The 72,089-nt window shown below is 45.2% G+C and overlaps 1 long non-coding RNA gene across 1 annotated transcript; it reads left to right on the forward strand.

Annotated features, from left to right (window-relative positions):
* The first annotated feature begins 11,618 nt into the window (after positions 1-11,618).
* LOC137525858 (uncharacterized) lies at positions 11,619-57,783 on the forward strand. The gene is made up of 5 exons (XR_011023039.1): positions 11,619-12,443; positions 34,119-34,275; positions 44,573-44,609; positions 52,292-52,391; positions 57,535-57,783. It is a non-coding gene; the product is annotated as an uncharacterized lncRNA (long non-coding RNA).
* The last annotated feature ends 14,306 nt before the right edge of the window (positions 57,784-72,089 follow it).

Consider the following 72,089-nt stretch of genomic DNA (forward strand, 5'->3'; position numbering starts at 1 on the left):
ATAATAATAATCCTCTATAATAAAACCCCTGTGTCCCTGCGTAGTGCTGTCTCTGTGTAGCTGGGTCCGTGCTTTTTGCTACTGTGCATGTGCGCAGTACGGACCCGGACAGCAGTTGGGACGGAGACAGTGAGCCAGGCGGGCGTGTGCAGACGGGTGCGCGCGCGAGCAGCGGGTGCGCACGCATGTGAAGTTAAATAAAACAGACCTAGAGTCCTTTTTTAACCGGGCTTGGGTCTACTAGTAATAATAATAATAATAATAATACACATGGTTTCTACTGTAAAGCTGGCAATGAGCTGGGTAAATTAGTCAGGCATCTGTTGTTTCCTGTCTTGGTCACACCTGTTTGAATCAGCAACTGTTTCAAACTATTGTAGTTTAATTTTGTAGACAGCAGGGAGAGGTGACAGCGTTTCCCAAAGCAGCCTGCATCTGAATAACTACCAGCATAAGTGTAATTATAGGCTATATACACATCTTGCATTCATAACAGATGCACCAAATTAACATTATTGGAGGATATTAGCTTCCAAATCAGTTTGCATGCAAAGTATTCCATACTAGACCCTTCCACCGCAATGAGGCCATCCTTTTGAAAGGGACCCTAACTTTCAATTAAATACCAAACAAGCAAATGTTCTCCCCTGATGTAGTTTCATGCACATTTAGCCCATGGAACAGGTATTATGTCTTTGCTACTTTACCAGCTTATATTTAGTTATCATCCTGACTTTTGGGTTTCGTTGGGTTTTTAACTACACAAGAAAAATGTCTGTGCCTAGAAATGGGATGTAAAGCAGTGGGACGTTGTTCCGTTTCTTACAGATGGAACCATAACTGATGCTGACACCCATTAAATCCATATCGACATCATAGACAAACATTTTCTGAGAACAAAATAGGAGTCTAATGGTCTAGCCCGTGTATGGCTTGTATGTGTACTATACACTAACACAATCTGGCATCATTAAGTGCATTAAAGGTTCACAGATCTATAGTCTCTTATGTCCAGTATTTACATACCGCGCGCTCGAAGCTTGAAAAGGAGATGTGATCTGTTGCCAAGAGGCATCAGGAATCAAATTCAATTGTTAGTGTTTCGGAGATTTCCCTGTTTATTTCTGTACATGTTGGAAATACACAATGTCAGTTCAAAGTAAACTCCGGAGTCTCCGTCCGTTTTTGTGCTGCAAAGTTCTTTAGTGTTGCTGAAAACATCAACTATTCGGGCCAAACCTTTGCGGGGAACGGGAGGCATGTGTAAAAAATCAAACAACGGCCCCACCAGCTCAGATCCGCAGAAATGTCACATTTACATTAGGATGCCGAAAATTATTTCTGAAGACCAGGTTAGCCGAAAAAAGAAAACATGCCGGCGCAATTGGAAACATCGGGCCCGAAACTGGTTTCCACGAACGTTGTTTGATATAAACCGGGTGGGAGTAAACAATCGTCAGCACTGTGCAGGGCAGAGTGAAGGAAGGTTAATGGGCAGCTAAACTTTCCAAATTATAGTGCTTCCTAAAAAATCAGTCTATTTTTGTAAGGACAAGAAAAAAAACAAAAAAAGACTAAAAGTAAGATTTTACAGCAAGACACCTCTTTACAGCACGCAATTACATCCTCTGTTTCAGAATAAAACAAGGTGGGGAGGGACCACGGGATGTTCTACATGTAAATGAAGATTCACAGACTAAATTAGGGGCCGGTCTATAATCTTTGTTACATGCTGGTGACATAACTTAGCAGAGAGAGGTCTTCTCAGCAGTGTGTATTCAGTGCAATAGGCAATGTTTCACACCATGTTAATCTCCCCGTTGTTACATTTACACAGGATTTTTGTACCAAACGAGGTACATTTTTAAAGCGTTTCTTTATATTGTAAGCACTTTTGAGGACCACTTGCAAGTTGCAGTCTTGCCAGCTGTTCACAAGCATGCGTATAATATAAAAAGCAGGTTTTTTAAAATCGTATTAGTTATTCCCCCGGTTAAAGGGAACCTTAACTGAGAGGGATATGGATGTTTCCTTATAAACAATACCAGGTGCTGCTGATCTCATTGACCAAAGTAGTAGCTAAATCACAACCCTGAAACAAGCATGCAGCTAATCCAGTCTGACCTCAGTCAGAGCACCTCATCTGCATGCTTGTTCTGGGGCTGTGGCTAAAAGTATTAGAGACACAGGATTAGCAGGAGAGTCAGGCAACTGGTATTATTTTAAGAGGAAAAATCCATATCCTTCTCAGTTTAGGTTCCCTTTAATGAACGAGTCCCCGGTTAACGAACGAGATAGGGGCTGTAGGTTCGTTTTTAACATGAATCCGTTCTTAACTTGGAACATTGTGCCATCCCTGTCCCCTGTACCTTCTCTGTGCCCCCCCTTTGCCTCCAGTGTCCCACTCTGTGTCACATCTGCCCTTTGTACCTGTTTATATGAGTTTAAAAGCCATTTTTTCTTTGATTTTTTTTAAATCGATTTTCTCAAAAACTACAAGTCCAATTTGGAAAAAAAATGTTTTGACTTGTTCTCATGGAAACAGAGAATCCATGCTGTTCGTATCGATGGGTCGTTCGTAAGTCGGGCGTTCGTAAGTCGGGGACTACCTGTATGTTAATATATATATATATTTGATTTTTTTTTTTACGTTAATGTTTGCTGCTATGGGCAGTAGTGCTGCCCATGGCTTTTTTTATTTTTCACTTAGAATTCTTTATATTGGATATATATTTTATAGTGGATCCAACACAGATGTTTTCAGGGCCAGATTTTCCATAAGGCACAATAGGCACGTGCCTACAGGCGCCTTATGTGGGAGAGACGACCCCCTCCTCAGATCATTGACCTCAGGAGCTTACAGTCTAATCCCTATCTCATATCACTGACCTCAAACACTTACACAATTGTCTCAGGTCACAAGGCTGACATGAGACAGTGATTAGAGTGTCAGATTCTAAGGACAGCTAGTGACATGAGACAGGGATTAGAGTTCAGAATATTTTTATTCGGGGTGTGGCCTGTGTTCAGGGGTGGAGTTCAGGGTGCCAGAACCCCTGTGCCTACAGGCCTCTAAATTATAAATCCGGTCCTGGATGTTTGCATTACATCCAATACAAAACGGGGCACCTCTGGCCATTTTGTTACTCCAGGCGAGGAAACCTGTGGCACCCCACCACCCTCTCCATGAAAATATTCGCAATGCGGCAGCATTTCACCAGAAAATAATCGTAGTACAGTAGTGGTTCAGTGCAATACTACGAGCCGCCGATCTACCGCCTCTATACCACTGTGTCCAATTGAAAAATGTACTGCTTGATCATAATTGTGATACATTTTTGCCACGGATTGATTAAAATTCTGATCGATGTGGGTGGTTGATAATCGCCAAATTCGATCATAGTGAAACAATCTGTCTGTAAAAATGAATGCGTGTACTGACAGATATAGGCTAGGGTTACTAATAACACGCTTGGGTGATTCAATTGTAAGGGTAAGATTGAGGGGGGAAGGGGGCAAAGTAGAGAATGACAATGGAACATTTATAATGTACTTTTCTTAACTCAAAGTGCTGACTCGCTCAGTAGGCAGTAGCAGTGTTAGGGAGTCTTGCCCAAGGTCTCCTACTGAATAGGTGCTGGCTTACTGAGTAGGAAGAAGCAGAGATTTGCTGAGCTTTGAACCCAGGTGGCCTGTGCCAGAGGCAGAACCCTGAACCATTACACTATACAGAGAGAGGAGGAAAAACACTTTTATTTAGCTTTCCTTTAACCTCCTGGAAGATAATCCCGAGCTGAACTCGGGGTAAGCCACCGCGGAGGATTTCTCAGCCCCTGGTGGACCGATTTCCACACTTTCTGCTTTGTTACATGCAACTAGCACTTGGCTAGCTGTGTGTACAAGCCACGCCACGCCGATTTGCCACTACCCGCCGCGTTAGAGGCCCCCCCGAGACCCCATGTGCAGTCTGGCCAATCACCGCCAGGCTGCGCTAAGGGGTGGATCCGGACTCCCCCAGATGCCATGACATGGATGATGTCGATGACGTCATCCCGATCGTCGACATGGCGACGGGGGAAGCCAAACAGGAAATCCCGTTCTGAGGCGATTGGAAGGGGTGGGGGGCCAGGCTAGCTACATGATTAAAAAAAAAAAAAATTGCTGTGCCGCCTCCTTGGCGATTTTATTGTATCACCCAGGAGGTTAAGACAAGAAGACAGCCAGCACTAGGGGAAGGGGGGACACAAAGGTGAGGTGAGAACAGTCTGAGAGGGAGCAGAGAGCTTATCTGTATTGCAGTCCCAAATCACACAGAGGTGACTTGTCTGTAATGTGACTCCTGTCCCTGCTAGTCTCTCACACAAGGCTGCAGCAGCCACATGGAGTCTAGGGACTGTCGAAAACTTTTCAACCTGTGTAATACCTTATCTAGCTGACCACATGCAGTCTTTACAATGTTGAGAGAGCAGACAGAGTTTTTTTCTAAGGACACTGTAGGAGGCAAGCCTCTCTTCTGCATCATGCTGTATACATTTACCAGCTTGCCCTCAAATTGTACTTTTATTTCCCTCAGCCAGCCTAGTGCTTCACATTGCCTTATACACTGTACCAGCAGCATGGGGAGAAACCTCCCCCCTTCCCCCCCTGGCCAGTCCAGTCTGGAATGCACACAAAGACACCATCCTACTCTTCTGATGTGTTTTCTTTTCACATTATGAGGAGTGGGCGGGACAGGAGTCGCACAGACACACTCTACATCCGAGATAACACTAATATTAGGGAATGTCATACAAAGTGTTGTAGACAAAAGGTTTGTAGATTCCTTATTTGAGGCTGAGCAGCAGAGGCTTTCATTAGAACTTTTTCTCTCCGTTCCCTTAATTTTCAGTCTCTAAGGACAGGAAACATAAACTTATTTCCCCTCATAGCCGCCTCTATAAATCTGCCGCTCCAGGCAATTATCTTATCAGCTGGTCCCTAGAGGCGCCTCTGAATACAAAAGTAATACCGCACAGGCACAGAAAGCTCCCGGTGATGGGAGCGAGACAGTGGAGGTGGGCCTCACATGTGCAGTTGGCCCCGGGTCGGAGGACTGTCGGGGACCAATTGCAGACAAAAAAGGAGGTGGAGGAGGATGGTGTTGGAGTAAAATGTCTGGATGGGGCTGGAGGAAGCCTCAGGTATGTATATCTCAGCATCACTTTAAATGGGAGGGGCGGGGGTTGTACCATTCTCAAGCACTCTATACATAACAGGAAATTTGGAGCACCAAAACCTGTCAAGGACAGCCACAGAGTGTGGGCTGGAACCCACTAGAGCGATTTTTTGAGAGTTTAGGGAGCGATTCAAAACGCTAGCAATTTTCTTAAACGCTCAGATAATGTTAATGGATATGCCAAATTCCACTGGAGCGATTGCGATTAGCAAAATTGCAATTGCAGAGCAATATTTTGGTTGCATTTATGTTTTAATGTAAAGTATATAAACGCAGGCGTAATCGCTCATGAATCGCTACACAAAGTGATTTGTGTACGATTTTAAATTACTGCCCACTGTAAAAACATTTAAATTAATTGAAAGGACCAATCAGAATTAAAATCGCTAATTGCAAATCGCTATTACAATCACTAGCAAAAAGCTTACACTTTTAAAAATCGCTAACAAAATTGCTGGAAAACGCTCATGAAATCATTACAAAACCCTAATTAAAAACGCTAGCGATTGCGCTAGCCATTTGCGATTTGTAGTGGGTTCAAGGCCTCAGAGAGGTTTAAATGGAAGGAGGACAGTTTGTTAATAATTACCACTATTAAAAGCACATATAGAGGCAATAATTGCCAATACTGTACCAATGAAGTGCTGATGAGTGCCTCTGCTCCAGTGTCCCTAGTGCAGTCACATCCTTTGCATTCTCTTTTGCTACCCTACTGTACCCATCGTGCTGTACCCACCGTGCTGTACCCACCGTGCTGTACCCACCGTGCTGTACCCACCGTGCTGTACCCACCCCCACCTTTAGTACCTAAATCAAACTTCTACCAACCCATAGGGCTCGTTTCCACTATTGCGGTGCGGAATCGCCTGGATTCCACCGCTGATGAAATTGCATGCGGATGCGATTCCGCATGCATTTTTGCAGCGAATTCACATGCGAATTCGCATAGGTGAGGGTATATGCGATTTTAACCATGTCACTGCCTGTTTGAATTTACATTGGTACCTATGCGAATTCACATGCGAATTCGCGGCAAAAAACGCATGGGGAAAACGCATGCGATTTCCCTATTAAATACATTGTGTGCGATTCGCCTGCATTCCACACGCAGGCGAATTCTGCAGGGTGTTCCGTGCAGATTTTCTACGCACAATAAAACGCTTCCGCAGACGCATAAGTGGAAACAGGCCCATTCACTTATATTGTCTATGTGAATCCGCATACGCAAGACGCATGTGGATTCGCGATAGTGGAAACGGGCCCTAAAAATTAAAAAAAATCTCAAACACTCCAGCACAGGTATCTTTGGCATGGCTGTTTTTGTCCAGTGGCAGATCAAACCAGTGGTAGACAAACCAGGAGGATGCCTGGGGTGACAGCTGCTTCAAAGGACATCAAGTAGCAATTTTTAGCAGACTGCTAGTTCCATTAGGACATGGATAAATGGATTTTAACTCCTAAATTGTCACTACTTATTATTTACATAACAAAGGTTTTTTAAAATAGCATAACAATAAATGGCAGGTATTTTTCATGAGCAGTTAAAGCATACCTAAAGTGAAAATAAATTGATGGGATAGTGAATTGTATGTGTAGTACAGCTAAGAATTAAAACATTAGTAGCAAAGGAAAGAGTCTCATATTGTCTACCAGTACAGAAAGAGTTAAAAAACTTCAGTTGCAAAAGAGGTTCTCTGAGCTCTTCGAACCATCGGGTCAAATACAGTTCTGCTTTCTGAAGCACTTAAAGTCAATGGAAATCAATTAAATAAAAATCAGCCAGATACTTACCCAAGGAGAGGGAAGGCTCTGAGTCCTATAGAGCATTCATGCTCCTCTCCCGGTCCCTCCCCTAAGCGATGGCTCCCCCGTTTGAATCCCCCGCTGCGGGGGGACTTTGGAAGTCTTCAGGAGTTAATTCCTCCTGAAGACAGGCAACTACATACATGGCACACACGAGTGTGGGAGAGAGGGTGCTCGCGCATGCACAGTATGGAGTGGCCCATCTTCGGGAGCACTCGGGCTCCTGAAGACTTCTGAAGCCTCCCTTCGGCAGCGGAGACAGCAGTATTTGACCAAATTGGTGGAATACTGCTACCGGGAAGCCAGCGCTGGGACAGGGTCCAGGAGAGGAGAGCCTTTCACCTCCTTAGTAAAGTATCTGGCTGATTTTTTTTTTAATCGATTCCCATTGGCCTCAATTCTGGTAGCTATGTGAGGTAAATATTTTTTTGTAGGTAAAATACCTCTTGTGGTATTTTCCTCTTTTTATAGCAATTCTGAAAGATGTTTCTCCATTTCCGAACATGAGGTAAATGCATAAAGTGAGGTAAAACATGTGGTATTTCATAAGGCCCGGTTCACACTTGCGGTGGCCCTCCGGAATCGCCGTGCCGGAGCCGCACCGCTTGCAGAACGGACGGAACGGACGCACGGCATAGCAATGAAAGCCTATGCGTCCGTTCACATGCGTCCGTTCTGCCGAACCGGAGCCGGACCGGATCCGGGCCGGATCCGGACTCCGGCCTCCGTTCCAACATGCGCTATTTTTTCATCCGGCTCCTCCGGCAGCCGTATCCGGGGCGGAGCCGGACTGCACCATCCGGCCAATACAAACCAATGGGAACCGGAGAGCGCACAACACACTGGCTGAGAAATCCGGATGTTCTACCCCACTTCCTATGGGGATTGTTGCGGCGATATTGGATGGGGACACATGGGCAAGCATTTTGGAGTGGAGCAGCACAGCTGGATCCGGATCCGGAGATGTTGGCAGCATGTCGGAGGTGGAGGTGAGTGCTAAACAGCAGAGGGCCTGATTCCACAGGTCCCCCTTCTGCTGACCTCCCAGACCCCAACATTTTTTTTTGTTTTTAACGAACTTTTGCCAAACGGATCCGGATCGCATCCTGATGGACACCTGATGCAACCTGACCGGATCCGGATCGGATCCGGATCAGAACCGTACGGTTCCGATCCGGATCCGGTCCGGATCCGGTCAGGTCATCCGGTCCGTTTGGCAAACAACCGCTAATGTGAACCGGGCCTAAGCATGCAGTAAATAAATAATAATAGTCTTTAATTGTCTTCCAAAAGTTAGTATAGTCTTTGGAAGGTGTTTTATTTTGAGGGGGGTGTATTTGATTATGTAGCATCCCATGAAAAGCATATTTATGGGCATCCCTTATATGAAAAAAAAATCCAGTAAATATTTGTAGGTTTATTTCTACTGTTCTTTTCTATTACACAGCCTGAATAGGAATGACCCTAAAACAGCAATAGGAACTCCACTAAAAACTGCAAAATGCATACAAATTGACTTTACTGCCAGGTACAGGCAGGTCTTAAACTGATTGGTAAATTATGTGCTAACATGCCCCCTAATTTCCATGAGAATAGCTATTTTTGGTAAATTACTTCATGAATTTCCGCATAAATTACCTCACATGAGTTAATTTGTTTGATAACCCTACCAGAATTGAGGCCATTGACTTTAAACTACCAAGAAACAGCGAGAGACAGATAGATATAAGGTTTTACTGAAAAAAGTTCAAACGGTCATTATTTCTGCTTTGTTTTATAGCTTGAAAGAGTGTGGTTTCTAAACGTGACAGTATGATGCAATGGTATAAACAATAGCTATATAACTGAATATTTTTTGAGACTCTTTTCTTTGCTACTAACGTTCTACTCATATCCGTACTACACAGACTCAGGCTTCACACAAACAGTGGCTACACACCATTTATAGAAAGGATTTGTTATGTGGGTCGAGTGAGTTTGAGCCAGTGAGGTGTATCTGGCCTGGTAATAATACCTGTGTCCTTTATAGACTTATTTTGAGATACAATATTTTTGTATCTAATCTAACCTATCAATTTGTCATTGATGCCTGTAAAGCCAACTACGCTGATGTAGGCTACAGACTTCTATTAATAAGTTTAAGGGGTCCCCCACCCCCTAAATTTATGAGGCAACAGCTGCCTTGCCCTGGGCGCCAAAATGGTCCTGACTGGAGCCATCTAATTTGTAATGCCGATAATGGCACAATTATTTGAAGTTTGCCTTAAGTAAAGGCTCAGCTTAAAACTGAAAAGAAACCGGGGTAAAAAATTGCAATACGGAGAAAATTCAGTAAATAAGATAAGGATGAGTCCGCATTGTTGTTCTGTCAAACGTTATTTTATATATTTATATCTTTTTTTCTTCTCCCCTCACAAGCTTGATGCTATCACGGAGACACATCAGAATAAAACAACCTGACCTCGCAAACCGGAGGTTTCGCAGATGTCTCACCAAGACAGAGAAATGGTGATTCAAGCAAGGTGGCTTTGTTGAGCGTTCCCCCAGGCCGATTTATTGACAAGAATGACAGTGGTCTCAAGATGAACCATTATCTCTGTCCGGCTTACAGACTTCAAATAGCAGCGCTAAGGCCCTGTCAGAATAAGAAAATGTTTAGCCAAACATACAAGGCTCGTTACATTTTGTTCAACCAGGGTGTTTTAAAAAGCCAGGGTCAGCCTGTGTATTCTGAGCCCTGAGGGGAAATGTTACAAAGAAAGATGCGCATCGAGCTTAAATATCTTTAGAAAAAAAAAGAAAAAGAAAAGAAAGAGGAGAGCAAAAGAGAGATTGTAAGTCCATATTAATGGTCAAAAATAACTAAAAAAAATAATATATATACAGCCAACAAAAGAAAAAACATGATCCAAAGTGTGATTTATTAAATGTCTGGTTGCATTCATTTTTTCTCCTGTTTTGGAAACACCCTTTAAATTGGTTTACCTATTTAGTGTATTTTTGTTGTTTTATTCCGAGATGGATTATAGGCTACCAGGGCACGCGAGAAGCAACATTTGTGCTTGTTAGTGCAGTAAATATTTAGATGATGGAAGATGTGAAATATTGTTTTTAGAGGGGAAACAAAAACATTGTTTTACAGGGAGAAAAGATCTGCAATTTGGAAGTTAGTGTCTCATCAATCAAAGGTCTTAGTGAGGCGGGAGGAATTTGCCTAGATGTACAATAACGCTATGGTTGCCCAAGTTGAGAAAGTAAATTTTTTCTTTGCGGTATTTTTTTTTCTTATTACTATTATTTGCATTTGAATTTGAGGCCAGATATGATTTCTGAAACAGACCACAGGCAAGAATTGCACTTCTTTCTTAAGGCCCATACCCACTATGCGATTTTCCAGATGATTTTTCCGATGACCGGCAATTTTTGGAGCCACGAGCGATCGATTCCACGATCTTGTGACATGGGTACAGGTACACAATCATGCAAACGATGTTTAGCGGCATGCGTCGATATCGACCGTCAGGGCAGATTTGATCTTTAAGATCCCTGACGACTCAGCACAAAGTGTTGCGTTCGCTTGACTTTCCATTCGCACCCGTTGTCAATAACCGTGTGAAATGGGTGATATTGCTATTGGTGGTATTTGACCATAACTAATCGGCCTACCATTACTTTTGTATCATTTCTAATTAGCATACGCATTTGTTGCATTTTATATATATGTTTTTATATGATTTTACTGAATTTTATATGTGTTATTTAAAGAGGTGATTTATTTGAGGCACCATATCAGCATCAGAGATTTTTTATTATTGAACGTTTCAGCCAATAATTGTTATGCGTGTACAGCGGTCGCCAATTGATATTGCTCGGGCATCAGGGGTCATTAAGGATCCATCCTGTCGGAACTTTATCGACCTCCGATGCCCGAGTATGACCGTTTGCAATGCTATTTTCAGCCCCAGTGACCGATTAAAGCCAATCCATCTTCCACCTATCGTTGTCCCGCGGTGACGTAGTGGATAGCACTCTCGCTTTGCAATGCTGGGTCCCTGGTTCAAATCCCAGCCCGGAGTTTATATGTTCTCCCTGTGTCTGCACGGGTTTCCTCCAGATGTTCTGGTTTCCTCCCACACCCCAAAACCATAAATATACATTAATTGGTTTAAAAAACACAAAATCTTGGCTCCTCACCTTGTGCTAGGACATTTAAACACTTGCAGATTTAATTAATTGGTTTCCCTCTAAAATTTTCCCTACACTATGACGATCATATGACTATGGTAGGGATTAGATTGTGAGCTCTGCTGAGGGACAGCTAGTGACAAGACTACTGTATAGACTCTGTAAAGCGCAGTAGAAGTTGTATCCTATACAATAAAATGCAAGTGTCCCTGCGTCATCAACTGAATGGTTGTGTGTCCCTGGGTTTTTTGTACTGAGCATGTGCGCAGCCAGGGCTGTTAGGACACAGGGCCGGATCTGACAGTTTGCTGTGTGTGGTTCACAGAGGTTTTCATTGCATTGTGGGAAATAACAGCTTTTTCCAACTGCCAAGCAAGCAGCTCCCTGTGTGCATATACTTCAGACAGTGGCGGGGAACGAGCAAGCAAGACGTGTATGAGCGCGCATTGCGGGGGGTAGCGCCTGTGACCTAGCGCCCGTTTTTTAGTTTTTTAACGGGCCTTTTTACTAGTTTAATAATAATTGGGCTCTACAGGGAGCTGCAGCTTACAAACAGGAGGATCCCAGCCTTGTACTCAGAGCATGGAAAGTGTTGCCACCAATGTCACAACTTCCAGGGAGGTTGTCATCCTATCTCATCCCATTACGGAAAGGGGAACCGGGGCCTCTAATCTAATTCACAAAACATATATTTAATTACATTTTGTTTTATTAACCATAACTGCAGAGAAATTAATTGCAGCGACGGTGTACATCCGTTTTAAAGATCGCACACAATTACACAGACGTATGAATGGCTCTTATGTCATTTTGCTCAATAATAATTTGAAAATTTATGGTGGACAGTGGTACAACTAATCAATGCGAAACACTAATTAATGTATTAATGTAATTACTTACTGTAGGACTTACTTGCACAAGAAAACATGCCTCACTCGCGTTCATTAACATGAGGAATGTCATAAATGTGCCACGTTTGTGGTTTGGGATGAACATAAATTGGCGCTCCTACCCTTCTAAGAGATATTTGAGATACGGTTTCCATAAGGCCCCTTTTACACTTGCCTTGCAAACCTGCATTGCATTACCCTGTTTTACTGCAGGGTAATGCAAGGCAATGGGGCCTAGAACACTTACATCATCGTGTCGCGCTGGAAGTGCCCGATCGTCCGCCGAGCCGCCACAAAGTCAACAGCGTGTTACCATCAGGCTTCCAAAGCGATGCAACGGCAGAAGTAATGTAAGTCAATGGGTGACGCAGGAAATTTAAACGTGTTGGCGGTGGTGTGCTGCATGCATGCGGCATGCATGTGTGAAACATTGGTAATACAGCAGGGAAACCCAGGAATCCCAGTGGTGTACTTCCTGTCAAGCATTGGAGAAGGGGCATGCAGAGGGGAGGTGCTATGCCTATGACCCTGTCGCGCACATGACATTTTGTTCACTGTGGTGCGATGCGAAGGGGTGGGGCATTGCACCACAAACTCACAGGCCATGTGTAAAACCGGCCTCATGAAACAGCAAGTTTCTGGTGTTTGGCTGTGGATGATGGCCTGGAGACAATAGGACACTAGAGTGGCATTCACAGGCAAGGAACAATATGGATGATAGGGAATTAGGACACTGTGGAGGTTTGGGCACCCCCATAGGCACCCGTGTTATTATTGGTTACTGAAGGACATTTGGGCACCCGCATCGCCTGATAAAATAAAACAAGCTGTGGTGCAATCGCTATTTGTAGCTGCAGTTTGCGTAGTGGGTGACTTTAGCGCCTGCTATTTTATCACGCCCAAATTTCCCTCAATTACTGATGATAATAAGGGCACCTATGGGGCCCCCAAACTTCCGATGTACCTGATAAGTACAGCGGGCAAAGGTGGCGTGGTTACACAGTGGCACCTGATATGTACAGCAGGGAAGGTGGTGTGGTTATACAGTGGCACCCAGGCGCGGAGCTAGGGGGGGTCGGGGTAGGACAAGTGCCCCGGGGCGCCGGGTCCCCAAGGGCGCCCAGCTGAGCTTCGGGGTTTTTTTTTTGTTTTTTTTTTGTTGCGGAGACCTGAGGAGAGCAGCGCAGAGAAGAGAGAGCTGTGCGGACGGTGGGGAAGGGGGGCCATATCCCCCCTCCTTCCCTCACCTTAGGTGCTCTCTCTCCCTCGCTGTCCCCTCCAATGTCTGTCCGGGACGGTGCTGGCAGCGGCGGGCGGAACTCACCTCCGTCTCGCTCCAGCGCCGGGCGGAAGTTCGGGTGCGCAGCCGCTGCTCTGGTCTGGACCAGACCAGAGTAGCGGCAGATCCATCCTGCGCTGCGAGAGACGGAGGTAAGTTCCGCCCGCGGCTGCCAGCACCGTCCCGGACAGACATTGGAGGGGACAGCGAGGGAGAGAGAGCAGCTCTTCCTCTTCTCTGCGCTGCTCCCCTCCTGCTGGGGAGGGGGACACCTGACCTGGCTACCTACTCTGGGCACATATATACCCCTGGCTACCTACTCTGGGCACATATATACCCCTGGCTACCTACTCTGGGCACATATATACCCCTGGCTACCTACTCTGGGCACATATATACCCCTGGCTACCTACTCTGGGCACATATATACCCCTGGCTACCTACTCTGGGCACATATATACCCCTGGCTACCTACTCTGGGCACCTATACCCCTGGCTACCTACTCTGGGCACATATATACCCCTGGCTACCTACTCTGGGCACATATATACCCCTGGCTACCTACTCTGGGCACATATATACCCCTGGCTACCTACTCTGGGCACATATATACCCCTGGCTACCTACTCTGGGCACATATATACCCCTGGCTACCTACTCTGGGCACATATATACCCCTGGCTACCTACTCTGGGCACATATATACCCCTGGCTACCTACTCTGGGCACATATATACCCCTGGCTACCTACTCTGGGCACCTATACCCCTGGCTACCTACTCTGGGCACCTATACCCCTGGCTACCTACTCTGGGCACCTATACCCCTGGCTACCTACTCTGGGCACATATATACCCCTGGCTACCTACTCTGGGCACCTATACCCCTGGCTACCTACTCTGGGCACCTATACCCCTGGCTACCTACTCTGGGCACCTATACCCCTGGCTACCTACTCTGGGCACATATATACCCCTGGCTACCTACTCTGGGCACCTATACCCCTGGCTACCTACTCTGGGCACATATATACCCCTGGCTACCTACTCTGGGCACATATATACCCCTGGCTACCTACTCTGGGCACATATATACCCCTGGCTACCTACTCTGGGCACATATATACCCCTGGCTACCTACTCTGGGCACATATATACCCCTGGCTACCTACTATGGGCACATATATACCCCTGGCTACCTACTCTGGGCACATATATACCCCTGGTTACCTACTCTGGGCACCTATACCCCTGGCTACCTACTCTGGGCACCTATACCCCTGGCTACCTACTCTGGGCACATATACCCCTGGCTACCTACTCTGGGCACATATATACCCCTGGCTACCTACTCTGGGCACCTATACCCCTGGCTACCTACTCTGGGCACATATATACCCCTGGCTACCTACTCTGGGCACCTATACCCCTGGCTACCTACTCTGGGCACCTATACCCCTGGCTACCTACTCTGGGCACCTATACCCCTGGCTACCTACTCTGGGCACCTATACCCCTGGCTACCTACTCTGGGCACCTATACCCCTGGCTACCTACTCTGGGCACCTATACCCCTGGCTACCTACTCTGGGCACATATATACCCCTGGCTACCTACTCTGGGCACCTATACCCCTGGCTACCTACTCTGGGCACATATACCCCTGGCTACCTACTCTGGGCACATATATACCCCTGGCTACCTACTCTGGGCACATATACCCCTGGCTACCTACTCTGGGCACATATATACCCCTGGCTACCTACTCTGGGCACATATACCCCTGCCTACATATATTGGGCACATATACCCCTAACTACATATACTGGGCATATACCCCTGGCTACATATACTGGGCACATATACCCCTGACTATATATACTGGGCACATATACCCCTGACTATATATACTGGGCACATATACCCCTGGCTACATATACTGGGCACATATACCTCTGGCTACATATACTGGGGACACATACCCCTGCCTACATATACTGGGCACATATACCCCTGGCTACCTGTTCTGTGGACATCTCTACTCCTGGCTACCTGTTCTGGGGACATCTATACTGCTGGCCACCTATACTGGGGCTACCTATTTTTGGGGAACCACTGCTGTCAGATTGAGTGTATTTTGGGGAACTGCTGCCAGGTGAGAGGTGTCTACCATATTAAGGGGGCATTCTGCCTATTTATGTGAAATGCTGTCTATTTATGTGCCTCATGACTGCTGAATTTGTCTTGTTGGGGGCCTCATGGTTACTGAATTTGTCTTGTTGGGGGTCTCATGATTTGTTGGGGGCCTCAAGATCGCTGAATTTGTCTTGTTAGGGGCCTCATGATTGCTGAATTTGTCTTGTTGGAGGCCTCATGATTGCTAAATTTGTCTTGTTAGGGGCCTCATGATTGCTGAGTTGGTCATGTTTGCTCATGATTGCGGAATTTGTCTTGATGGGGGGGGAGCTCATGATTGCTGAATTTGTCTTGGAACATGCTGGAAGGTACCTACTGAGGGAGGGTGGGTGAGCGTGAGCCTGCTAACCTCCATGTACGTTTGGCTCCACCCATAACCACGCCCATATTTGGCCACGCCCCTTCACCTTAGGGGGCGCATTAATAGTCTTTGTCCCCGGGCGCTGAAAACCCTAGCTACGCCTCTGGCACCTGATAAGTACAGTGGTGAAGGTGGCATGGTTACACAGTGGCACCTGTTATGTACAGCAGGGAAGGTGGCGTGGTTACACAGTGGCATCTGAAATGTACAGCAGGGAAGGTGGCGTGGTTACACAGTGGCACCTGAAATGTACAGCAGGGAAGGTGGCATGGTTATACAGTGGCACCAGATATGTACGGCAGGAATGGTGGCGTGGTTACACAGTGGCACCTGATAAGTACAGCAGGGATGGTGGTGTGGTTATACAGCGGCACCTGATATGTACAGCAGGGAAGGTGGCATGGTTATACAGTGGCACCAGATATGCACGGCAGGGATGGTGACGTGGTTACACAGTGGCACCAGATAAGTACAGCAGGTATGGTGGTGTGGTTATACAGCGGCACCTGATATGTACAGCAGGGAAGGTGGCGTGGTTATACAGTGGCACCTGGTATATACAGCAAGGAAGTTGGCATGGTTACACAGTGGCACCTGATATGTACAGCAGGGAAGGTGGTGTGGTTACACAGTGGCACCTGATATGTACAGCAGGGAAGGTGGCATGGTTATACAGTGGCACCAGATATGTACGGCAGGGATGGTGGCGTGGTTACACAGTGGCACCTGATATGTACAGTGGTAAAGGTGGCGTGGTTATACAGTGGCACCAGATATGTACGGCAGGGATGGTGGCATGGTTACACAGTGGCACCTGATAAGTACAGCAGGGATGGTGGTGTGGTTACACAGTGGCACCTGATATGTACAGCAGGGAAGGTGGCATGGTTATACAGTGGCACCAGATATGTACGGCAGGGATGGTGGCATGGTTATACAGTGGCACCTGATATGTACAGCAGGGAAGGAGGCATGGTTATACAGCGGCACCTGATATGTACAGCAGGGAAGGTGGCATGGTTATACAGTGGCACCTGATATGTACAGCAGGGAAGGTGGCATGGTTATACAGTGGCACCAGATATGTACGGCAGGGATGGTGGTGTGGTTACACAGTGGCACCTGATAAGTACAGCAGGGATGGTGGTGTGGTTATACAGTGGCACCAGATATGTACGGCAGGGGCGGTGGCGTGGTTACACAGTGGCACCTGATAAGTACAGCAGGGATGGTGGTGTGGTTATACAGCGGCACCTGATATGTACAGCAGGGAAGGTGGCGTGGTTACACAGTGGCACCTGGTATGTACAGCTGGGAAGGTGGCATGGTTACACAGTGGCAAAAGTGGTGCGGTAATCAGTGGGGTTGTGATGGGGGATGGTTAAGGCAGTGCTGGGCCGAAATTACGCATGAGCGTAATTACGCATCGTAATTCAATATAAATTTACGCGTAAGCGCTATGCGTAAATTACGGTCTTACGCGTAATTATTTACGCGTAAGCAGTAAAGTGGTATCGTAATTACACTGTCTACCGTAATTGCTAGGTATGCGTAATTTTACGAACACTTACGCGTAATTTTACGCGTAATTACTAACGTACTAACATCCTAAGCAACCAATAGTATCTTCTCCTGCCCTTCAGTATAAGCGTACATTTTGACAAATACGAATGATATGTACGCAATAACTGTCACATTGACTGCTATTGCGTACATATCGTCCGTATGCGTAAAAAAAATACGCATTAATGGGTATTACGGCACTACGCGTAACATCATAGTGTAAGCGCCTACATTACGGTATCCTTACGCGTAACTGCGTAAGTTTACGCGTAATTACAGTGATGTACCGTAGATAATTTCCTACGCCGTAACCGTAATTGCGTAATGCGTAATAGCGTAAAATTACGCGTAATGATCCGTAAGCGTAGATTTTTCCATTACGACCAGCACTGTGTTAAGGTTCAGCATTGTAGGTAGGGGGATAGATAAGCCATCTCCATCTTTCCAATTGTATTGTTTTCAACTACATTTTTTCTACATTGGGAGTCTCTCCCCCTTTTGAATAGTTTGGTGTGGACACTACCAGCTAGGCTAGGACCAATTCGGAAGCCTCCTCAAGGAGTATTCTCATTGATCCAACAAGTGGACCAATGGGAAGCCCCGTGGGTGATTTACAGATGCTTCGCACGGGGCTCTTTATATGCAAATGTAACACAAATTTGATGGAGCTGCATTTCCTGTCCATTGTAATTGGTCCAGCATCAACTGCATACCATTTTCGTTCAATTTGCCCACACACCAGAATCATCCGCATCTCATTGACCATCTCTACGGAGTAGCCTTTTATTTGTTAGACTTCAGCCCTCTTTCAATGCAAAAGTCTGAAGCCAGTTCTGCGAAAGTTCCAAGTCGCAACCAGGCTCCACCAGCATCCTCCCAGCTTTGTTTTCTTGCATATCTCCGCAATGATTAGAAGAAAACACTCCTGACAGCCTCTCCTTCTTTAATTGCTGGAGGGTTAATTAGAAAGTAAGCTCCTAGTTCTAGTGATTATTAGGTTCCGTGAACCGGCTCACTCTGCCGGTATTTGGCAATGACATTTCTAATTGGTCGGCTGATTCCTGAATTAATTGGCCTCCTCTTTCATCTAGCTGTGATACAATTTAATTAGTTGCTTACCCTTGTCATTAACGCTGAAAGGGTTAGTCGCTCGGGGGGCCCGGCTCTCCCTAACGATGAAATAGCGCTTAAAGGGTTAATTAATGCTCTGCTGTTTTACCGGGCGGCTGGAGAATTGGCATGTAAAGTGAAACAGAATTTTTTTTTTTTTTTTTTTTTTTTTTGCAGGTCTCTCCATGTTGCTGTTATAAATTAGAAAACAACAATTCAGATTCTTAAGTAGTTTTGGAGTCTGGCAACTAACGAAAGCAAAAGCGGAGATTGAATGACAGCAAGCGCTAAATAGGACTGCCAGTCTGCTGTAAATACTTTCTTTAAAAGAGACAAGGGGAAAGCATCCTTTCATCCTTTTAGGTGTGCATAGAGTTACAGTGAAGATGAACTTTTGCACAGGGCAGAAGGAAAACATAGAAAAATGCATCCTCTATGAATGCAGAGAGTTTAGCCTGTCTAATTCCCTCTCATCTGTGACTAATCACAAATGTAATGTAACCGCTTAGCATTCCAAAGTTGTTTCCCCTTTAAGATTCCTGACAATTTTGTCATTTAACCTGTCACTAATGGTACATCAATAACTTTTTTAATACTAGTACCATCAAAGTGATGCATATGTATTTTTTTTTTAGGACAATTGAGGCTTGTGCCACAGTTATAAAGCATCTCAAAATAGGTTACTTGTCTTTTCCCGGTTACATTGACACCCTACATGACATATTTCATCACCAGTTGAAAATGTTGCGTACCATTATTGCCAGCTTGTGCGTTTGTAGCGATTGCATCCGATTGCTATGGCGCACAGTTTGGGAACCCCAGTGCTGTACAGATACATTGCTAGGCAACAGCACAGCAATGCATATGTACAATGTTGGGTCCCGGAGCTGTCGCCCTATCGATAGCGTGCGATCGCTACGGGTGGCAGCCATTACTCGTGTTCACTAATCTTACAGCTAAGTATAGGTGACACAAGGGGTAATTAGTTAGGTAGGAATTAATATTTTACTTGGGGAGGGTAGGGAAACAGTTAAATTATGTATTGGGGACACTGTCACTTTAATACTTTTAAAAAACTTTTTTTTTCATGTTTTCATGAATGAATGCTGCTATTAACAGCACTGTTCAGGGTCCCTTTAAGATGAGGGAATGGGAGGGTGATAAGTGGGAACATCATATCATGGTAAGCCTGCCACTTCCTGTCCAAAAATTTGACTTTAGCCAAAAGTCAAAATTTTAAAGGCATTATTATGGAGACTAAAGGAAACCTGGAGAGAAATAGACAACACACAGAGGCTTGTGGATCTAACATGAAAAAACTCCTGTGCTTACTTATTTAGGTAGATCTGCTTGGGTCAGGTGTCCTTTAAGGGCTCGTTTCCACTTGTGCGGCGTGCGTCTCGCAGACGCACGCCGCACTGAGCGGGTGGGCGGGATCGCAGGCGAATCCCATGAGCCGTGCCATGCACGGCTATGGGATTCGCAGCCTCCGCTGCGAATTCTGCGGGGTATTCCGGGCGAATCGCTCCCGCGAGCAATTCCGCAGCGGCCCTGTCATCCCCTATGGCAGAGTTTCCCCGTGCGAATCATGTGCGGGGAAACTCTGCAGAATCGGCGGCGAAATCGCCGCAGTGGAAACGGGCCCTCACACTGGGGCTTGATTTACAAAATGGTGCTAACTTTAGCACTGGCCCTTAGCACGTCTAAACTCAACTAAGTTGAAATGTGAGAAGTAGTGATCGTGCGCAAAGTACAGCGCGCAAAGTTTTGCGTGCGCACTGCACAGAGCGCAGGGCGCTCCGCGCGAAGTGCCCACTAAAGCCTATGGGACTTCGCGCACGCATAGGACTTTGCGCGTGCAAAACTTTGCGCGCGGTACTTAGCGCACGATCTGATTGAGAAAACTGGTTACTTAGCACCCTGGTTAGCGCGCCTTAAGACTTTAGACGTGCTAAGTAGGTTAGCACCTGTTAGTAAATCAAGCCCTTGGTGTTTCCAGGGATGCCAACTTTTAGAAAAAAAAAACCCAAACAAACCAAAGACAAGAGGTTCATCAAATGTGACCCTCTCTTTTCTATGGGTTGCTAGGCTTGAAAAGTTGAGAAGATACCAATTGTCTATAACCTGTATAGACACTGAATTTGTTCTGATGTTGAGGAAACCTGAACTGTTAATTGCTATTTTGCATGTTAGAAGCTCTCCAAGAGACAGAATAACCAAAAGAAAGAAAGGAAAACAGATACCCTACCCAATTATATTCAGAGAATGCTAACAGTTCCCTTATCACAGCCCATGTAAAGGCTTCATGTGAACCGGAGAGAAGTATAATGATGCCACTTTTATTGGGCGCTGTGAAGTTGTGTCGTCTTTATAGGTCTGCCTAGGAACGGCTCTGCAAGGGACTGTGAACTCCACATAATTTTCCTTATGAATAAACAATGTGACACGATACAAGCACACTGGAGAAGAGGAGTCCACATGAGCATGAATTACAAGACATTTGTAATCTACATCTCTACAAGTGGTGAATTATACATAGTGCGTTCCATTTGTCTGAAAAATGCATGATTCCCCCTTTGTGCGCCCGTCGCCGCGTTCCGGAGAGTTTGTCTCTCCCAGGTCACCTCCTGCTTTGTTGTCCCACTTTGAACGGAGCAGAGTAACCTGACTGGGGAGGGGGGAAGGGGGGGATGTAAAGGTACAAGAAATACATTTACACCATAAACATGAATGATTTCATGAGGCTGGGGACTAGATTGTTCTCTGCTCTTTCAAATTGCCAAAGAATTTACTCGACTGTGGCTTTTTTTTACTTTTAGAAAGGGTTTGAAAGGGTATTATTATATATTATTATTATATATGTTATTATCAGAGTATTATTATTATTATTATTATTATCATCACCATCAAAGTAATACTGTATTACTTTTTTTTTATTATTTTAGGTAAGTTATTATTTTCTTTCTATTATACAGTGTATACAGCAGAACAATATGGATAATAACACATAGCACAGTGTATACAGCTGAACACTATGGAATATATAACCTATAGCATAGTGTATACAGCAGAACACTATGGAGAATATAATAACATATAGCACAGTGTAAACAGCAGAACACTATAGAGAATATAACATATAGTATACAGTATGAGATGTATAACATTTAGCACAGTCTATGTACAACCGTACTATGGCGTACATAATGTATAGCACAGTGTATACAGATGAACAGTATGGAAAATACTGTATAATATATAGCACAGTATATATAACACAGAACAGTGGAGTTTATAACGTATAGCACTTTATATACAGCACAGTGCTAGAGATGGAGTATATAATGCACAGAGTATACAACAGAAAAGATAAACATAAGATATAGTAGTGAATATAAAAAAAGAATGTGAAGTATATGGTTACATAGGGCTTGATTCATTACCCCGATACTACATGTTAATTGACACAGTAGGGGCCGCTAGTGAAGTATCGCGGTCGCGATACTTCAAAAGACCGCCCGCATTTAAAGTTAAGCGCATTGCTATGTAAGCAACGCACGTAACTAAGGAAGGCACGCTCCTTACATGGCAGTGAGCGTTGCTATGTAAGGCTTGCATAGCGGCCACTCCTTCACATTAAGAGCAGCTTAATGAATCAAGCCATAATTACATACATACCTAGGTTAAAAAAGACACAAATTCATACAGCCCAATCTCATGATAAACCCTTATCTGTGACTGAGTCAACTATCACCTACCTACATCTAGCAGTCATAGCTGTGGGTGAGCTTCAAGATAAGGAAAGCATCCATTCCAAACCCTCTTAGAAAGTATAGGTTAAGGCTCGTACACACGTCTGACTGAAGCCAACGACGGGTCCGTCGGCACCTCCCGCTGGGCGGGTTTTCAGTAGTGTTGGGCGAACAGTGTTCGCCACTGTTCGGGTTCTGCAGAACATCACCCTGTTCGGGTGATGTTCGAGTTCGGCCGAACACCTGACGGTGCTCGGCCAAACCGTTCGGCCACATGGCCGAACTAAGAGCGCATGGCCGAACGTTCCCCGAACGTTCGGCTAGCGCTGTGATTGGCCGAACGGGTCACGTGGTTCGGACCCGAACGCGCTCTGATTGGCCGAACGGTCACGTGGTTCGGGTAAATAAATACCCGAACCACGTCATATCTCCGCCATTTGTCTGTGGGTTTAGCTTTGGGTAGGCAGGCAGGGTAGTTCGCGCTCCAGCCACGCTAGCCAGGGTCCCCCCTGTCATTGTGTCACTGCTGGGAACAGTAGTACAACGCTTGCTCAGCCACACTATATAGCATTCTGTTTACTGCCACTCTGTGTACCTCGCTCAGCCACACTATATAGCATTCTGTTTACTGCCACTCTGTGTCTGCTGGGAATAGTAGTACACCGCTTGCTCAGCCACACTATATAGCATTCTGTTTACTGCCACTCTGTGTACCTCGCTCAGCCACACTATATAGCATTCTGTTTACTGCCACTCTGTGTCTGCTGGGAATAGTGGTACACCGCTCGCTCAGCCACACTATATAGCATTCTGTTCACTGTTCTGTGTCTGTTTGGAATAGTGGTACACCGCTCGCTCAGCCACACTATATAGCATTCTGTTTACTGTTCTGTGTCTGCTGGGAATAGTGGTACACCGCTCGCTCAGCCACACTATATAGCATTCTGTTTACTGTTCTGTGTCTGCTGGGAATAGTGGTACACCGCTCGCTCAGCCACACTATATAGCATTCTGTTTACTGTTCTGTGTCTGCTGGGAACAGTAGTACACCGCTCGCTCAGCCAGAGTATATAGCATTGTGTTTACTGCCACTCTGTGTACACCGCTCAGCCAGACTATATACCATTGTTTACTGACACTCTGTGTACACCGCTCAGCCAGACTATATACCATTGTTTACTGACACTCTGTGTACACCGCTCAGCCAGACTATATACCATTGTTTACTGCCACTCTGATTCTGCTGGGAACAGTAGTACACCGCTCGCTCAGCCAGACTATATAGCATTGTGTTTACTGCCACTCTGTGTACACCGCTCAGCCAGACTATTTACCATTGTTTACTGACACTCTGTGTACACCGCTCAGCCAGACTATATACCATTGTTTACTGAAACTCTGTGTACACCGCTCAGCCAGACTATATACCATTGTTTACTGCCACTCTGATTCTGCTGGGAACAGTAGTACACCGCTCGCTCAGCCAGACTATATACCATTGTTTACTGACACTATATAGCAGACTATATAGCATTGTGTGTACACCGCTCAGCCAGACTATATACCATTGTTTACTGACACTCTGTGTACACCGCTCAGCCAGACTATATACCATTGTTTACTGCCACTCTGATTCTGCTGGGAACAGTAGTACACCGCTCGCTCAGCCAGACTATATACCATTGTTTACTGACACTCTGTGTACACCGCTCAGCCAGACTATATACCATTGTTTACTGCCACTCTGATTCTGCTGGGAACAGTAGTACACCGCTCGCTCAGCCAGACTATATACCATTGTTTACTGCCACTCTGATTCTGCTGGGAACAGTAGTACACCGCTCGCTCAGCCAGACTATATACCATTGTTTACTGACACTCTGTGTACACCGCTCAGCCAGACTATATACCATTGTTTACTGCCACTCTGATTCTGCTGGGAACAGTAGTACACCGCTCGCTCAGCCAGACTATATAGCATTGTGTTTACTGCCACTCTGTGTACACCGCTCAGCCACACTATATAGCATTGCGTACTCTGCCAGTCAGTGTGTATATTGCTGGGATCAGTAATACTCCACTCACCGTCAACCACTATATGAGCTCAACATGAGTTCCCCAGAGACCTCCGCTGTGAGCAGCACTCCCAACAACAGCAACAGCCAACGCCCCACGCAAGCTATAACATCCACCCCAGCAGCCAGTGGTCAGCAGCAGCCCTCCCCGGAGGAGAACGTTGTGTCCATCAGTCCGTCGCCAGAGCGATTAATGAGGGCTGCCATTGAGGAGATGATGGGGCCTGATGTGGAGGAGGAGGTCTGGCTCAGGCCAGCATCCCAAGTTAATGTTGAGGACGATGAGGGGTCTGTGTCTGGGGATGTTGGGGTGGCAGAGGTGGTGGGTGGGTCAGACTCAGGAGAAGAGTTGTATGATGAGGATGATGATCGGGACCATCTGTATGTGCCTCAGAGTCCGACCCCGGAAAACATGTTGTATCGTGTGTTTAGGTACTAAAATCTGCGTTCCCTCCCAGTAGTGTTGGGCGAACAGTGTTTGCCACTGTTTGGGTTCTGCAGAACATCACCCTGTTCGGGGTGACTATATAGCAGACTATATAGCATTGTGTTTAATGCCACTCTGTGTACACGGCTCAGCCACACTATATAGCATTGTGTTTACTTCCACTCTGTGTCTGCTGGGAACAGTAGTACACCGCTCACCCGCCACTGTATAGCATTGTGCTCTGTGTCACTGCTGACAATAGTGGTACACCGCTCACCCACCACTGTATAGCATTTCTGTACTGCCACTGTACTGCTGCCAGTCAGCGTGTACTTTAAGGATAAGTGAAATGAGGAAGAAATCCGGTGAAAGAGGGAGGGGCAAGGGAAGAGGTGTTTCCCCTGACGGTTCACGTACAGGCCACAGGGGAGCACCCAAGAAAACCCACTCAATACTGCCCATGTTGTCCAGGACAACAACCCTCACAGATCCAAAAGAACAGGACCAGATAATTACTTGGATGACCTCTCAAGCGTCCAGCAGTGGGTTAAGCAGCACCAGCACATCACGCACGAGGTCCGAGTCCTCAGCCAGTTAAAGTCTGGGCTTTCTTTGAAGACTGCACTGAGGATGTTACCATGGCGATTTGCAAGGTGTGCAAGACCCGCCTGAGCAGGGGGAAAAGTATTAACAACCTCTCCACCACCAGCATGAGCCGCCACATTCTATCCAAACATCCCACTCTGTGGGCAAACGCGGCAGGACAGGGTACCACCAGCAACACTGCCTCCCTTGGGTTCACCAGACTCACCACCAGACCCGCCTCAGCAGCAGCAGTAGCCCAGCCATTGCGTGGTTCACAACATTCACAAACATCAGACGATGCTGACACTGTCACTTTCCGGACTAGTGCTCTTGAGGTCTCCCAGTGTTCATCAAACACAACAACCAACAGCCCTTCGGTGTGCAGCGCTACGGTTGAGTTGTCTGTCTCTGAGATGTTTGAGCACAAGAGGAAATTGCCAGCAAATGACCCCCGGGCCGTGGCAGTAACAGCCAGCCAGCATAGCCAAGCTTCTGGCCTGCGAAATGCTGCCATATCGAGTGGTGGAGACAAACAGCTTCAAGGGCATGATGTCAGTGGCCATCCCACGTTACGTGGTTCCCAGCCGCTACCACTTTGCGCGCTCTGCAGTGCCTGAGTTGCATGAGCACGTAGTCAGCTAAATAACCCGAAGCTTGAAGAATGCCGTTGCCTGCAAGGTTCACCTCACCACTGACACCTGGACGAGTGCGTTCGGCCAGGGTCGATACATCTCCCTTACCGCGCACTGGGTGAACCTTGTGGAGCCTGGCAGCGATTCCTCACCTGCAACGGCGCGGGTGTTGCCCACGCCGCAAACAGCTGGATAACAACAGCAGCACCTACCTCTCTGACTCCTTCTCCTCCAACGCATCTCAAAGCTGTACCTCATCCGGAAATGCTAACCCAGCACCAGCAGCAGTAGGATCGTGGAAGCAGTGCAGCACAGCTGTTGGCATGCGTCAGCAAGCGTTGCTGAAGCTGATCTGCCTTGGGGATAAGCAGCACACAGGGGAGGAAATTTGGAGGGGAATAAAGGAACAGACGGATTTGTGGCTGGCACCGCTGGACCTGAAACCGGGCATGAAGCTAGACACCTGGCACGAACTGGCAATGTACGCAATAGAGGTGCTGGCTTGCCCGGCAGCCAGCGTTATGTCGGAACGCTGTTTCAGTGCTGCCGGAGGCATCATCACAGATCGGCGTATCCGCCTCTCCACAGAAAATGCAGACCGTCTGACTCAAATTAAAATGAATCAATCCTGGATTGGAAACGACTACGCAACACTCCTGGACCCCAACCAAGTAACATGACCGATGAACATCTGGGATGGTTTAGCGTTTCCGGTCCCTGTTTATTGAACCTCTCATCTGTATTACATTTATGACTGCATGGCGGCAAAAAGCATTGCTGCTATATCCGCACGCTTTTTGTCCTCATGCAAGGCCTGGGTTGTTGTGTCTCACAAAGCGTGGCCTTCTCCTCCTGCGCCTCCTCCTGTTCCATCACGTGTGCTGCTGCTGCTGCTGCTGGGTTACCGTTGCCGGTCCCTGTTTATGGAACCTCTTATCTTTATTACATTTATGACTACATGGCGGTACAAAGCATGCTATCCGCACGCTTTTTGTCCTCATGCAAGGCCTGGGTTGTTGTGTCTCACAAAGCGTGGCCTTCTCCTCCTGCGCCTCCTCCTGTTCCATCACGTGTGCTGCTGCTGCTGCTGCTGCTGCTGGGTTACCGTTGCCGGTCCCTGTTTATGGAACCTCTTATCTTTATTACATTTATGACTACATGGCGGTACAAAGCATGCTATCCGCACGCTTTTTGTCCTCATGCAAGGCCTGGGTTGTTGTGTCTCACAAAGCGTGGCCTTCTCCTCCTGCGCCTCCTCCTGTTCCATCACGTGTGCTGCTGCTGGGTTAGCGTTGCCGCGTGGTCCCTGTTTATTGAACCACTTATCTTTATTACATTTATGACTACATGGCGGTACAAAGCATGCTATCCGCACGCTTTTTGTCCTCATGCAAGGCCTGGGTTGTTGTGTCTCACAAAGCGTGGCCTTCTCCTCCTGCGCCTCCTCCTGTTCCATCACGTGTGCTGCTGCTGCTGCTGCTGCTGGGTTAGCGTTGCCGCGTGGTCCCTGTTTATTGAACCTCTTATCTTTATTACATTTATGACTACATGGCGGTACAAAGCATGCTATCCGCACGCTTTTTGTCCTCATGCAAGGCCTGGGTTGTTGTGTCTCACAAAGCGTGGCCTTCTCCTCCTGCGCCTCCTCCTGTTCCATCACGTGTGCTGCTGCTGGGTTAGCGTTGCCGCGTGGTCCCTGTTTATTGAACCACTTATCTTTATTACATTTATGACTGCATGGTGGTACAAAGCATGCTATCCGCACGCTTCTTGTCCTCATGCAAGGCCTGGGTTGTTGTGTCTCAAAGCGTGGCCTTCTCCTCCTGCGCCACCCTCCTCCTGTTCCATCACGTGTGCTGCTGCTGGGTTAGCATTACCGGTCCCTTTTCCTGGAACCTCTTATATGTATTACATTTATGACTGCATGCCGACAAAAAGCATGTTACCTGTGCAAAGAAAACAGACATTTCCCGCATTTAAAAGACAGTTTTCCCTTTGAAACTTTAAAATCGATTTTCTCAAAAACTATAAGCTCTTTTTGCTAAATTTTTTTTCCTCTTGTACCCACTCCCAAGGTGCACATACCCTGTAAATTTGGGGTATGTAGCATGTAAGGAGGCTTTACAAACCACAAAAGTTCGGGTCCCCATTGACTTCCATTATGTTCGGAGTTCGGGTCGAACACCCGAACATCGCGGCCATGTTCGGCCTGTTCGGCCCGAACCCGAACATCTAGATGTTCGCCCAACACTAGTTTTCAGCAGACAGTACAACGTGTGTACAGTCGGTCGGCAGACTGATAAGGCTGTTTTAGCCTTATTAGTCCGCCGACAGACTGTACACACGCTGTACTGTCTGCTGAAAACCTGCCCAGCGGGAGGTGCCGACGGACCTGTCGTTGGCTTCAGTCAGACGTGTGTACGAGCCTTTACATTATAACTACTAGGGATGCTCACTCGGATTTTGTGGAATATCATTACCAAATTTCCGATCAGAAATCGACATTTCCAATTGGAAATAGAAAACTGGAAATCAGTAATTTTATCCCAATCACCGAACTCGGAAGCATTGGCCCCATCAGAGAATGCATAGTTTTTCCATGAAAAACTGTAATTTTAGCCCAACCCCAAGACTAGGACACTATCGAGTATTCCAGAGTCTTGATATTGGTCTAAAATTACCAGGGTGTTCCAATTACCGCGGTAAAATTCTGCATTCTCTGATTGGTCCAATACTTCTAAAGCTGGCCACTAACAGTGCAATTTCTAGCGAAAAATCGTTCAAGCGATCAGAAATTCTGATTGATTTAAAATAATCTCAGTTAATGGGCACAATCAATTATGAATGATTATAAAAAATAGTTGTCCGATTGTTCTTTGTCAAACCAAAATTTGGATTTTCTTGATTGGTTGAGATAGATAGGAAACAAAGATTGGTTCGTTGATGGTGTAGTGAACGATTTTTCTTCCGATCAGATTTTCTGATCGCTGAAATGATTTTTTTGCTAGAAATTGTACCATTAGTGGCCACCTTAAGTCAACTCAGAAGTATTTGGCCAATCAGAGAATGCAAAAAAAATAACAAAAAAAAAGACTACTTGGAAATCAGGAAATGGAAATCAGAAATCCACGGAATCGGTATGTCCGCCATGTCCGACCATCCCTAGTAATTACATCCTGTAGTAAGATATTCCAAATCTCTTACTTTAAAGAACCCCTTTATAAACATGTGGTGAGATCTTCTTTACCCCATGAGTAGATTATGTCCTTTTGTCTTTTGTACAGACCTAGTGAGGCTAGATTCCCACTACACCAGATGCACAACCCGGAGTTCACAGCGTATCCTGAGCAGGTACACTGTGCCCGATTGTATGTCCGTTACCATGTCCCCACTACTCACTGTTGTGCATCCATTTCACTGTTAACGCTGCTGTTCGGGTCCTGTGCCACTGCTGTCTGTGTTTCCTGGCTCCACTGGATGGGACACTTTGCCGGGATATAGATCGGAGTCCCGGCAAAAGCAGGCTCCCATTGGCTTGCACTGAAAATCAGATTCTCATTCTTCCGCCTACTTCTGCCTGGGTTCAGATCTATAAACTGGATCTAGTGTCCCATTCAGTGGATCCGAACGATGGTGGCAGCAAGCAATGACAGAGGATGCGAGATGACCAAAGACTCAGAAGACAGGTGAGTAGAGCAGGAACGTTCGTGGGGACACTATCTGTTCTCATAGGCTTGCATTAATTCTGTTGGCATCCGCTTTGTTGGCATTCCACACATTTCCATGCATTTCGCTTACCACAACGGATTAAATGGATCCATAGCAGACTGAGTGCACAGATTCTAGAAATAATAGGATCCCTGAACATGTCCGTTTTTCCGACGGAGAAATGGTCAGTTTTTTTGTCTTGTGGGAGCGGGGCATGATGAGTGACCTTTTTTTTGTGCAGTTTGCAGGTGAAATAGCAAATCTATGAGTTAGCATTCATGAACACATAGGTTCACTAACTTGCAAGTTCAGGGGCAACCTGGATAATTGCCTCAGGCTACCCCCGGTCTCTCTCCATATCGTGCTATCCAGGTCCCTGCACAGCTTTTGGCAGCATAGCAACTAACCCATACTGGCCATTCGTCCATGCTTTCCATCTTCATTCTCACCTGACCAAATCTTCTCAGTGACCTGGGGCATGTTATTATGTAATAACATGCGGTGGGTCACGGAGTGGAGGAGAGTCTCCCCTGTGAGGATGAAGACAGACGTGCACGGACTGATGGAGTAGTGTGCCCTCAGGGACAGGTGGCCGTATAGTTCAAGAGGGGAGGGCAGCTAGTTTGGAGGCCATAGGGGAATTTTCCGCTGGGGTGGTTGTATGGGGGGGTACTTTTGCCACAGTGCCCTATTGTATCCAGAACTGACCCTATTTCCTGTGTACAAATTATGACTGCACACTCTAGTTCTGGACTCCGCTGCTCCACTCCGTCAAGTGTAGCGCAATTTGTATATGAGACATCAGAGGACTACTGGCCAGTGGCATAACTACAATTCATGGGACCCCCTAAAGGCAACTTTGATGGGGCCCCTAATGTTCACACACCTTTCCTTGCCTCCCATTGGTGCCCTTCACAGCCTTGGGGCCCATCTCACAAGATTCATAAAACAAGTGCGTCCATCATGATCTTCACACCCATATCAAGTGTAGCCACAAAAACACCTAATCTGGATGATGATCCCCTGTGCTCTCCTCTAGTTACGCCCTTGCTACTGGCATCATGTGATAAAGCGGTGTAGTGCATGCGGGCACAGAGACTGCCAGTGCGGAGGTAAGTATACCCTCTTCATCCCTCCTCGACAGGTTTTGAAATTTACAAGGCGTTTCACTTTAAACATGCTTCATTCATGTAGATACACGGATAAAAGTAAGCTGTGGAAGTGCTTTGATTTAGTGCTGAGAACAATGGCTCAGAGCCACTTACCAAATCAGCAGGTCCCCACTGTGATAGATGATGGGATGCCCATGGGATATGACAGCAGTGTATTCATGGAATGTTCTTCTAAGACAATTAAGGAACATATGCCAAAACCATGGGGATTATTATTCAGATACAAGATTGCGACTCAATCTGCAGAAAAAAAGTCATATTTTATACATCTGACATGCGATGAAATATATTTTCTATTCTTTTTCTTTTCTTTGGAGAATTTATCATTTTTCACAATCTTAATGTTTCCTGGCGAGTAGAATGAAGGATCGGAAAAGTCACTTTCCCCCCTTCTCTGTTTAACGCATCAACGTTATATGTTGTTATAAAAACAATGGCAGCTAAACAGCTAAAAAGTAAAGCACACAAACAGTGGCATAACTACAGTTCATGCCCCCCCATGTTCCCTTGCCTCCCCTTGGTGGCATGCATGAAAAAAGGGCGCAGTGAAAAAAGGGCGTGGCTGGATAACAAAATGGTGTCGGTGGATAACGAAATCTGATATCATTGTCAAACCTGGTTAATGATAAATACCATTGTAAAAACAGATGAGAAAAGGGAAATAATAACAAAAATATATTAACGTTAAAAATCGTTACGTAATTCAACAATACAACTTAAGCCAACCCTACTCTCACATAGAACCCTCTCCCGGTTGTACCTAAAACTAACCACTCCCCTCGTGGTGCCTAACCCTAACCCCCCCCCCCCGTTGGTGCCTAACCCCCCAGTGGTGCCTAACCCTAATCACCCCCCTGGTGGTTCTTAACCCTAACCCCCCCCCCCGTGTTGCCTAAAATTAACCGGCGCCCGGGTGGTGCCTAACCCTAACCACTCCCCCTGGTGTTACGTAACCACTCCCTCTGCAGAAACTTCCTTTTCCACATAGAAACGATAATATCTTTGATAACTTAAAATCTCTACATACAAACAAAACAATATGACAAAAACTATAAGGTTGCAAGCTTCTAAAACTATAGCATACTTCAAAAACTAATGTTTTAACAATATTTATCGCAGCGCCCTTTTTCTGATTTTTTTTCGGTGTATTAACGATAATTGCATTAAAGTCTATGGCACCTTCAGCCAGCGCCATTTTTTTCCTGCCACCCCTTGGTGCCCCTTATGGCCTTTGGGCTTCATGGCACAAGGGTCATAAAACAAGTGTGTCTATTATGCTCTTCACACCCATAACAAGTGTAGCCACAAAAACACCTGATCTGAAGTATAGTCTCCTGTATAGGAGGGAGGGAAGGTTAGTAGATGGAGCCCCCCACAGCTCTGGGCCCCTCTGCAATCCCAGGGGCTACTCCCCTCTAGTTACTCCCCTAAGGCCTGATATGTCAAGACAGTTACAAAGAAAAAAAATGGAGCGCCTATCTTGAGCAACCAATCAGGTTTCAGCTGTTAAGCTAAACAAAGATTTTGATTGGTTGTTCAGACTAGAGCAGGTGCTCCACTTTTGCTCCAATCTTCCTTTAACATGTCTTGATGAAAAAAGCCTCATGCTGTCTTTATACTCGTAAGGATGGAGGTGCCCAAGTGTAAAAATATATATAAACTTGAGTCCTATGGGAGAAAAGCGCTATAGAAATGTTATTGTTATTGTTAATAGTTAAAATAACAAGGAGAGGTAATCTATTTTCTCTCCTGATGACAAAAACACCAGTAGTACTGGAAAAGTATTTACCAAAACACAAAATAGACAATGCATTTCACAGGTACAAGCCCGCTTTCTCAGGTCAATACACAGTGCCTTGTACCTTGCAGCAAGGTGAATAGGAATGGATATGGACGCCCCTGGTTATCTTAGATTAGTTGGGCCTGCCTTAGATGGAAGACCGGTGTCGGCCTGGGACAATTATCCAGGTTGCCCCTATGGTTGTGAGTTGGTGAAACTTTGTGTCCATGAATGCTAGCTAGCTAATAGATTTGCCATTTCACAGGCAAACTGCACCAAAATAAGTTCACTCATCAGGCCCCATTCCCACAAGACAAAAAAACCTGACCATTTCTGCATCACACAAATTCACAGATCCTATGTTATTTCCGGGATCCGTGCACACTTGTCAGTCTGCAATGGACCCATTTGATCCGTTGTGGTAAGCAGAATGCAAATTTGGAACCTGCATGGAAATGTGTGGCATGCTAATGAAGCGGATGTTGATGGAATTAATGCAGGCCTGTGATAGCAGACAGCGTCCCCACGAATGTTCCTTCCTGCTCTACTCACCTATCTGCTGTGTCTTTGGTCATCTCCTGTCCTCTGCCATTGCTGCCACCACTGTTTGGCTCCACTGCACGGGACACTCGGACCAGTGTATAGATTGGAACCCAGGCAGAAGTAGGCTTTGCAATAAACCAACGAGAAACCTGCTTAGCAACAATGAGGATTCTTATTGGTTCAATGAGTGGTGGACAAATGAAAATTGGATTCCAAGTGCAAGACAATGGGAGCCTGATTTTGCCGGGACTCCGATCTAAATACAGGCCAAGTGTCTGGTGCAGGGGAGCTGAGCCACATAGGCAGCAGTGGCAAATAACCCAAACAGTGGTAGGGACCTGCTGCCACTAAACTCCCCAGCGGTGTTGAATACTCGAAGGGAAATGTGATTCGGGGTCTAGCGATCGCAGGAGCCCCGAATTACCCTTATGCGTGGCGCACATCATAGCATTGCTGCTATGACGGAGCCATGCTTCAGCACACAGTGCTGAGTGCCGTGCGCCACAGTTCCTACCACGTAAGTATGACGTCTATATGCTTATTTTGACTTTTCATTTCAGTTCAGGTTTGCTTTGAGCAGCCCTGATCTTACTGTAGAATGAATTGAGGATGCAGCGGGCATCGATAGACAAGGTGTGTAGCTAAGCTAGGATGGAATGTGAGAGAACTGTTTAAATCTGCATTAATAGGACCCTTGGAGGGTGACTCTTCTGGCAATTAATGCAACCTGCTGACCTGCTAATAGCCTCAGTGTACAGACGTCCGTTGTGGCTCCATTTCCCATTATCAGAACATTTTTGAAGCAAATATTTTTTGCTGATACATCTGCTGTTTTACTCCAGGCACCTTGAAGGCATTGGCTGTCCATCTGACAACTTTTCACCAGAAAATAAAGCAAGCGTTTGTTTTGTTATGCTGCATATTAAAGAACCCTGGAAGGTTTATTGGATAAGGCGAGCTGCGATGGGGATGTTAAATGGACAGAAATGCATAGCAAAGGTAACTCATCTCTGAGCTGATGAAAACGTACAGGGTTCTTATTTTACAAGTATTGCCTTAGAAAATATTTCATAATTCTCATAATAATTTGGTACAGCTATTTTGTTTGAATTGCATGAATTGTTTAAAACAACACAAGCTACTGTATGTAACAATAACATTTCTATAATGTTTTTCTCCCATAGAACTTAAAGTGCTTAGGCTCTCTCAGATTCAGTAATTGGTAGTAGGTTGAAGTATTAACACAACAAACGTTATATTTCTGCAATTGCCAAACTGATCAGATGGGTTTTCAGTCTGGATTTAAAGGGAACCAGAGACGAAGAGAATTGAAAAAATGAAAAAGCTTTTATACATACCTGGGGCTTCCTCCAGCCCCATAAGCCTGGATCGTTCCCACGCCGCCATCCTCCGATGCCTCTATCGCTACTACCGGGTTCCGTCACTTCCGGCAGATGCGGGCAATTTTCCGCATGAACAGGGGCTCCCTCCATATCCTTACGCATGCCCCTGTTCATGCGGAAAATTGGCCGCGTCCGCCGGCAGTGACGCACTGCACTTGCGTCGACTGGCTCGACTGGCGGAAAGTACGGGACTCGGCGGATAGACGCAGTGGAGGATGGCGGCGTGGGAGCGATCCAGGCTTATGGGACTGGAGGAAGCCCCAGGTATGTATAAAACCTTTTTGCAAGCGTCTCTGGTTCTCTTTAAACACGTCCAGAGATGGAGCTCTCCTGATCTGCTGAGGTAAGGAGTTCCATAGTGTAGGAGTGGCATGACAGACAGCTCTGGGACCAAAAGTTTTCAGGTGGATTCTGGGTATGACTAAATTATTAGAACCTGTGGATCTGAGATTGCAGGTATTGCTACAAAGCCGTAACATTTATTTTATGTATCCAGGGCCCAGATTATGTAGTGATTTAAATATCAGTAGGCCAATCTTGAATAGGATCCTCCATTTTATAGGTAGCTAGTGAAGGGAGTGCAGGACTGGTGTTATGTGCGCTGCAGAATATTTTGGTGCTATATAAATAAATAATAATAATAATGTGGCAGTGACAGGGTTGGTTGGTTAGCAGTCTGGCAGCAGTATTCTGTATCAGCTGTAGGCGGCACAAGTCCTTGTTTGGAAGGCCGATGTAGAGAGCTTTACAATAGTCCAGTTGGGATGTAATGAAGGTGTGCACTAATGCTGCTATTGTAGACATACTGACAGGGCTGGTGCTTCCATAGTGGCAAAAGGGGCAATTGCCCCAGGGCCCCAGAGCCTGGAGGGGCCCCCCAGGGTGCCACCCAACCCAACTTAACTGTGCCCCTTTCAAGGCCTCTGCAATATCCTTGGCAGAGTAGTGTTTCCAGGGCTGGATAATGGATATGTACATATCACCGCCCAAGGCCACTATCACCACTCACCCCTGGCAAACTGCAAACTTCGTACCATATACACACACTTTTATTGGTCTCAGTAATCAATATATTTTAAGATGCTTATTAACAATTTTACTGACCGAGCAACCTTCCTATTGATTGGATGGGACAGTGTGGATGGTGTCAGTTGACTAAAATAGACCAATTTGTCAATCGAATAATCAATCTGTTTTGTGGATCAATTACACATGAAGTGATCGCCAGAATGGTTATAGTTTGTATTCCATTTATGGGCCAAATCAATGCTTTCCGCCTTTGTAGGTTGGAGCTGGGTGGAGGGCAGAGTTGGACTCGAAGAGTGACCAACAGAGATAATGAGTGACAGTTCAGGTCACAGGCAATAAGCGGTCTTATATTTGCTGCTCCTTCATCCCCTGAGTCCCAGACACTTGATCGACTTCTGCAGTTCACATGTTTGGCAGCTTTACTGCATGAGTGTGCCAGTCCACTGCCCGCCCCTTGCTTCCTGGAGCCCTAGGCCTTGCCCTTGCCTGAAATCCAGTGATGAGTGTTTGCCCTGTCCCAATGGGTGTGCTCCTCTGTCATTCCATGGCTCCATGCACGCCCTGACTTCAACCCTGCAGGGTTGCCTCTCCTTTATGACCTGGAAGCACGGGACAGATGAGCTGCTACTATTATAGCAATGGAGACCTCCTTGAATGGAATGCAGTCTTCTGTGCTGTAAGTTAACCCACTCCTCCACAGAAGCTGACAATCGGTTTTTCCAAAATGTCCGATTGATCAAGGAATGAGGATCGATCAAAATGTCCGACTGACCAGTGTTTAAGAGAAGGCTTGTTCCCATCAGGCCCACATTCTTCCTGGCATCACCAAAAGCTGCAACAACACAAATCATATAGCATATAATCGCGAATAAGTCTAATTTTTCAGCACAAAACATGTGCTCAAATCCCCCCCCCCCCCCAAGAGTCACCTACTTGTTGTATACAAGTCAGCGTATGGACTGACCTATTTATGTTCCCTGAGTGCAGAACGGATCATAGGGAAGTGCTGCAGTGATATGCCGGTACCTCCCCCGACAATGGTGCTGAGTGGGCATGTGGGGACAGTTGTATAGAGGATCAGAACGGATGCTGGCACTGCCCTGTAGTGACATGCTTGCCTGCATGTCAGATCGGATTCCTGGAGGGGAGCAGATCTGATGGCTGGAGAGGCACAGGGGATTGGATGACCAACAGGGTGTAAGGATCCCTCCTGTGGCGTGTTCTGTCCGTTGCAGTGGAGCTGCAAACAGACAGTTCTGGCTTATCTACTTGCATTCGGTTGTGCATTCGCAATAAGTCTCATTGGCCTCGATTCATCAAGACTTATCGAATCAATTACCGACAGCTCGGTAAGTTGATTTCAGGATTCATCAAAGTTATCTACAGCTGTTAGCAAGCATTCAATAATCATTCGGTAATGATGCGATAAAACGGAAGAAAGTGCAATTCATGAAAATGAAAGTGGGCGTGGTTTAGCGTTACATTAAGGATTAGTTATCTCATCACTGCTCTGTCGTTATTCCTGTCAGATCATTGCTGACAGAGAAGATGGAGCCATTTGAAGTGGTTAGGTATCAGCTGAGAGTGATTCAAAGGCACAGAAGGGCAAGAATAAGGTCTAGAACCATATCAATTTGCAAGAGAATGGATTTATTTGCTATACCAGGACATCTGCATTTCTATTGAATCATCTTGTAAGAGAACACAGGCAGTGCCAGGGTTAATTAAATTTCTAGATGCACTACATTTTTTCAGAAAAGGCTCCTATCAAGCCATAGATGGCAAAATTGTGGGATTGTCCCAAACCACTTCCAGAATTCTGGTCCAGGTGTTAAGCCCTATTCGGAATATTGCGTTCAAAGGACTGCCTTTTTACCCACAATTCCACAGGAATCTTATGGCCTTGTGTTAAATTACCGCTGTAAAATGGAAATATCGACACGTTACCGAATGGTTGCCGCATTGTTATCGAATTCACACCGAATTCGGAAAAACCTTGATGAATACAGCTAGAAATCGATAAACTTCGAATTCGGTAATTTAACGATTATGGGAGTCCTTTGCATTCACAGCCAGCTAGCAAATGGTAATCAAGCCAGCTCAGGATTGAGTGATTACCATTCAGCTGTGTGGGAATTTGCATACCTGCATCCATTGGCTGATGCCAGCATAAAAGTCTGCCTCCCATTTCCTACCCCGCCCATCATAGCGTTCAGCTCTCTGAGTTGTCATTGGGTCTATGCTGTGAAAGTTGTTATTGTAAATGTATAATGCCTTGCTCTGTATTTTAATGTCTGCTGGATGTTTGCTGACCTGCGGGGGCTCAGTGAAATCCTTCTGATCCTCATAGTTAGATTCTGCTAGCACCACGTTGGTGACTGGTAGTATTCCTTCTAGCCTTTGTTCTTGAGGACGAACTATAGCAGCGGTTGCCATTCATTCGCTCCTACCTGTTAGTCTTGTTTATCTCAGTGTGAATGTCGTCGTTGCCGTCGTCTGTCTGTTGTCTGTCTTGTTAATTACCATTACTTGTGCTTTAGCTAGTTCTTGTCTAGATAAATATATATGCAGACTTGCTAATATATATTTATCCATTAGTTGAGTCGTTTGTTATTTTCTTTATTCGAGTTACGGAGATTTTTCAGTTACTGTGTTAGCTAGTCAGTTTAGCACGTTTTGGTAGGTTGCGCTTATCGTGACCACCCATGCTTAGCTAGCATAGTTGTGTTGCTATTAGTTACATTCTTTCCTGTAGTCTTGCCTGTGTGGATGCTTGCTGGTGACTGTTGTTAGCCTGCTTGCTCTGCTTCTGTGGACGTGACTGTGAGCTGCAGTTGCTACTAGTTATGCTCCAATCTATAGTCCTGTCTTGTATCTGTCTGAATGCTTGCTATCGCAAGAGCTGCTCAGCGTCTTATTTGTAGCGATATCGGAAGCCCAGAACTGCAGTTGCTCTGGGCAGCCTGTGTAGCCTCTTCCATTATCCAGCTCTTAGCCTTGTTGTGTTGGGTGGTCAGAAAGTATGACCCCCAGCATTACACAGGGAGTGCAGTACCTGCATTGGTGATGTCAGCCCCCTTCTAGCTGTGTCTCATTTCTATGATGCCCTCTAGTGGCATCTTAAGACACAGCGTGCGACACAGGCTAAAGAAGACTCCCTGGCGCTGACAGGTGAGACTGCTCTGCAAGTAGATGGGCGGCACGTACTACACTACTGTTCTATACAGGTGCGGGGAGGCTGACTGGGGAGCACATTGGACTACGGTGATGCGGGTCAGGCCAGTGCAGCTTGCACATCTGGCAATGGGAAGAGGGCTGCCTAACACTGGGGTACATCTAGCAATGGGAGAGGTCTGCATTATACCCGGGCACAGCTGGCTATAGGGAGGGCCTTGCCTAGTCATGGGGCACATCTGGCTATTTATACTGTAGTGGGGGCTATACTGGGAGCAATGATTATACATTGAGTATATACTGTAGTTCCACTTTTGTAACCATAACTGTGACCCTGGCACAGGGCGTGGGCTACCAAATCTGAGGGGTGGAGTTTGGAGCTCTGGGTTATTTGGTTCTTTAGGCACCAGACACTTTAACAGGGCTCTGATCTCACAACAAGTTTCTTTTAATGACATTAAAATACAATTTGGCTTGAGTAGCTTTGATATACGATTTAACACTGCATGTGTTAAAGAGTGTCAGAAGCCATTCTAAAAAGAGTTTTTACCTCTTAGTTCGCTTAAAAATAATTGCCAGACCTAAACGCTGCATTTCGGCATCCAAACAAGGATTTTATCATCCCCAAATCCCAGAGGTAAAAACCGGGGAGTGCTTCCTGGTAGAGAAAGAGCTTTCTGCAGTAGCTCTGCCTCTCCTCGCATCAATCCCCGCTGATCGCCGCCTCTCCCCGCCCCTCTCAGTCTTCTTTTACTGAGAGGGGCGAGGGAGAGGCGGAGATCCACGGTGGATTGACGTGAATGGAGGCAGAGCTACAGCGGTAAGCTCTGCCTCCCTGGGCAGCAAAATCCACGACTTTGAACGTTGTGAATTTCTGCCCTAGGATTTTGAGGGTGATAAAACCCTCATTCGGCCATGGGAATGCTGTGTTTTAGGTCTGGCAATGATCCTTAAACTAAATAAAAGATAAAAACTGCTTCTTAAAGAGGCTTCAGAGTCTCTTTAAATAAACACTTTTTCAATTAAAGTGAAGTTTTCCTTTAGGACGCAGCATGTTGCACAGTGATATTAATACTCTGACTATGATCCCATTTTTTTGTCAAGAGCAGAAAGCTTAGCTAATAGCTGTCAAAAAAATAAAAAAAAGATTCACCATTACAGTCTGGTGTATAATTTGTAGAAGTCAAGTTCTACATTTTCCAGGTATAATGGATGCTTTGCAGAGCAATTATTTTCGAAAGACAACTTCATCTTGGCTGACTTGTGCCAGGAGAACCGTTTAAAAGGCGGTAGATGCATAATTCAACGTACGGGAGATGTCACATCTGAGGATACCGCTTTAAATTATACCAAAAAAAAAAAAATTGGAACATCAGTCGTTTCTTATAATTATAATGAAAATGTGCTTCACTGTCATTCCGTTACAGCGCGCACGTCTCGCGGGGAGCAATCTCTCCAGTTACAATATTTTGACAGGTAGCTTATAGGATGTGCAGAGACAATATATTACACCTGCATGTTTTACATACACAATCGCTGGCGGAGTCTGACTCTCTGGCTTATTCAAAAGGGCAATCAGCAAAGTCTTACAGTCTCAGTCTACTTCTACGTAAGTGAATGAGGCCCTGATTTATAAGTTTTAGCATTTAGTTTGCAGCATTGTACAGAGTAAGTATCGGCAAGACGGCAACATGCTGCCAGGTCACGGAGCGCAGGCTCCAGTGTTCAGGGATTTAAGATGGAAGCAGGACGCAGAATGGAAATGCGCAGGACGGAAAGGTGAGTGCATTCCGTGGCCATGAGGACTCTTCAAGGGACCAAGGGCAGCACTGTTAGCTTGGGGTAGAGCTGAGTAGTGATGAGCAAACATTTCGCATAGAAGTAATTTCGTATCGAAATTCGCAATTATGATGCAAAATCTTAATGCAAAATTTCGAAAAAAATCATAATTAATTATGTAATTGTAGTCATCCGTTACATAATTTTCACGTCAATTTGGGCCGACTTTAGCGGTTAGTAGCACTAGCAATTAGCAAATACATACATGCTATTGCCACCGAAATTGCTACATATGTTAAAGAGAACCCGAGGTGGGTTCTAAGAATCCAATTAGCACACAGAGGCTGCGTCTGCATATAATGTCCAGCCTCTGTTGCTATACTGCTCCCCCCCAGTTCCCTCCTGCGCTCTGCTTTGCCCCCATAAATCAAACGCCATGCTAGCGACACACAGCGTGTCGCCAGCTGGCTGTTTACCTTGTGCAGTGTCAGTCTCGCCGCTCCACCCCCCCGCCCCGCGTCCCTTCCCTCCAATCAGAGGGAAGGGAAGGGACACAGGTGGGGAGTGACGCTATGGAGGAGGCGGGGAAGCGGCGAGACTGACACTGCACAAGGTAAACAGCCGGCTGCGATACGCTGTGTGTCGCTAGTGCGGCGTTTGATTTATGGGGGCATAGCAGAGTGCAGGGGGGAACTGGGGGGGAGCAGTATAGCAACAAAGGCTAGGCATTATATGTAGACCCAGCTTCTGTGTGCTGATACGATTCTTAGAACCCACCTCATGTTCTCTTTAATGAGAATAGTGGGTACACAAGTACAAGTAAAAAAAAAAGTTTTTCAAAAATACCTTGTAGTTTGTGTTAAGGAGAATAGTGGGTAAAAATCAAAAATCATTTTTTCAAAAAATCAATTTTAAAAATGGAAAGGGTTTTTAAACTGTCATTTTTCTTACTTTAAAAAACATTTTCCTTTGCATTTTTAAAATTGTATTTTCTCAAAAACTACAATGTTTTTTTGATTTTTTTTCCAGTTTTTTTTAACTTGTACCCACTATTCTCCTTAAGGAGGATCTGTCAGCTATACTATTTTAGAAAAAAACAACAACTCATATATAAGTAGATAAATACTAGCTCTACTTACATAACATATGTATTGCATTGTCCACGTTTTGATTTTAGTGATTTTTCTACAGTAAAAACAAAGAGAATCCTTCTTAGTATTTCCCATTTTAACTGTGGCTATTTTGAAGCCAATCCTGATGTCATTTCCTACATTACTCTCCTCTGCCTGATTGTGTAGGAATTGTCCGCCCTTCACTATAGAAAGTGCATTGTCTCAGCATGAGAAATATTGGCCAATCAGAGAGGAACAGAGGTGTAGGAGGGGAAAGCTGACTGCATTAATTAAGTCTGAGGGGAAGTAGAGAAGCAAAAAAGGACAACCCAGCATGCCCTGCAACTTCCTTTTTGTGTACCAAATTTTGTGTGTACCAAATAATAGTCAGGTAAACGGGAGAATGATCATTTATCAAACAAAAGTAATAGTGATTGTAACTTTTGGATTGCCTGGCTAGCATCCTTATTACTTGTTTACCAGATAAAAATAAAGAATTTATTTTTGATTTTATGCCCGACAGTTACACTTTAACATATGTATCAAGTTTTGCTGACAATAGCGTGTATGGTGGCTTTGCTATTCACTTCAAAATTCTGCACCAATTTACGTGAAAATTATGCTAAAATGACGCCACATTATGAATGATTACACAAAATCAGTTTCATTTCATTTACAAATGTTAAATACGTATAGGGTTAATTGCAAAAATGTACACAAAATGTGGCGTAATCATAATTAGCTGATTACGTTCATCACTAGAGCTGGGGAGCCCATCACTGGTTATTGGGTACCATGCAATTAACTACTGCTGTGCCCCACCCCCTTTTGAGCGAGTTCTTCTGCTCACCCTGTTATTGATCAAAGTTACATTTGGATGGACATGTAAGGGCAACAATGTCTGGTAGGTTCTATCAAAATGATCAAATCTGTTGAGGAAAATTGATTAGTGTATGGGCACCTTAACTGCCACAATCTAATCCCTTTCATAGTCCCATCTCCAGTATAATCTAATACTGGGCATACACGGGTTGATCCGGCGGCCGATTAGCCGGCGGATCGACCCCCGCCGCGTCCCCGCTCGTCCGCGCGGATCGATTACTGCTTGTCCCCGTCGGCGCTCCTTATGAGCCGCTCGATTCCCTGCTATTGTCCGGGGATCAAGCAGGAAATCTATTAGGCAGGTCATCGGACCTGTCGGATATTATCAATCGAGCCATCAGCGGCTCGATTGATAAGGACTTCTAGTGCCGTGTATGCCCAGCATAATGCCTGGCACACACTCTTCAATTCTCACATCAGATCGATGGGAAATTTCACATTGTTCAATAATTTCCAGCATGTCCGATCTGCTTCAGATTGAGAAAGGGATTTTGTGCAGTATTGATCTCAAAATTGATCCCTTTCTTGATCGGAAGCAGAACCGACTTGCTGGAAATGACCAAGCAATGGCAAATTTCCTGTTGATTGGATGCGAAAATTGCATGTTGTGTTCCATGCATGAGGTTATATATTTTTTTTGGGGGGGAGGGGGGGGAGTTGCAACCAATTAATTTATCAAAAAGTTCTTGAGACAAGGGATGAAATCAGAGTGCTCAAAGGAAACCCACGCCAACTAAGGAAGGACATATAAAATCCATACAGCTAGTGTGGCATGAACAAGAGCGTGGAGCTCGAAACAGTGGGCTGAAGCCTCTACAGCATGATGCACCTACTGACAGACAATGGGGCCACTGGGCAAACTTGGGGGACCTACTGACAGACCTCTTCTTCCCTAAAGTGGCGTTATGGGTCCTTTGCTGCTACCCAATTCCCTCCCAGGGCCCCAAACCGGCTGCCTGCTCCCCTTAGGTCACCCCCAGCTTAGCTGTGCTCTCTGGGCCCTCGCATAGTCTTCATCAGAGTGGTGACCTGCCTGTCCTGGCAGACTCTCTCCACTGTCAGTCCATGGCTCAGTGCATTGCTATCTTCTTGCTTTCAGGGGCGCCTTTGCTCCGTGTCCTGTGGCATGTTATAATGAGCCCAGCCTCACATATGCGCAGTATGGACCTGCTTGCCTCAGAAGTATTTAAGGGCATAAGTACTTCCAAAGGTCATCCGAGAAGGGCCAAGGGCGTATTCTACCTTCTGGTTTAATAATTTTACTGGGGTGAGCAGAATGGGAACATGGAGAGAGGGCCGGCCGGGAAGGCTCTAAGGGATCCAAAGCCTTCCCACTGGATAGGTGAGTACATAACTTTTTTGTTTTTACAGCTTGCTTCAGGTTCACTGTAAAGTGAATGTTTACCGGATTAAAAAAGAAAAAGTCAGATACTCACCTAAGGAAAGGGAAGGCTCGGTCCTAATGAGCCTTCCCCCTCCTCCAGCCTGGAGTGGATCTCCAGCCTAAAGAAAAAAATCTAGCAGAGTTCCTGTAAAATAAAGCTATACTTACCCAGCTCTGTTTTGTCCCGCAAAGCCATCCCTAAGACTCCACATTACCCACCTTCCTGCATGTGACCCCGCCCCCTCTCTTCCCGGAGAAAAATGATAAGATGTAACGCCAAGATATCTACTGCAGTAAACATCTTGGCCTTTTTCTCCAGGAAGAGAGGCAAGGTGGAGCCATGTGCCACATGTCGGGTGATACAGGGAATTTCAGAATGGCTTTGAGGGACAAAGCAGCACAGGTAACTATAACTTTCTTTTACAGGAACCCTGCTAGATTTTTCTTGATGCTGGAGATCTGCTTTAATTGTGATTTTTTTTTTAATGTTCATTAGACACATAATAATAACCTCGTCTGTCTTGATTGTGCAGGGCTGTGACTAGCTTCGGGTGAAGCTGAGGCTATCTGGTATGTATTTATGACAAGTGCGTCCCTTCGCAGACTCAGAGTAATTCTGGTTAAACTATTATGTAAATCTAATACAAATAAGTTCCTTCTTAACGAGAACCACAAAAAAAAAAATGATGGGCTGATTGCAAGCCGTTCCACAGCAGCAGAATTGATGCTGAGTTTTAAGAGTGTATCTGCGTAAAACTCTAAATACTCTCATCAATGGGCTGTTACGTCTCCGAAGCCGCGACAATGAAATTACTTCTAATAACAGACTTGTTAGGCATTTTCTCCGAGTGTTTTGAGCTCTTTATAATATCATTAATATAATATATTCTGTTTTGCTATAGTTCTAACAGTAAAATCTGCTTACAGATATATTTTGTAAATTCTCCAAATATGAAATACGAAAAAATGTGGAATAACTTCTAAGGATGCTCATTCAGATTCTGCAGAATTGAAATTTCCGCATTTCCGATAGAGATGTTGGCGAACCATCTCTCTGTACTACTTCCGGCTCACTATGACCCGTAGTAGTACTGCTGAGCTGGGCCGGCGGTGCACGTCCTTGATCACGCACCTGTTGCCGGGCACTCTCTGCGCATGAGCGTGACGTCATGTCACGCACATGCACAGAAAGCAACAGGAGCGCGATCAAGGACGCGCACCGCCGGCCCAGCGCAGCCGTACTACTACGGGTCATAGTGAGCCGGAAGTAGTACAGGATGAGGGGTTCGGCGGCGAATGGTTCCCGAACCGTTCGCCGACATCTCTAATTTCCGATGGGAATTCAGAAAACAAATCACAATTCCGCGGAAATAAGATTTACCGCAACTCAGTAATTTTAGGCCAATCATAAAACTCGGAAGTATTGGACTCAGAAAATGCAGAATTTTTCAGCAAAAATTTAAGTTTAGACCGATCAAAAGACTGATTTTACATTTTTCCGTTTTTTTTTTTCATTTTTTGCATTCTCGGTTGCAAAAAATGACTATACAACATTCCTCAAAAATTCGATATCAGAAAAATGAAATATCGGAAATTGGAAAAATTGGAAATCAGAAAAACAGAAAATAGAAAATGAGAATTTCCACGGAATCGGAATTCGACATTTCTGACCATCCCTAATAAATTCAATGGAATTTGTTTTTAAAGAGAAACTCCGACCAAGCATTTATCCCAATCAGTAACTGATACCCCCTTTTACATGATAAATCTACTCCTTTTCACAAACAGACCATCAGGGGGCACTGTATGGCTGATATGGCGCTGCGTAATATGTTGGCGCTTTATAAATACAACAAATAATAATAATAATAATAATAATAATATTGTGGTGAAACCCCTCCCACAAAGAAATTCTGAGTACGTACTCTTGGCAGTTTCCTGTCTGTGAACCCTGTTGCATTGTGGGAAATAGCTGTTTACAGCTGTTTCCAAACTGCCAAAAAAGCAAGCAGCATCTACATCACTTGCCAACAGTAAAAATGTCACCATGTGATAAATGTCAGAATGTAAATCAGGGATTTATAAGATTTTACAATGGGCAAACACTGACTAAATCATTTATACATAATTATTGTAAAAATTAAGCACTTTTTTTATTACATTATTTTCACTGGAGTTCCTCTTTAAGGGCCAGTTTACATTAAAGAGGAACCTTATTAAAAGATACCGGTAGTAGTAGGGAAAAAAACAAAACAATACATTGCAAAATAAGTAGTTGAAAAATAGAAGAGAGATCAAGAAATTATTGATAGTGGCTGGGTAATGAATTCATGTTGTTTGCTCCACCATGAGCCTGCAGGTCAGCATCTTTACTTTTTGCCAGTGCCCAGTGGTGGGCCAGAATTTCGCATCGAAATTCGCATTTACGCATCATAATTGTAATGTTGAATTGCAGGGGAAATCTTAATTAATTTCGTTTGTAATAGTAATATTTCTAAATTTTGCATAATTTTCACGCAATTTTGCGAAATTTTGTGCCGATTTTAATAGCAAAGCCCCCATACATGCTATTGCTACCAAAATTGCTAAATATGTTTAGGAAAATATTGGGTACAAGTCAAAAAAATTATTTTCCAAAAGACCTTGTAGTTTTTGAGAAAATTGATTTTAAATATGCAAAGAAAAATGGTTTTTAAACTGTCATTTTTTTTTAGTCTAAAATCCATTTTTTCTTTGCATGTTTAAAATTGATTTTCTCAAAAACTACAAGGTCCTTTTTGGAAAATTCTTTTTTTGACCTGTACCCAATATTTTCCTTAACATATGTAGAAATTTTGGTTTCACTACCATGTATGGGGGCTTTGCTATTCACTGCCAAAATATGCACAAAATTACGTGAAATTTTAGGCAAAATTACGAATCACTCAATTGGATTTACAAATCGTAATTACGTATAAGCGTACATGCGAAAATTATTAATTAGCTGATTACAATCATCACTGCTTTTGGCAGACATAAAAAGACCACACAGCCTCAGCTTATCTATAAACAACCCACTAACAATGCAATATTTTAAAAAGTTGAGTGTTTTATATGTATATAGAAATGCGGTAAGTTATGTTGCCCTGAAGACAACAAGAATCAGTAATCAGCAAAATCTATTCAGCACAAACAATGCATTTCATGGGTGATAACCCGCATTTTCACATCAATTATTCCTCTCATACCCCAGCCCCCATATTGCTGTTGCTACAGAACTCCTAATCAGAAATCAGCATTTCCAAATTGAAATGATAAGAATTTCAGATATTACTTGAAAACCACATTTTCTCAATTGGAAGTGTATGGCACCCGATTTGCTTGCTATTGATTCGTCCCCAAATTTGTTGAATATCTCAGGGCCATTTGTAGGTACATGATAATAAAATATAAAAAGATCTTGAAAAAACTAACCCCCGGCCCTCACCTAAGCCTAACTAGCGTGCTCTACCTTTGCCTAACACTAACCCCCCTCACCTATGCCGACCATTTACCCTGCTTTACCTATGCCTAACCCTAAGCCACCTCCCTCACCTATGCCTAACACTTAATATGCGCTACTTTTGCCTAACACTAGCACTAACACTTTGCCTAACCCCCACACCTATGCCTAAAACTAACCCCGCTCTAACTATGCCTAACACTAGCCCCCCACTTACACCTAACAATAACCTACCTACACCTAACACTAGCCCCCACACCCATGCCTAAAAGTAACTGCCCCCCTACCTATGCGTAACACTAACCTCTTCCCTACCTATGCCTAACACTAACCTCTCCCCTACCTATGCCTAACACTAATCTCTCCCCTACATATGACAAACTCTAACCCCGATCTACATATGCCTAACACAAACCTCCCCCACCTAACCGCCCCATCTATGCCTAACACTAACCGCCCCCCTACCTATGCCTAACACTAACCTCTTCCCTACCTATGCCTAACACTAACCTCTCCCCTACCTATGCCTAACACTAACCTCTCCCCTACATATGACAAACTCTAACCCCGATCTACATATGCATAACACAAACCTCCCCCCACCTATGCCTAACACTAACCGCCCCATCTATGCCTAACACTAACCTCTCCCCTACCTATGCCTAACACTAACCTCTCCCCTACCTATGCCTAACACTAACCTCTCTCCTATTTATGCCTAACCCATGCCTCGATTTACATCACAGGATCCTATAAGCACAGATGTCCTGGCACCCTAGACTTTGCCCTCTATGAACCCACAAACCCCCAACAAACCACACTGCAATTGGGTGATTGGCCAAGGTGCCACTTCTCCCTTACTTCCCTTGCCAGTAATAGGTAGCTAGAGATGTCCCTTAGCAGCCAGAGGTACCCTCAGTATTAAAGAGGAACTCCATTGAAAATAATGTAAGAAGAACAGCTCTTCATGTTTACAATAATTATGTAATAATGATTTAGTCAGTGTTTGCCCATTGTAAAATCTTTCCTCTCCCTGATTTGCATTCTGACATTTATCACGTGGTGACATTTTTACTGCTGGCAGGTGATGTCAGTGGAAGGAGATGCTGCTTGCTTTTTTAACAGTTGGAAACAGCTGTACACAGCTTTTATTTCCCACAATGCAACAAGGCTCCCACGGTGTGATGTCAGAACCATGGTCCTGACATCACACTGTGGGAGGGGTTCCACCACAATATCAGCCATACAGAGCCCCCTGATGATCCGTTTGTAAAAAGGAAAAGATTTCTCATAGGAAAGGGGGAATCAGCTACTGATTGGGATGAAGTTCAACTCTTGGTTACGGTTTCTCTTTAAAGGAGTTATCAGGGAAAAAAGTAAAAATTAGCTTTACACACCTGGGGCTTTCTCCAGTCCCTTGCAGCCGACTGTCCCATGCTGTCACCTCAGCTCCATACCGCTGTCCCGCTTTCGCCGCTCGGTATTCAGGCCGACCGTGGGGACGGCCTTACTGCGGCTGCGCGAAGTGCTGCTGTCAATCATGGCCACGTAGGCCGTGGCGAACTGCGCATGCACATAACCACTGCCCACATTGTTCCCATTCATCGATCTAAGTCCCCGGTAGAAAAACTGACAGCTTCTTTTTCAGAGGCCGCTGAAAAAAAAAATTACGTCTTCCGTGTAGTAGCACGCTCCCTCACAGGACAGAGTAACAAAAATCTCACTGTGGCCATCTTGTGGCCAAATAGTATAACAACATGCACATACATTTATATTACAAATAGACACAATACATTACATTTAAAATTAACTGTTTACCTCCCACACCCAAAAAATACAGAAATAAAATTTTTAACTAAAAAAATAAATAAAAAAATTACAATAATAATAATAAAAAAACATAGAAAGTTACCTAAGGGTCTGAACTTTTTTAATATGCATGTGAAGAGGGTATACAATTAATATTTTAAAATTATAAGCTTGTAAATAGTGATGGATGCAAAAGTAAACAAATGGACCTTTATTTCCAAATAAAATATTGGCGCCATACATTGTGATAGGGACATAATTTAAATGGTGTAATAACCGGGACAAATGGAAAAATAAAATACATGGGTTTTAATTATGGTAGTATGTATTATTTTAAAGCTATAATGGCTGCAAACTGAGAAATAATACATTTTTTCCATTTTTTCTTAATATTCCTGTGAAAATGCATTTAGTAAAAAATAATTATTTGCAAAATGTACCACCCAAAGAAAAAACAAGATATAGATCAATTCATTGTGATAAGTAGTGATAAAGTTATTGCTGAATAAGTGGGAGGTGAAAATTGCATGGATGCATAAGGTGAAAAACGACTGAAGGCTGAAGTGGTTAAAGAGAACCCGAGGTGGGAATTACTAATACTATTGGGGCACAGAGGCTGGTTGCACACACTAAGATCAGCCTCTGTTGCCCCATCGCGTGCCTCCATGTCCCCCCTGCTCGCCGCTATAGACCCCGCAGTGCTGGCGGCACGCAGCGTGTCGCCAGCACAATGTTTACCTTAGCGCTGTCTGTCAGGGCCGCTCCCCCGCCTCCTCCGCATCGGCGCACCCGCCCGTGTCCCTTCCCTCCCGCTGATAGGAGGGAAGTGACGCGGGCGGGTAGCGGCGATGCGGAGGAGGCGGGAGAGCGGCGCTGACTGAGACCGCTAAGGTAAACATTGTGCTGGCAACACGCTGCGTGTCGCCAGCACTGCGGGGTCTATAGCGCCGAGCAAGGGTGACATGGAGGCACGCGATGGGGCAACAGAGGCTGGTCTTAGTGTGCGCAACCAGCCTCTGTGCCACAATAGTATTATTAATTCCCACCTCGGGTTCTCTTTAAGTAGCTAGAGGTGCCCCAGACTGAAGGGAGATCCTGTCAGTGCAATGCTGAGAGCTGGGTCAGTAACCTCTCATTTATGCTCTGCTCAGGCCTCTGCATAGGGAAGGAGGGAGGGAGGCACTAGGGGAGGGAGTGAGCCACCTTCCCATCATCAGAAGCCTGTGCCTTATGGTAAATCTGGCCCTACGCATACCTATGCCAAACATAACCTTCCTCCTAATTACACCTAACACTAACCTCTCCCGTACCTATGTCAAACACTAACTCAGCCCTCCCCCCCCCCCAAAAAAAAAAAAAACAACAAAACTATGTCTAACATAGCTGATATATATTAGCCATGCCCAGGTTCCCAATTACTCACTCCTGTTGCTAGCACCACCAGTATCCCAAGTTTGGCTAGATAATAGCTGAACTCTGGGTGCTGCTTACTGACCCCCACTTCTGCCTCCGTTGGTAGCCAGAGATTGGCACTCAAATTACTCAGTCGGTGTGGCCATAGCAACAGAATATACTGTGGTCTATGGCGTTACCTAATTCAGCAATCACCCCGAAGCTGGGTCCCAGATGCATAACCTGGAACCAAGTTGTCAATCTGGTGCCATACACTTGGAATAGATTCATCATAACGGGTCCACACGAAACCTCAGTAAGAGTGAAACACTTGCCTAGAGAGCCAATCATGTTTCATGTGTTAAATGAAGCAAGGATTCTTATAGGGTTAAGGTTGGTGCTACCATATGAGCAATGGGGGCAATTGCCCCAGGGCCCCAGCGCCCATAAGGGCCCCCAAATGTCCCCATCAACGCACTAAATTATGTGAATGAAGCCCCCTCCCCCATGCATTCCCCCAACCCCCCTCCCTTGCAGCGTTATGGAGGCAGTGAGGACAGGCACTCACCTTTTCTGAGTTCCAGGCAATGCAGGTCCCGTCTGTTTCCTCTGTAGCATTGCTGCTCTGCACTTCCATTTTCTCAGTTTGGACTCGATGTCAGAAGCAGGAAGTGCAGAGCACCAACACTACAGAGGAGGCAGACGTGACTTCCAGCATCTGGCACTCGGAAAAGGTGAGTATGTGCCTGTCTCCACTGCCTCCATAACACTGCAGGGGGACTACTATACGAGGGGGGTAGTGGCGTTAGTGGTGCATCTAGCTGCTTTGTAATTCCGGGGAATGTTTATTACCTATACTTCGCCGGGCAAGGGGGGCCTGGCCCACTTTTAAATCTCCTCAATTACATGTGTGTCAGAGTACTGGACTGGGTGCCCAGTCCACCTTCCTTGCTCCTTCAATGCAGCAACCCATTCAGGAGGGCCTCCAGGCTTTTTCCCCGGGGCCCTATTGTACCTACAACCAGCCCTGTATAGGGTGCCCCTTTTCCTTATAAACAAGGCCCTTTTGTTTTACAAAAAGAGAGAGCGAGCGACCCTTCTGTAGCCCTAGAAGATATCCTTTAGTCTGCACTGAAACAATAAAACAACAATTTTAGAAAGCAGTTTATCTTCCGCAGCGTTTTTTTTTCTCCCCCAGCATCTTTATGCAGAAGGAACAGAAAGAGACCTCGCTTAATTGTGTCTGCAAAGCTCCGGTGTAAAAAAAGTCAATTAACTTCTGTAGAATTTCAGTTAAGCCAATAAACAATTAAACAATAAAGCGTAGTGCTTTCTGCAGCGCAGACAATGTTAAAGATATGGCATCAATTGTAAGTCTGATATCATTTTGTACATTTGCATAGAGCCAATTGTTTCCAACAAAATCATTTCTCATCCACTTGCCCCTGGTGCGCGGCGGCGATGCAATTAAACGCTCGCAAAACAGTCCATCATACCAATACATTCGCTTGCTTGACTTCCTTACATATAGCACACCGCATTTATGACCTCATATGTCTCTATATTGCAGAGTTATATGTCAGCAAAAAATAATTCTCTATAAGCATCGATGTGAAATAGGATCTTCTCGGTTTAATTGTGGCGACTTTCGTCTCTCTATCTGGAAAGCCGTAAGTGTTTTAACAATGTGCTCCTGCGAGTACCTAATTTACTGTTTCTCTTGAAGAAGAAAGTTTTGAGATTTATGCAATTGAGGCAGATTAGAAAAGAGAAGAACTATCAAAAGGAATGTGTGATAGGTTTATTCTCCAAACGGTGTTTTCTGGTTCACATTATAATGGAGAATTTGCATTAACTACCTAAATCCCATATCTGTAGTCATTTAACCCCTTGCTCCAACACCACCACTAAAATAGGAACTTTAACTATGGATTGAACTTATTCCTAATCACATACCTCTCACCTTTCTGAGACAAGAAAGAGGGATGCCTTAAAGAGACTCTGTAACATCAAAAACGTCCCCTGGGGGGTACTCACCTCGGGTGGGGGAAGCCTCGAGATCCTAATGAGGCTTCCCACGCCGTCCTCTGTCCCACGGGGGTCTCGCTGCAGCCCTCCGAACAGCCGGCGACAGACCTGACTGTAGATTCAATATTTACCTTTGCTGGCTCCAGCGGGGGCGCTGTGGCTGCTTTCGGCACGGAAATAGACGGAAATACCCGATCTCCGTCGGGTCCGCTCTACTGCGCAGGCGCCGGAAACTTGCGCCTGCGCAGTAGAGCAGACCCGACGGCGATCGGGTATTTCCGCCTACTTCGGAGCCGACAGCCGTCAGAGCGCCTGCGCAGGAGCCGGGAATGTAAATATTGACGTCACCGCTGCACGGAGGGCTGCAGCGAGACCCCTGAGGGACGAAGGACGGCGTGGGAAGCCTCATTAGGATCCGGAGGCTTCCCCCACCCGAGGTGAGTACCCCCCAGGGGACGTTTTGTCGTTACAGTTCCTCTTTAAGACATGCCCTGCCACTCCTTCCTACACGCCTCTGCCACACCCCTAGCCATGCATAACACAAAGAATCTATAAGCAAAAGATGTAGTTTTAAAACTGAAAGAGGGACAAATGAGGAAGAAAGATGGACAGAGGGATTTGGTTCCCAAAGAGGGACTGTCCCTCCGAAAGAGGGACTGTTGAGAGCTGTGCAGTCAGTAGCTGATACCCCCTTTCCCATGAGAAACATTTACTTTTCTCAAATAGATCAGGGAGGACTGTATGGCTGATATTGAGGTGAAAACCCTCCCACAGTGTGATGTCATGACCATGGTCCAGACAGTTTTCTATCTCCCTCTGTGCATAGCACTCTAAGTAAATGAACATTCCGTAAGGTCACCTGGCAGAACTAAAGATGTCACCACCATTGATACATTTCAGAATGTAAATCAGGGAGAGGAAAGATTTTACAATGGGCAAACACTGACTAAATAATCTATAAATTAATATTGTAAAACAATAAGCAATTATATTCACTGTATTTATTTACTACAGTTCCTCTTTAAAGGACCACTTTCACAAAAAAATTTAAAATTTTAAATACACATGTGTAAGAAGTACATTTCTCCCAGAGTAAAATACACTATAAGTCTGGAGATGTGTTTCGTGGGTCGAACCCACTTCCTCGGGTAATAGGGGAGGAAATAGGAGGCACAAAAACATTGCACTAAGATGTTGACCATTAACAAAAAATTGGTATAAACTAATATCTAACTTGCAAAACGCATCACAACAAAGTGGAGTTGTAGTGTCTTGTGTTAAGACGTAAGTCCACCGCTGCCTCCCATTTTTAAACCGTTTTTAGTGTATTTTATTATTTTTGCCGACTCTGTTCATTCTATATCAGCCTTGTTGTTGTCCAGCCTTGAAGGAGGGGTGTCATCCCGTTCTTGCTACTACAGAGAGGGCCTTCTTAAACCCGATTGGGGACAGGTCTATCCCCAATGTAGATGTGGAGAACAGTGGAGGAGACAATGTAAGATGGGAGGAGGCGCCCCAAGTGTGATACAATATGTAGTGAATGGAGGTCAGTAATAGGAACAGTCTTACCTTCTGATAAGAGGTTAAGATTGTTATTGTTAGACACCAGTGAAAAGACAATGCATTTCACAGGACCTGTCCGCTTCCTCAGGTCAATACAACACAGTGGAGATACATAGCTCAGACACATACCTCTCAGCATGAGGTAAGACTGTTCCTATTACCTCCACTCACTACATATTCTATCACAATTGGGGTAACTCCTCCCATCTTACATTGTCTCCTCCACTGTCCCAGTGGTTCTCCACATCTACATTTTTTGGAACGCGACCCACGTTGACTCACCTCACTGAGTGGAAATTGTGTTTGCCTATAGCAACCCACATTTGTGAGAAGCTGTTATTTCTTTACATTTCCCATTTCCCAGAAATGCTACTCTATTGGCGCTCCTGGTGCTCTTTTGGTCTCCTTTTCTTACAGGTACCTTGGTTTCAAAAAACCCAAAATTAATGTACCGGACCTCCCAGAAGCCGCAACATACTACACCATAGTGGGCTTTCGGTTGTTCTCCCCTCCCCTTTTTATATTTACATAATGCTACTTGGTTAACTGGCAACGTGCACATTACTTAGATTGTGCTGGACCGGCACTACCTGCCAGGCAAAGGGGACAATTGCCCCAGCCCCCCCGGACCCTGCTGGTTCCCCCATGCTGCCAGACAGGAACCCCCTCCCAGGTCTCCCCCAAATTCCTCCTGGGGCCCATGCACGATTTGTGTAAGGATTAGAACTCACCTGTCCTGACGCGCTTCTCCATCCTTGCTTCCCATCTTCAACCCTGCTGCCTGTATCTTCTTCAGACCCATCACATGTTATTGTGTAATTACTAGGGATGATCAATGAGATGCAAAAGTATCTGAGCTTATGCAAATGTCTGCAGATATTTATGCAAATATAAGCAACTTCAAAATGTACCAATCAATTTAAACCTGGGTTTGGATTGATTGGTTCATTTTCAAACTGCATATATTTGTATATAAATTTGCATAAACGTGGAGATATTTGCATCTCATTGATCATCCGTAATAATAACGTGATGCAACGGGTCAGTGAGAAGAGACAGGCAGCGCCGTAACAGGAGAGTTGTAATCCTTACACAAATTGTGCAGAGGCCCTAGGGGACACCTGCGGGGAGGGAGTCCCACTGCACTTGGGGGCCTAATTTGCTGGAGATGGAGGTCAGAAGGGGGCCTCAGATTGCATTTGCCCTGGGGCTCAAATGGGCTTAAACCGACCCTGTAGGTGAATTGTGCTACTGCATGCTGCATCAGTTGCGTAAATACAGTTAAAATGACCATGTGCTGTGCCCACGCGGTACTTTTACAGCACCTGCTGAATGTGCCCCATGGCAGCCCACAGGTTAACAAATAATTATATTCCAGACTTCCTTGATGCGGATCCAGACGTTTAGCTAAATTATTTCCATTTTCAAACAATTCAGAAATAAGAACTTCTGCTGAATGTAAGAAATTCTTCTCTTAAAGACTGAGGCTTATTGGTGACGATTTGCCGGTGAAGTGCTATAACAGGATTATTATGGCATTAGGTAAATTCTCTGGGATTTACTGTTTGAAGTGAAAGTAGAAAATTGTGGATACGGTTCATTATGTGACCTACCTATGAAAAAAGTAGATGTGGAATATTTCAGTCTTATTCTGAGGATTAACATTCAGAAAAAGTAGAATTTTAGGGGAAGGGGGCTTGGAGTTCTCCTAAAGCAGAACTGCTGGCTTGGCTTGCAGGTTAAAAACGATTCTCTCCATTCTATCCATCACACTCTGTTTAGACACTTGGGCATTATTTACTAAGCCAACTTCAGAGGTCTTCAGACACCCCCAGTGAGGATCAGTGTTGTAGCTGTAGGGGATGCAATGGCTGTGGCCGTTGCAGGACCCCTGGACCTGAGGGCCCCCTCCTGCAGTCGCTGCATTAGCTCTTTATTTATGTTGTAGTGATAAAGATCACTAGGTATGAGCACAAAGATTTTGTGGACTCTCGTGGAAGCGGGTTAACTCCCATGAAACGTGTTGTCTGGTGTTTATTTTTTTTTACAAATAAGCTACCTTTTTTTGCACTATAACTATGTGTCATCCTGAGGTACCGTATACCGGCGTATAAGACGACTGGGCGTAAAAGGTGACCCCCCCAACTTTTCCAGTTAAAATACAGAGTTTGGGATATACTCACCGTATAAGACTACCCCTCTTCCAACGCACACCAAAAAAAAACTTAAAAAATCATATACTGGTGCTATATATGAACAGATACTGGTGCTGTACTGTATGTGGTACCCAGTATATAACAGTATATATGGCGATTGACTGCTTTTATTGGTCAACTCTCCCTCTCCCTAAGTGGATTGGTCAGCTCTCCCTGTCTACCTGTTTATCAGAGCAGTATGGAAGAATAGATCATGCTGTACCCATAAAACACGCCTCTTTCATCCCTTCTGGCCCGCCCTTGTATCCTATTTACCTCCTTCTCTGCCTCTCAGATCTCGCACATAAGCGACTGCGCCGCTTCACTACAGTCCTCAGCAGCCAGATCTGAGAGGCGGTGACAGGATAGGGCGTATCACCCGGCATCAATGACACCCGGCGTATTAGACGACCCCTGACTTTTCACAAGATTTTCAAGGGTTAAAAAGTAGTTTTATATGCCAGAATATACAGTTGGTTATTCTTACCTTTTAAACTGTTTTTAAGAGTTTTACACTTTTGGAGGGCCTCATTCCCCCCCTATGGGGGTTGTAATTTGTTCAGGCCATTCACGGTAATTTCCACCTTGTTGACCCTGAATATACTGTACAGGTTGATTGGACCCTTCACAGGCATAATGCAAACCTGAAGCGAAAATAAACGTATGATATAATGAATTGTATGTTTAGTACAGCTAAGAAATAGAAACATTGAAATAGAGCATAAGTAGCAAAGAAAAGAGTCTCATATTGTTTTCCAGTACAGGAAGAGTTAAAAAAACATCAGTTGTTATCTATGCAAAAGAGCTTCTCTGAGCTCTCAGACCAATGTGGCAATCTCTGGCGCTATTTTTATCAGGCCCCATTTTTATAGGCATCCACAAATGATGCCCAAGTAGCAATCAGCAAAGTTTTTACTCTTTGAACCAAAAATTTCACAAACTTTGGTCTGAATATAAAACAGGATAACATAGCCAATGTTTGGAATTATGGTTTTATATAACTATTGCATCCCTTTCTTCTGTGCAGGTGTTTCTACTATTGGGCTTATTTTTCCCGAGTGAAGAGATATCCCTCCCGTAAAAACGTCATCTGGCCAGAGCAAGCATGTGCAGCTTCCTCACTCCTCTGATGTGTAGCAGCATTTTATTACTCTCTATGGATCCCCCATTTCGGACTGCGATGTCTCCTCCGTCATGTACTGCAACGCCGCCAGGCCATACTGTTTTTTTCCATCGCTGCTTCAATACAATGTGTACTTTTTCTTGGCAAAGAAAAGTGGCTGGATAGTGTACTGGTTAAGGGTTCTGCCTTTGACATGGGAGACTAGGGTTCAAGTCCTGGCTAGGTCAAGTACCTATTCAGTAAGGAGTTCAAGGCAAGACTCCCTAACACTGCAGGGCGTGTCCCAGTGGCTGCAGCTCTTGAGCGCTTTGAGTCCAACAGGAGAAAAGCGCTATACAAATGTTTGGATTATTATTATTATTATTAAAGACAACATATGATCCACAACCCCTCCTTAAAAATAAATACAAATATCTCTCCTATTGTCTTCTAATGCTGGGCATACACGGCGTCGAGGGGAGGATTATCAATCGAGCCTGATGGCTCGATTGATAATATCTGACGTGTCCGATCACCGCGGGGATCGATTTCGCAGGCGGACAATAGCGGCGAATCGAGCGGGTGATAAGAAGCGCCGGCGGGGACAAGCGGGAATCGATCCGCGGATGAGCGGGAACGTGGCGGGGCTCGATCCGCCGGCTAATCGGTCGCCGGATCGACCTGTGCATGCCCAGCATTACAGTGCTGGCTCTCATTCCTACCGGCATAGATTTGTACTGACAATTGTGACATAGCTACATAGTGAGGTATAAAGAGATTTTTACTGAGGTCAACAAAAATGAACATGTACAAAAAAACTGTGCATTGTCGTAATCCAAGCGTTATCCAGCTTGCTTTTCTATCTACTAGAAGAAAATAGGGAAGCAAGAAATTTGGGCACCTGTGGCTAATGGAGGATTTGAGCACCCCATAGGCACTAATGCAAATACAGGTAGTCCCTGACTTAGGAACGCCCAACTTACGAACGACCCACCAATTTGAATGGCATGGATTCTGAGATTATTTTTTTTTCCGAATTGGACGTGTAGTTTTTGAGAAAATCGATTTACAAAAAAAATTCTAAAAAATGCTTTTAAACTTGTATAAGTACAGTAAGTCTGAATTCGAGTGCACCCGTGATTGCACAGGTTAAATCTGGATGCCGCAGTGATTAAACCTCCAAAACCCACCAACTTTAGCGGTTAATAGCAAAGCCCCCTTAGATGGTATAAACACATAATTTGCCAGATATGTTAAGAAGAATAGTGGGAACAAGAGGAAAAATAAATTCAAAAAGTCCTTATACTTTTTGAGAAAATCGATTTTAAAATTTTTAAGAAAAAAAGTATACATTTAAATGCTGTAATTTACAGTTTGTTAATGAAACAAAACCCGCTGACTTTAGCAGTTAATAGCAAAGCCACCTTACATCCTAAAAAAGCGTGATAGGCGTGGGCAGGTGGGGAGGACAGTGGGAGCCGGCAGCAATGCATCCGCATTGGACGCGCTCTCACCTATACTAAGTATAGCTGAGAGAAAAGCATCTCCAAGCGGTATGGACAGATATATCCGTCCATAAAAACATGCTGTGAACAGTATAAACGTGCATACACATCAATACTCTCCTGCACTGTATACTAGACCCTTGCTTGACACATTTTGGCAAGTTACAGGGGAAAAAAAAGTTTTAAAAATAAATTTTAGCACTTTTTGCACAGAAATCCTGGGGAAATGGAACGCCAGGGAGGTTAAAGTTTGGCTCCAAGTTTCCCCATTGGTTCCTTAACAGACAAATGGGGAGTTAAGGAACCAATGGGGAGCCTTGGAGGGAAATTTAAAGATGCTTTTCTCTCAGCTATACTTAGTGTAGCTGAGAGCGCATCCTCTGTGGACACTATGCCGCTGGCTCCCGCTGTCCTCTCCACCTGCCCACGCCTATCACCCTCACCCATGCTGGCACCCAGTGCACCCATGTTTCATGTGTTGTTTTCCATTTGCAGCCTCTTCTTTCATATACAGCAACCCCTATTTCAGGTCCATGTTCCCCCTGGGGCTCCAGCCACCCAAGGCTTGGGCCTTGGTGGCCTTTCCAGAAGTCCAGTCGTGCGTTGAACACCCATGTCTCTGTCGATTTTCACTGGCGTACCCATCCTTTACATTGTGACGGGAAAGCCTGCAACTAATGCCAGTGTGAGTTTAGCCTAATTCTTTAGATACTTTAAAAGCACCAATGGTTATGGTTATACATATGCATGTGTGTATTATTATTATGAATACATTCCATCAGTTTGTGCAGGACATCTTCTGCTTCTCCTCCGATCCATTTCTGGTGGTTCTGCATCCAAGCATAGCCGTGTTCAGATGCAATGATTGACTAAGCTGTCAGCAAGTATGTATCACCCAGCCTGATGTGTAATGACCTGAGTAACCTGGAAAAATGTGTTTATAACAAAGCATTGAAGTCATCACAAGTAATCAATATAGAGCATAGTCAGCGGCGTATAATGCACAAGCGTTAACCTTACTGAACGCTTAACTGAACAGTTGAGGTTTAAGCCTATGCAGTATGACAGACGGAAGGTGGAGGGGCCGGGGTATGTTTCGCTCCCCATCAAATGTTTTATGTCATCCTCGTAGTGACATTCCATCAGCACATCTGTGATTCCTGTACTGTGGCATATGTATGACATAATGCCGTGGTAGGATGCCATGCTACATTAAAGTTCTCAGTCTGAACAATGCATATCTAGCAGAAATAGGTTTAATTCCACTGGAGATTTTTTTAACTATCTAGTCAATTATTTCATCATATTCACTTAAGTGGGGTGGGACTTTGGGTAGTCAGCAGGCCAGTATTGAAGGGTACCTGAGGTAAAAAAAAAAAAGGTGTTACCTTTCCTCAAATAGATCATCAGGGGGGTCTGTATGGCTGATGTTGTGGTGAAACCCCTCCCACAGTGTGATGTCAGGACCTCCTGACAATTTCCAGTCTGTGAACAAGGTTGCATTGTGGGAAACAACGTCTGTTTCCAACCGCCAAGCAACCAGTATCTCCTTCTGTGCATATATCCTATACAATAAAATGCAAGTGTCCCTGCGTCATCAACTGAATGGGTGTGTGTCCCTGGCTTTTTTGTACTGAGCATGTGCACAGCCAGGGCAGTTAGGACACAGGGCCGGATCTGACAGTTTGCTGTGTGTGGTTCACAGAGGTTCTCATTGCATTGTGGGAAATAACAACTTTTTCCAACTGCCAAGCAAGCAGCTCCCTGTATGCATATACTTCAGACAGTGGCGGGGAACTAGCAGGCAGGACGCGTATAGGCGCGCATTGCGGGGGGTAGTGGATGTTACCTAGCGCTTGTTTTTTAATGGGCGAGCCTTTTTACTAGTATACAGATATATATATATATATATATATATATATATATATATAGATTAAAAAAAACAACCTTTTAGCCAAGTGTTTCTCAAACCCTCCTCATGACTCCCCAACAGTGCATTTTGCAGGCAACCTCATCTATGCACAGGCGAATCACGTTGTGCCGAAAAATGGGAAAAATGTGGTGGCGGCGCGCTGAAAAGTGGGCGTGGCCATGACGCTCTATGGGTGGAGCTAACATAATGATGCAACAGTGAGGCATAAGAAAGCAGTGTTTACGCTATGATGTGGTCAAACGAGGATTCGCATCATGGGTGTGCAGAAACTGTGTGATGATATTTAATAGTATACCGTAACCCCAAAGCAGCAAACATAGCCAACTATGACCATTAAATAATAAATGCAGCAACAGTTACCCCAGACACCAGAAAATAAACACAATGGGCAACATGTCAGCACAAAATAAACATATTGCGGGCAACATGTCAGCACAAAATGAACGCATTGCGGGCAACATTTCAACACAAAATAAATGCATTTCAGGCAACATTTCAGCATAAAAATAAACACAATGGGGGCAAACATGTCAGTACAAAATAAACGCAATGGGGGCAACATTTCAGCACAAAATAAACGCATTGCGGGCAACATATCAGCACAAAATAAACGCATTGCGGGCAACATATCAGCACAAAATAAACGCAATGGGGGCAAACATGTCAGCACAAAATAAACGCCAATGGGGGCAAACATGTCAGCACAAAATAAACGCAATGTGGGCACATTTCACCTGGAAAAAAAAAGCATTTACTCACCTGACAGAAATCCCCTAATGCAGCCGGCCTCTGGTGTGTGTGCAGCTCCCCCGGACGATCCTCCTCCAATCTCCTGCGCTCACAGGCAGAGCAGGGCTACAGCAAGATGGCGTCCGGAGGCAGAGCCCTATCCAGGAGACACAAATAGTCTCCAGTACAGGGCTCCGCCTCCGGACGCCATCTTCCCGTAGCCCTGCTCTGCCTGTGCCTGCCGGAGGACAATGCAGGCTGCTGGAGTGGGGCTGCAGGGAATTAACTAGCGCAGCGTCTATGAGACGATGCGGCTAGTTCATTCAGTACGGTGGCCAGAGTCCCGAGGCCGGGAAATCCCGCTGCTAAAAGCGGGACGTTTCCGGGGACCTCATGCAGCCTGGGACAGTGCCCCGCTAAGGCTAGACGCGTCCCGGGTAAAGCGGGACGTATGGTCACTGTAGCATTGGGGAGTCGGGGGACGCAGGCCGACCTTATTCCTCCCTCCCTTTTCATGTGTTACCCTCCTGTGTCCTCCTGCAGGCTCAGCAGTGCACCTTGTGAGTGAATCTCACCTGGTCCCGGGGAGTCCACACTCCTTCGTAGCCGGCTAGTCACTCTAGTTCCTGTTTCCTGCATGTCACGTAATTACATGCAGAGAGTGAGTGGGCAAAGAGCATGGCCAGCTTCCAAGGAGCATGGGTGCAACAGGATCAGGTAAGATTAACTCACAAGCTGCACTTCTTCTCCCTACTTTGCAGAGGGACACAAGAAGGGGCCCATGGAGAGGGTGGGAGAAATGATGTGGGGCCCCCTCCTGCGGGGTACCACCAGACTACCAGGCAAGCTGACAATCGCACCGCACCATGTGCTATTTACCATACCCTAACAGCACCAACAGGGTGATGTGCATAGCTCTGGCCTAGGAACAGTGTTGTGCCTCCTGCTGGACAGGAAGCACATCACAGTTTTATTGTGTGAACGGTGGATGAGAGACGCACTGCCACCGCAATAATCTAAATAGATAGTTGCGGTGCCACACACTGCAATACAAATGCGTGCCACACGGTATTGCTTGGCAAGCACTGCGGAGTCTGCATCGCCTCTGCATCGTCATAACCACCTCTGCTGCATTGTGTGATACCGCGGGTCATGCGGCCAGTGTCAAAGATGGCACTGTGACATGGGAACTGCGGGGGAGCATACCGCAATGTGATGTGACACATTGGCCTTGATTCACAAAGCGGTGATAACTCAGTTATCACGCTTAAAAGACTTTAGGCGTGATAACCTTTGCACTAGCAAAGTTATCACCGCTTTGTGCTCTAACTCACGCGAAGCTACCGCGCGTACGCGCGCGCGCAAAGTCCCATAGGGCTTAATGGGAGCTTTGCGCCGGGTGCTGCGCGCACGCCCGTGCGCTTGCGCGCGGAAAATTTGCGCGAGTTTCTTCTTATCATGCCTAAACTGAGTTTAGGCGTGATAAAGGGGTTTTCACTCGCGTGCAAACACTTTGCACCGCTTTGTGAATCGAGCCCATTATGGGCTTGATTCACAAAAGAGTGCTGTTAGCACGGGTGTTTTCGCGTTTTCGCGCAAACACAAATTTTTGCGTGCAATTAAACAGTTTTGCGCGCAAACATGCATTTTTGAGCAAATTTGTTATCGTTTTCGCACGCAAATGCGAATTTTTGTACAAAAAAGATTACAATTTTGCACGAAAATTCACGTTTGCGCGCGAAAATGTTTAATTGCGCGCGAAGATTCGCGCGGAAACGGCCGTGCTAACAGTTAGCACTCTTTTGTGAATCAAGCCCTATGTGTGAAAGGGGCCTTAAAGTGTACCCATGGCGACGTATGACAAGATAAGATAAACATATGTATGTACAGTACAAAACATTAATAACCACCAGGCTTTTTTGCTTCTTTTATTTTTCTGCCTGAAAGAGTTAATCCTTAGGCATGAAAGTGACAGCTTCTGTCTTGTCGGGTACCTTGTTGGCAATATAGTAAACCTTACTGATAAGCAAATTACAGCCATAAAAGTTTTCCTGGCAGAATACAACTCATGAGCTCAGGGGAGAGCTAAAAAAAGGTCAGTAGTTCATGTATATTCATTCTGGAACACTTAATAGGCTGCAACTTATTTGAGACAATAAAACATTCAACCTATTTTGTAAATATTTAAATATAAAATAAAACCATGGGATACTGAATAAAGTCATTTTTAGTAGAAGGAGGATAAATATAATTCTTTATCTCATCAGTTTATTTTCACTTCAGGTTCACCTTAAAGGGAACATGAGAAAAGAAGAGTCTCAGGTTCCATACTTACCTGGGGCTTCCTTAAGTCCCCTAAAGGCTGCTCATCCTTTGCCGTCTCCTTCAGGCCAAGTCGTGCTGCCCAGCCATTGCGCCATCGCAGCTGGGAGCGTTCTGTGCTTGCGCAGCACTACTGCGCAGGCACAGAACACTCCCAGGGGCGGGAGTTTATTGGAGGAGTGCATCTGATGGGCCATGCATGCGTGACGAAGCTCGATTCAGCCAGGCACCCGGGCTGAATTGCGAGGGACCGGAGCCACCCGGTGAGACGGCGAGGGACGTGTGGCCTTAAGGGGGCTTATGGAAGCCCCAGGTAAGTATGACAGATGCTTCTTATCTCAGGTATACTTTAAGACCAACTCAAAGTACAAATGTTACCCTAGTGTTTCTCAGTCAGTTCTATTTTTTTTTCAGCCTGTGTTTGAGCTTTGTGATTAGCATATCTAAAAAACAATGCAACTTCCTGTGTCACAGACTCCCACAGCTGCAGAGAGCACATCTTGGCAGAGAGCCCAGTCTGTGCTCCACCCCCTCAAAGTCTGTGCTACATGAATTGCTGTCCCACTGACCTCTCTCTTAGCTTCTTTAGCAATTTTTAAAGCATGATGTTTAGCTTCAGAAGCCTTATCCAACACAAAAATTGAATATTTGTTCACTCTGTTTAATAAGCTATCGGAGGGTTCATTTAGATCTGTGTCTGGAAGGGACTAGAGCTGATAGCTTCTGCATACTTTTCAGTTCAAGAGTCCTTCAATATTTAATAGTCCAGGGAAGTAACTGCCTCCAGGATGCGTATTAGACAGTTACCCTCCAACCCTCCTGTTTCCATCTCTACATAAGATAAGCTTTTCTGCACCTGTAAACCTCAGCGCTTATAAATCACACCTCTTCCTCTGCTCCCTCACACTCCGATGAATATTTAGTTAAAACATCTAATAAAAATGTTGCGTTCCATCAAATTAGGACAATTTACAGTAGGTAACCAAGTGTTGCAGGCACGGAAGAAAAAAGAAAAGAAAAAAAAAATATCAGCCGAATAACAAATCACAAGACAGCCCCGAGGACAGAAGGTAGAGAGAAATGTTAAATTAATGAGGCCATAAAAACGGCTGCAAATGAAACGTGTAAATACATTGATCTTTTTTTTTTCCCCTTTCTTTCTTTTTTCTTTAACCTAATGGATTTCTTATGATTTTTACATCACAGAAAAACCTGTTCTATTTGCCGGCGCACAGCTTCTCGGTAAACAGGCCTCTTTCTTATCTGCCGAATGCCTTTTCCCTAGGCTATGGCAGATTTTTCATTTAGCTAAAAGCTCGGCGAGAGGTCTGCTACAATGATAATCCGGAGCGCGAGCCACAGCTGCTCCTATCGCGGGCTCGATGATTAGTCGAATGTTTTTTTGTTCGACCTGGAGAAATTCTCACAGTGGGAAGTTAACATCCGCTTACTGTCTCGAGCAGAACGCCAGCCATCAGTTTCAACATCTGACACAGCCGCCAAGCCGGAGCAAGCTGCCTGGATAATGGATGCCGCCGTGGAATTTTTTTCTTTTAAAAGGACAGAGGAGGGTGCACGACGATCCAGAGGCTTTATCTGATGCCGAGTGAGGAGATGCTGATAGGTCGGCAGCCGGCGTGGCCTCATCAGCTGCACCGCCGCCACCTCTGTTTCCCCGGTGACATTGTTTTAGCAGTCGCACATATTGTTCCATTACGGCCCAAGCTTAATTAGAAAGGTTTGTCTCGGTGAAGGACGCGAGGCAGGAGGAAACTGGGAACAGCGACGAGAAACAAGTTAAGAAGAGACCCGGCCTAATTAAAGTATAAAAAGTTAATATAAAGGGAAAAAAAAAAACTATTTACCGTACTTGTGTGACTTGTTCTGCTTTTGGAAAGAAAGAAGAATAAATAAAGTAGGAGAAAGTTTTGGGCCTGGAACAGGAAATGAAACCTGCATCAGGCAACTTCCTGTTCCTGTAAGGGAAACATAAGTTTTCTGTATATACAGTAAACCCCAGATACTTCAAAGAAATTTAAAGCCTCTCCCCCCTTTCTGGTACATGACCCCCCCCCCCCCAATGCCTCCCCATGTGATCTCGATCTCATCCCCCCAGTGCGTCTGTACAGTTGTGGGTGGCAGCTTTGTGTGCAGCTATGTCTGTTGTGCGCACCGCGCAGGTGCGTCCACGCCGCACAGGTGCGTCCACGCATAAATACAAATGTGGATAAGTGTACAGGATTTAATGTATGTACATGCAGAAGACGTGATTAAAGAACAACTACATTTGCAGCACAGTGTTGTAGTGGTCAGCTCTCTCGCCTTGCAGCGCTGGGTCGCTGGTTTGAGTCCCAGCCTGGGCACTATCTGCATGGAGTTTGTATGTTCTCCCTGTGTCTGCGTGGGTTTCCTCTGAGCACTCCAGTTTCCTCCCACACCCCCAAAACATACAGATAAGTAAATTGGCTTTCCCCTAAATTGCAGCTAAGAAATAGCACATTAATAGCTAAGAAAAGAGTCTCAAATTGTTTTTGAATACAGGAAGACTTACAATTAAAAACTTCAGTTGTTATCTATGCAAAACAGCTTCCCTGAGCTATCCCACCCACTGGGTCGAATACAGTCTGGTTTTCTGAAGCACTTAACTACTAGATGACCGCGTCACGCCAATGGGTGTGGCCATGGCGGCAGCCCCAGGACCGCCTAACACCGATCGGCGTAAAGTCCAGGGGCTGCAGTTTACAGGACCTCACGCGCAGGCTGCGCACGCATCTCCTGCCTGGTAGGCGGAGCGGAGCTTCATCCTCCCAGCCGCGATTGCCACTCAGGGACTGTTAGACGGTGAAACCGCCATCTAATTAGGGTATACAGCGCTGCTATCTGCAGCAGCGCTGTCCTGGGGACAACCGTGTGACACGGCTGTCCCCTCCAGAGGCACAGAGGTGATCGGCTTACATAGGCTGAAGCCTATGACAGCTGATCACAGGGATTGGCTGGCGGGGGGAGGGAAGGCGGGGACAGAGGGAAATAAAAAAAAAACAACAATATTTAATCAAAATAAAAACATATAAATATTTGAAAAAACAAACAAACAACCGGGGCGATCAGACCCCACCCACAGAGAGCTCTGTTGGTGGGGAGAAAAAGTGTGGGGGGGATCACTTGTGTGCTGTGTTGTGCGGCCCTGCAGCTCTGCCTTAAAGAGACACTGAAGCGAACAAAAATGATGATATTATGATTTGTATGTGTAGTACAGCTAAGAAATAAAACATTAAGATCAGATACATCAGTGTAATTGTTTCCAGTACAGGAAGAGTTGAGAAACTCCAGTTGTTATCTCTATGCAAACAAGCCATTAAGCTCTCCGACTAAGTTAGTCCTGGAGAGGGCTGTTATCTGACTTTTATTATCTCAACTGTAAGTGAACTGTTTACTTTTCCTCTGCTAGAGGAGAGGTCATTACTTCACAGACTGCTCTGAAAGAATCATTTTGAATGCTGAGTGTTGTGTAATCTGCACATATTATAGAATGATGCAATGTGAGAAAAAACACTATATACCTGAAAATAAAAGTATGAGAATATTTTCTTTGCTGCTAATCTTCTAGTAATTATTCATAGTACACAACCAATTCATTATATCATATATTTTTTTTCCGCTTCAGTGTCTCTTTAAGCTGCAATGGCCTATTTAACGAAAAATGGCCTGGTCTTTAGGGGAGGGTGGAGTGTGTGTGGGGGGGGGGGGCTGTGGTCCTGAAGTGGTTAAACAGCAAAGAAACAGTGAGAGACAGCTTGGGGTAAGGTTTTACTGTAGGAAAGTTCAAAGGGTTGTTATTTCTGCTGTGTTTCACAGCTTAAAAGACAGAGTGTGGTTTTTAATACTGCAATTATGACAGTATGATGCTATATATATATAAAACTATAGAAATATGAGACTTTTTTTATTTGCTACTAATGTTCTATTCATTATCCGTACTACCCATACAATTCATTATTCCATAAGTGTTTTTTTTTTCGCTTCAGATGTGCTTTAAAGGACAACCGAGGTGACCAGCGATATGATGAGATAGACATGGGTATGTACACACAAATAACTAGGCTGTCTTCCTTTTTTTCTTTCTCTACCTGAAAGAGTTAAACATCAGGTATGCAAGTGACAGTTTCTATCTGGGTCAGGATCAGGTCGGACTGGGTTAGACTATAGCAAAACCCTTACTGATAAGTCGTTACAGCCATAAACACTTTCCTGTAAGTAAATGGCTTCAGAGAGCAGGTAAGAGATAAAAGGGTCAATAATTCATAGATTTCAGCTCTGGCATACTTCAATGAAGGTGTCATTGAGCAGAGACAATAAAACAGTAAAAACGTAAAGGGGTTCTGTGGGGGGAGGGGGACGGAAGAGGCCGGTTTGAAAATAAAAACTGACACTTACCTGGGGCTTCTATCGGCCACCTGCAGCTGTAATGTCCCACACCATCCTTCAACGATGCTCCACTCCCTGCTGCCACTCTCGTTCTGCGATGACACGCGCGGGAGCAAGCACGTGTGTGGCCATAGCCGCGAAGTCAAAGTTTAATTAGACAGTGAATTAGACCGGGACCGGCGGCGGGGAACGGAGCATCATTGGAGGACGGTGTGGGACATTACAGCTGCAGGGGGCCAATAGAAGCCCCAGGTAAGTGTCCTTTTTTATTCTCAACCTCCCCCCCCCCCCAGAACTCCTTTAACCCTCCTGGCGGTAAGCCGCGCAGGAGGATTTCTCAGGCCCTGCTGGGCCGATTTGCATAATTTTTTTTTTTTGCTACACGCAGCTAGCACTTTGCTAGCTGCGTGTGCACACCGATCGCCGCCCCTCTGTGCCAATTCGCCGCTACCCACCATGCCGCCCCCCCCCCAGACCCCTTGCGAAAAGGGCACCGCCATAGACTTTAATGCAATTATCGTTAATACGGCGATAAAAGGGTGCCGCAGTAAATATCGTTAACATTAACAACATTAGAACATTAACGTTTTTAAAGTATGTTATCGTTTTAGAAGCTTGCAACGTTATAGTTTTTGTCATATTATTTTGTTTGTATGTACAGATTTTCTGTTATCAAAGATATTATTGTTTCTATGTGGAAAAGGGTGTTTTTGCAGGGGGAGTGGTTAGGGTTAGGCACCACCCGGGCAGCGGTTAGGGTTAGGCACCACCCGGGCAGCGGTTAGAGTTAGGCAACACCAGGGGAGTGGTTAGTTTTAGGCACCACCCAGGGGAGGGTTCTGTGTGAGAGTAGGGTTGGGTTAAGCTGTATTGTTGAATTACGTAATGATTTTTTAACGTTAATATCTTTTTGTTATTATTTCCCATCTGTTTTAACAACAGTATTTATCATTAACCAAGTTTGACAACGATTTTTATCGTTATCAGATTTCGTTATGCACCGGCGACATTTCGTTATCCAGCCGGGTCCTTTTTTTTCGCTGCGCCCTTTTTTCATGCACGCATCCACACCATTGTAGTGCGGTTTCTAAAACTGAGAATATACTTACTACGCTTTATTGTAAAACGAGTTTGGCCGTGCCTGGCAGAGGTCTGTCTTTAGTGGTGAGTCCCATAGACTGAGCACTGAACAGACACACCATACCTCCCTCTAACAGATGTATGCAGCCGGGATATTAAGATTCTGGCTACAAATAAATCTAAGGAAGAATTATCATGCGAGGTTTTAAAGCAAGCGGATTTTGCATAAGCTTTAAGCAAATTGTTGAAATCACCTAATTTAACCTTAAGTCTTTCTTTCTTTCCCCCCTATCTGGCTCCGTATTCCAGGCCCGTGCGCCCCTCTCTGTGATGTGAGGCCGAGCTGATTAGGGATGTGCCCGGGTTGTCATTATCACATGTCAGCGAGTGTCAGTCTGGCTGACCCGAGCGCATTGACAAGAGAGGGCGGCACAATACAATCCTCAATCCCCCTCATTTAGCAGCACTTTAAGCCCAGAACAGGAACACTGTGCCGTAAGAAGTCTTAAGACCTAATATTTTGCATTTCAGCTGCAGTTTCTAATCCGTCCCTTTGTATTCCGCCATTAGGTGCGTGCTATAAGTATTCCCTGATTAATAGGATTTAGTGCACCTGTGGGCACAGACGTTTCATTTCTGTAAGTGACACTGGAGAGATTATGCAATACTTAAACATCTAAATAGTGGATTTAAATGAGATGGAACTGCAGAAAGTTACACTGGTGAAACTTCTTCCTTCCTTCCTTCCTTCCTTCCTTCCTTCCTTCCTTCCATCCCTCTTATCCACCTTTCTTTCATCCCTCTCTTCCTCTCATCAGTTCCTCATTCCTTCTTTCTTTCTATCTGTCCTCCTCTGTTCTGTCTTGCCTTTATCTCTTCTTCCCTCTCTTCCTTCCTTTCCTCTTCCACTCATCATTCCCTCCTTCCTCTCTTCCTTCCCTCCTTCCTTTTTTCTTCTTTTCTTCTTTTCCTCCTTTCTCTCTTCTTCTTTCTCTCTTCCTTCCATTTATCTTCCACTCTTCCTTTCCTCCTTCCTCTCTTCTTTCCCTTGCTTCTCTCTTCTTCCTCTCTTGCCTCACTCCTTCCTCTCTTCCCTTGTCTACCCTCCTTCATCCTTTCTACTTCTCTCCTAACATTCCTACCTTCCTTCCTTTTCTCCCTCTCTCTCTTCCCTCCCTCCCTTCCCCTCCTCCCTTCCCCCCTCTCTTCCCTCCCAACCTCTCTTCCTTTTTTCACTCATTCCTTTTCCCCTTCTTTCTCCTTTCTGCAGTTCTTACGCCTATTATTCCTTCCTCCTTACATTCTTTGCTCATTCACTCCCTCCATTCTTTACTTCTTCCTTTCTTCCTTCCTTCCTTCCTTCCTTCCTTCCTTCCTTCCTTCCGTCCTTCCTTCCTTCCTACCCTCCTTCCTTCCTTCCTCTCCCCACCCCCTATTTTATTTTCCTCCTCCTTGCTTTCTCCAGTTGGCCATGTTTTCACTCCTCTCTTCCTTCCCTTCCTCATTTTTTCCTTTGGTTATTCTTTCTTTCCAAACTTCCTCCTCTCTCTCCCTCCTTCCTTAGTCCTTGTCATCCTCCTTTCTTAAGTTCTCCATCATATCCTATCTGTCTTTCTTTATTCCTCCTTCCCTCCCATTTTACTACCCTCTTCCTCCCCTCCTCAGCTCTTCCTTCATCCCTCCCTCTCTCCCTCCTTTTTTCTTTCCCTCCCTCTCACCCTTTATTCTATTTTCTTTCTTCTTCATCCTGTCCTTCCATCCTTACTCCCTCACTCCTATCTTACTGATTATTTCCTCCAGCTCTCTATGCCCCCCCTCTTTCCATCCTTTATTTTCTTCCTTCCCACCTTTTCTCCTTCCATTGTTCATTCCCAGAACTCAGAAAGCCCGTAGTGAAGTAGAGAAGATCTGAGGCCAGATGGCTGAATTTAGCAGAGGTGGCCTAGAGACAGAGTTCATAGGCCACCCATTACAGAGAGAATACGGAGGACCTGGAGGAAGGCTTCTGTGCCTGTCACTCTGAATAAGGAAGCAGCTGGAGAGGAGTCTGAAAAACCACCCAGCATGCCTACCTAATACAGAATCGGTGGTTAATGAAAAAGTGGTGGTGAGGCCGTTAAGGAGGGGTTGTTGTAGTTGGAGGTCCCTCCTAGCCCAGCTGGCCGTACACACATCATGTTTAATAAAAAAGAATATATCACCTTTTTACATATTCTTTGTCTTTCTCTACAATGAATAACAAGGGCAACCATCATAAACTGTTCTCAGTGCCCAGGAAAAAATAAAAATTGGTTGCCTTGATTATTTTCCCGGAGAAAGTTAAGTTTCAGTGGGATTAGCTCAGTAAATCTTAATTTTCAGATAAGGGCCCCAATGCTAGCTGCGGGCCTGACAGTTCCTTAGCCAAATCTGGCGACTCTACCACTGAGTTAATCCACCAGGTCACGCTGACAGGTGCTGGATTAGCAGATCCTTATCTTCGCAAG

This window comes from Hyperolius riggenbachi, chromosome 7, assembly GCF_040937935.1.
Source record: "Hyperolius riggenbachi isolate aHypRig1 chromosome 7, aHypRig1.pri, whole genome shotgun sequence".
In the NCBI taxonomy this organism is placed as follows: domain Eukaryota; kingdom Metazoa; phylum Chordata; class Amphibia; order Anura; family Hyperoliidae; genus Hyperolius; species Hyperolius riggenbachi.